General features: G+C 51.0%; 4 protein-coding genes, 1 long non-coding RNA gene and 2 other non-coding genes across 9 annotated transcripts; 2 read left to right on the top strand and 5 right to left on the bottom strand.

Moving 5' to 3' along the window:
* The first annotated feature begins 13,645 nt into the window (after nucleotides 1-13,645).
* On the top strand, nucleotides 13,646-20,199 carry DIPK1B (divergent protein kinase domain 1B). Its single transcript, XM_033077685.1, has 5 exons — nucleotides 13,646-13,882; nucleotides 16,258-16,392; nucleotides 17,547-17,654; nucleotides 17,756-17,932; nucleotides 18,433-20,199. The coding sequence occupies exons 1-5, from the start codon at nucleotides 13,820-13,822 to the stop codon at nucleotides 19,243-19,245; spliced, it is 1,296 nt and encodes a 431-aa protein (XP_032933576.1). The 5' UTR covers nucleotides 13,646-13,819; the 3' UTR covers nucleotides 19,246-20,199.
* Nucleotides 20,200-21,442: 1,243 nt separating this feature from the next.
* Nucleotides 21,443-24,833, bottom strand: LOC117005696. The gene is made up of 4 exons (XR_004419867.1): nucleotides 24,613-24,833; nucleotides 23,546-23,652; nucleotides 22,940-23,019; nucleotides 21,443-21,628 (listed from the first exon to the last, which is right to left on the bottom strand). It is a non-coding gene; the product is annotated as an uncharacterized LOC117005696 (long non-coding RNA).
* Nucleotides 22,777-22,910, bottom strand: LOC117005848. Its single transcript, XR_004419887.1, has one exon. It is a non-coding gene; the product is annotated as a small nucleolar RNA SNORA17 (small nucleolar RNA).
* Nucleotides 23,189-23,323, bottom strand: LOC117005849. The gene has a single exon (XR_004419888.1). It is a non-coding gene; the product is annotated as a small nucleolar RNA SNORA17 (small nucleolar RNA).
* An 895-nt stretch (nucleotides 24,834-25,728) lies between the features above and the next one.
* MRPS2 (mitochondrial ribosomal protein S2) lies at nucleotides 25,729-27,333 on the bottom strand. Its single transcript, XM_033077489.1, is given in 5 exon segments — nucleotides 25,729-26,601; nucleotides 26,859-26,950; nucleotides 26,952-26,986; nucleotides 27,103-27,168; nucleotides 27,252-27,333. Coding segments are annotated over 5 exon segments (765 nt in total). The 5' UTR covers nucleotides 27,280-27,333; the 3' UTR covers nucleotides 25,729-26,057.
* On the top strand, nucleotides 27,258-29,078 carry C21H9orf116 (chromosome 21 C9orf116 homolog). Of its 3 annotated transcripts, XM_033077490.2 has the most exons (4): nucleotides 27,258-27,540; nucleotides 27,609-27,687; nucleotides 28,314-28,539; nucleotides 28,897-29,078. In XM_033077490.2, exons 1-3 carry the CDS (start codon nucleotides 27,278-27,280, stop codon nucleotides 28,512-28,514), a joined length of 543 nt encoding a protein of 180 aa, XP_032933381.1. In that variant the 5' UTR covers nucleotides 27,258-27,277; the 3' UTR covers nucleotides 28,515-28,539; nucleotides 28,897-29,078. The 3 variants fall into 3 exon arrangements, with proteins under 3 accessions (XP_032933381.1, XP_032933382.1, XP_042635814.1); XM_033077491.2 differs by lacking the exon at nucleotides 28,897-29,078 and having other exon boundaries at nucleotides 27,258-27,534; nucleotides 28,314-28,726; XM_042779880.1 differs by lacking the exon at nucleotides 28,897-29,078 and having other exon boundaries at nucleotides 28,314-28,726.
* Nucleotides 29,079-29,255: 177 nt separating this feature from the next.
* PPP1R26 (protein phosphatase 1 regulatory subunit 26) lies at nucleotides 29,256-39,992 on the bottom strand. The gene is given in 11 exon segments (XM_033077488.2): nucleotides 29,256-29,727; nucleotides 33,340-33,416; nucleotides 33,418-33,848; nucleotides 33,851-35,168; nucleotides 35,170-35,228; nucleotides 35,231-35,753; nucleotides 35,755-35,999; nucleotides 36,002-36,878; nucleotides 36,880-37,161; nucleotides 37,163-37,343; nucleotides 39,906-39,992. Coding segments are annotated over 10 exon segments (4,002 nt in total). The 5' UTR covers nucleotides 37,283-37,343; nucleotides 39,906-39,992; the 3' UTR covers nucleotides 29,256-29,657.
* Between the last annotated feature and the right edge of the window lie 29,161 nt (nucleotides 39,993-69,153).

The raw sequence follows: 69,153 nt of genomic DNA, 5'->3' as shown, positions 1-69,153 counted from the left end.
GCTGCGGGCTTAGCTGGGATTAGCAGGGCTTTGACCAGGAGAAACTGAAGCGACTTAATCAAGGCAGTGAGTGAAAGAATTCGCAGGGAGGAGATGAGCATCGACTGATCCCGGCATCTTCTGGGTGCTGACAGCGCCTGTGGGAGCCTTTCCCCACCTTTGAGCTACACAGCTCTGGTGTCTGCCTGATGCTGGAGCCCATCCTGGCAGTGCCAGGGGGATTTTGGGGAGGGAAGAAATCCCTCGCACAAGGGCAGCAGCCCAGGTAGTGCATCGCTGGTGCCTGGGATGGAAATCAGAGATGGGCACCATGGGGAGAGATTTTGCTTCTCTTGTGTGTCTACTATAAGGCATCATCACACCTGCAGAATTTTTATTACTCTTTTGATTGGATTAATTAATCACTCAGTGATAACTGCTCATTAGGCATTCTAACAATCAATACTAATCACTTAATTACTTGGCATATTACAGCTTGGGATGGTCTGCTCATTCTTAATTAGATCCGATGGACAATCCACCCCTGAATTTTGCAGAGCCCTGCAGCAGAGGTCTCTGGACTTCAAGCCACCCTCAGCCCTGGCCCAGATGTGTAATTTCCCATCTCCATCAAGGATTCTTCCCCCACTCCTGGTCTCCAAAATCAGGGTTCAAGTCACAAGGAGCTGCAGGAGCAGGGTGTGCAGGGAGCGTGGAACACATCCACCTTCCCATCCCTGCTGTTTCCCAAGTTACCAACCCCACCATCAAAAATAAAAAGCAGAGGCTCTGCTTTTTTTTCCTGTCTTAATTAACATATCTTAAAAATAAGAATCCACCAGAAAACCATCCTGGTTTCAGTGGGGTGGTAAAACCTGCCTGGATGGGGGCTGTGGGTGGCCGAGGTGACGTTTATTGTCCCTGTCACTGCAGCAGTGCCGTGGGCAATGTCAGCCCAGCCCACACAGAGGTCAGGGCACAGCACTGCAGCAGCAGGGACCTCCTCGGGGTTAAATCCGGCCAGCAAACACGCTGCAGGATCTGGGAGGTTTCAGTCAGTTTTGTGTGATGCTCCTTGTTCATCACCCCTATTCAGATTAGTCCAGCAAAGGTTTTTGCTCATTAGGCCCCGATTACAGTAATTTCACGAATACAAGCCGCACTGAGTATAAGCCGCATTGCCGGGTGTTGGCAAATATTTCGTTCTCTGTCCATAAATAAGCCGCAGCTGAGCATAAGCCACTCTGTCACACGCAGCGAGGACCTGCGTGCAACAAAGTTAGTAATTAGTAACAGAACCGCGGCATGGCGGGGTTTACTGGCTCGGCCCGCTCGGGGCTGCCGACAGAGCCAGGTGGCCCAGCCCGGCACTGCCGCTCGGCGGGGCCGTTCGGGGCCGGCCGCCACCTCTGGGCTCGCTCGCCCTGGCTCAGTGCTGCCCCGTGGTGGCAGACAGGGACGGAGCCCCCCCGCTTCCGCAGCGGCGGGTGGGGACGGAGACCCCGCCTCCTCCTTGAGCCGCGGCGATGGCGGCACGGGTCCCCTGCCTTCCCCCTGGGCCACGGCAATGGCAGCACGGGGCCCCCGCCGCCTCCCTGGGCTGCGGCGATGGCGGCACGGGTCCCCCACCTTCCCCCTGGGCCACGGCAATGGCGGCACGCGGCCCCCGCGTCTCTCCCCCGGGCTGCGGCAGAGGAGGGAAGGAGGGAGCTCTCCCGCCTCTCTCCCCGGTCCCTGTGCTGCCTGCAGGGAGCCAGGCTCCACCCGCGGCCCAACAGAGTAACAAATTGTAACAATCACGAAATGCCGGCTTTTACTGGCAGGTACTCGGCTCGGCACCCTGGCTGGCACTCCTGAGGTTGTAAATGTCAGAAAATCAGTCACATGTTACCCGCTCCGGAGTATTAGCCGCATTTCCGGTGTGGGAGCAAAATTTTAGTCAAAATGGTGCAGTTTGTATTCGTAAAATTACTGTATTATAATTATTTATTATATATAATGCACTGTGGAATTGGGCGGGGCCGCAATGCATTTGGGGTAGGCGGGGGCCGCAATGCATTATGGGTAGGGGGCCGCCGCAATGCATTATGGGTAGGCGGGGCCGCAATGCATTATGGGTAGGCGGGGCCGCAATGCATTATGGGTAGGGGGCCGCCGCAATGCATTATGGGTAGGCGGGGCCGCCGCAATGCATTATGGGTAGGCGGGGCCGCCGCAATGCATTATGGGTAGGCGGGGCCGCCGCAATGCATTATGGGTAGGCGGGGTCGCCGCAATGCATTATGGGTAGGCGGGGTCGCCGCAATGCATTATGGGTAGGCGGGGCCGCCGCAATGCATTATGGGTAGGCGGGGCCGCCGCAATGCATTATGGGTAGGCGGGGCCGCAATGCATTATGGGTAGGCGGGGCCGCAATGCATTATGGGTAGGGGGCCGCCGCAATGCATTATGGGTAGGCGGGGCCGCAATGCATTATGGGTAGGCGGGGCCGCAATGCATTATGGGTAGGGGGCCGCCGCAATGCATTATGGGTAGGCGGGGCCGCAATGCATTATGGGTAGGGGGCCGCCGCAATGCATTATGGGTAGGCGGGGCCGCCGCAATGCATTATGGGTAGGCGGGGCCGCCGCAATGCATTATGGGTAGGCGGGGCCGCCGCAATGCATTATGGGTAGGCGGGGCCGCAATGCATTATGGGATTGGGATCACGGTTTTGGAGGGGGTTTAATTTTTGGGGGGGCTCTGGGGGCGTCCCCACATAATTTCTGTGCAGTTTTGTGCAGGACGGACCTTTCCGAGCGGCCACTGCACGCCAGTAATTATCGGTAATGAGCCCACGTTAATCAGGGGCGCTACCCCGCCCCCCGGTCCGCCCCCCACGGCGCCGAGGTCGAAGGCTCCGCCCTTTCTTCTTCTTCTTCCCCCTCCTCCCCTCTTCCGCTCCTCCTCCTTCTTTTGTCCCAGTGAGACCCTCCTAGAGCAGCCCCAAAACCGCCGCGTTTAACCCCAAAACTGCCCGCCCGGCCGAGGGGGGCTCTGTGTGGGTGGGGGTCCTGTTTTTGAAAGATCCCGTTTTTGGGGAGAAGTTTCCATTTTTGGGGAGGGGTCCCGGCCTTGTCCGAGCCCCTCGGGCACTTCACACACGCCCTGGTGCGGGCACTGCCCCACCCCGGGGGGCAATGGGGAGGGGGCTTGGGGGGTGGGATCAGCGGGGGGGGCAGCACTGCTGACATTGCCGGGACCCCCCCGCGGCGAGGAGGGACCGGGCGAAATGGGGAGGGGGCTTGGGGGGGCATTTGAGCGGTGGTATTATGGAGGGGGGGGGGTTTAGGGGGAAACTCTGGGTGGGGTTGGAATATTGGGGGGGTCCTGGAGCTACTTTGGGACCCCGAGGCTGGGGAGAGGTGTTGGAATTTGAGGGGCGTTATTTTGGGGGTCCTGTGTGCTGCGGGGGGCGTTCTGACATCCCCTGAGCCCCCCTCCACTTTTTGGATCCCACATTTCAGGGGTGGTTGGGGTGCACTGGGGGGTCTCTGTGGGTTCTGGGGAGTTGTGCCCGCTGTCCCCGCTCCGTGACCCCCTCCATGTCCCACCCTGACTCCCCCCATCACCCCCTGCCCCCCCTGAGCTCAGGGGGCTCCGGGAGGTGCTGGAGCAGCTCCAGCTCCGGGCGCTGTCGGTGACGGACGAGGTGGCGGCGCTGGACCAGCGGATGTTCTGTTCACCGCTGAGTCTGGGACCCCCAGGAACCCGCCCTGACCCTCCAGGGGGTCCCAACCGCCCCCTGCGCCCTTCCCAGGCCAGGTATTTTTTGTGGGAATCTTGCCCTGGACCAACCTGCGAGGGGCTGACACCTTCAGGGTGAGACCCCCGGGGGGTTTGGGGAGGCTCTGGGTGGGGTTTGAAGGGAATTTCAGAGGGAATTTGGGGGTTCAGACCTGCAGAGGGTTTGGGGGGATCTTGGGGAAAATTCAGGGGACTTTGCAGAATTTTGGTGGGAATTTGGGGGGGCTTTGAGGGCGGTTTGGGGGGGCTCTGGGTGGTTCAGACCCCTAATTTTGGGGTTCAAAGCTCTGGGGGGTTTGGGGAAAATTTGGGGGGATCTTGGGGGGCTTTGTGGGGAAATTTTGGGGAATTTAAGAGGGTTTTAGGGGGCTTTGAGGGAGCTCTGGGTGGTTCAGACCACCAAGAAATTTTGGGGTTTAGAGCCCTGGGGGGTTTGGGGGAATTTGGGGGAAATTTGGGGGAAATTTGGGGGACTTTGGGGAAAATTTTAGGAGGGCTTTGTAAGGGAGTCTTATTTGGCTTTGTTTGGGAGGGTTTCCTCGGTGATTGCAGCAGTTCCAGGGGGGTTTCTGGGGGTCCTGACCCCCCCCCCACACCCCCTCCCCAGGACTTCACGGTGTCCACGGTGCCCGTGGGGGGCGGGGGGCACCTCAAGGGCTCCCTGAGCATGGCTGACCCCCAGACCATCGCCCAGGGCTGCAGCCACGGCGCCCAGCGGGCCCTCAGGGTGGGGAGGGGGAGAGAAATCCCAATTTGGGGAGGGGGCTCCCGGAATTTGGGGAGGGGTCAGCCAGGAGCTGCACGTAGCGAACCACGGAGCCGCGGATGAAGCAGTTCTTGACTGACAGCTGGGCAGGGGGAGACCCCCCCAAGGGGGCCCCAAAAAGCTCAATGAGACCCCAAAAACTCAATGAGACCCCTGAAGGGGCCCCAAAATTCAGTGAGGTCCCAAAAAACCCAGTGAGACCCCAAAAATCCAGGTGAGAACCACCCCCAAAAATCTGCTGAGACCCCTAAAACTCTGCTGGGATACCCAAAAATACACTGAGATCCCCGAGCAGCCCCCAAAAACTCAATGAGACCCACAAAACCCACTGGGATCCCCAAAATCCTGGTGGGATGCCTGAACAGCCCCCAAAAAACCCAGTGAGACCCCTAAAAAACCAGGTGGGACCCCCAAAAACATACTGACACCCCCAAATTCCCCCCAAAATCCCACTGAGACCTCCAAGGGGCCCCCAAAATTCGGTGAGGCTCTCCAAAAACCTCCCTGAGACCCCCAAAATCCCACTGAGACCCCCAAGCGGGCCCCGAAATTCGGTGAGAGCCCAAAAACCTCTGAGACCCCAGAAAGGCCCCAAAAACTCACTGAGACCTCAAGCGGCCCCCAAAAAACCTGGTGAGACCCCAAAAATCCGGTGAGACCCCCCAAAAATCTGCTGAGACTCCTAAAACTCCGCTGGGATACCCAAAAACACACTGAGACCCCCGAGCAGCCCCCAAAAACTCAATGAGACCCCCAAAACCTGCTGGGATCCCCTGAAAAGCCTCCAAAAAACCCAGTGAGACCCCTAAAAAACCAGGTGGGACCCCCAGAAACACACTGAGACCCCCGAATTCCCCCCAAAATCCCACTGAGACCCCCCAAAAACCCCTTGAGACCCCCACCCCACACCATGTGCGGATATTCTCGGGGTCCATGATGCTGATGTCCATCAATTTGATGTTCAGGTACTGGGGAGAGAGCAAGGGGGGGGTCAGAGGGGTCTGAAAACCCCCTGGGACCCCCCCTGGGACCCCCCATTCACCTGATCCACCGAGTGCAGCGTCCCACGGATGCTGGGGAGAGACAATGGGGAATTTGAGGAGGGGTCTCAGAGGGGCTCACAGAGATCCCGACCAATCCCTGGCACTCCCAAAATCCCCCCTGACAATTCCAGACCCAGAGACTCATTCCCATCCGCACTGTGGGTTGAACCCCTGCACTTATCTGTCAGAGATCAAGGGATTAGAATCCAGGTCAGGTGAGAAGAGCTGTTCCACTGTCTGGGAAACTCCTGCCATCGCTGGGCTGTTGTCTCTCAGTCAACTACAATAAAGAAAACCAGGCATCGGTGCATTCTCTCAGTAGCACACAAGCCAATCCCTGATAATTTCACTACTCACCATCTCCCAAGAATGCCCGGAGCCTCAGGTCACATCAGCTGCACTCTGTCCTGGCAGGGTAGGCCTGGCTTAAGAAGAGACAAGGTGATGTGGCACGGCTGAAACTTGACTGGATCTACACTTGATTGGATCTACACTTGTTCTCCCAAACTCCCGGACTCACCGCAACTGCTCCATCATCGCCTTTCCCCCGACTCCCACCGGCGACAGTGACACAGAGCGAGCCCCACCCGGCCACGTCCTTTGTCCAGGGACCATTACCTTTGTAATGGACCATTCCCTTTGTCCAGGGACCATTCCCTTTGTCCCTGGGCCATCACCTTCGTCCCTGGGCCATTCCCTTTGTCAATGGGCCATCACCTTCGTCCATGGGCCATTCCCCATGTCCATGGCCCATCACGAGCTGGGTGCGGCCCCAGGAGCTTTCTTTACCATGATAATGGGAAGAAAAGCTACAGCGAGAAAGATGTAGGGGGGAACAAAGCTCCCAACCCCCAAAAGCAGGGCAGCACCAGAAAACAACGTGGGAAAGGCAAAATGAGCGTGTTTTCTGCCAGAAAATGAGTAATGATATTGATCAGAACTTCTGGAGAAATTTAGGAACATCGCTTTCATGTGATAAATACAGGCCATGCCCGTCCTTCCAGCCCAGGTGAAAACAGGAAGGAAAACTGCAGGAAAAGCAGAGTGTCTCTTTTTTGGATGTATTTCCTAAAGGCTCTGTACTGTTCCCTGCCCAGCTCAGGAGCTGGAACTGCTCTCGCAGGACACAGTGTCTGAAGGAACGCTGCAGCTGTGACATTAAAGCCACCAAAACCAGTGACTAAATAGAAACAGAACTTTACCTTGTTCGATGTCCAGCACACAGACCCCGAGACCTGGGCTAAGGCGTTGCCCTACCAAGCAGAAGACAAGGGGTTAACAAAGCTTTGGACACGTTCTGTCCTCAGAGTAATTAGACAAAACATCCATCAATGTGGATCTTTAATAAGGACAGCTTGTACCTAGGCTTGCAATGGACTTATAAAAGCATCCCCAGATTCATCAACTGAAAATCAGATTTTCTGACAATTAAAATCAGCTTTAAGCAAAAGAATTGAGTTGTATCCATAACTATAAACGAGCAAAGATGCAACGTCTTTTATCCTACAGGCACTTTAGAGATGAGAGTTTCTAACACAGTATGGCAAATACCTTATAGCTTCAAGAGAACTGAAACAAGTCCTTGGAATATGAGCAGGAGCTTCTGTTCAAGGTTTGTAATAAAATCAATTATTCAGGTAACATAGGAACCTCTTCACAGCCCAGACACAAAGGTGTATTTCCCATTATGGTAAAAATCAATGTACTGTGCTGGCAGTGCTGTGTTCTCACACACACTCGGAAACACCTCGGCACACACGGACACAGCCGGACAGTTCACACTCAGAAACGCTCAGACACACTCATGCACACTCGGACACTCAGAAACAGACACACATGGACAGAATAAATATAAAAAGTGATATACGGCTCACCCTATGTATAATAGGTGATATAAAACATGCCCTCCTATGTAATAAGTGAAATATCACATGTCCCCCATGGAAAAAGTCATAAATCACATGCCCCTCATATAATAAATGAAATAATTAACATCATTAAAAGAATCTAAAGTACTAGAAAAGAAAAAAAAACACTACCACGGGGAAAAAAAAAGACCAAAAAACAAACCAAAACCCTACTTTAAAAATCCACCCTGTAAGTATCCATGGTCCCTAAAATAAAACTAATAAAAGACACCAAAACAGCCAATCAATCAAACTACAAAAATAAAAACAGCACAAATAAACCTAACAACACAAAACTAAAATTACTCCTAACTCAATGAACTCGTTATGCCTCAAACCATCAAAACAAAAACACCACTGATAAATAAACACAAAATCAAAAGATAAATTTAACCATAAAGAGTATCTCCCAAATTATCCATAACTATAAAACATGTATTACAATCAAACCAAATAAATAAAACCCCTATGATATAATAATAAACCAACATAAACATACAATAACATCCCATATATAATGTTCCAATTATATTATTAAAAAAGCCTAATAAATTAGCTATGACATGACCTCAAACCCACCAAAACAACCGCTACATACTCACAATAATAAAAGCTGTCACAAAATAATTAAAAACCCATCCTCCGCCTTATGCTACAGCCCATAACACCATCGTAAACCTTTAAAAACAGCACCCCACCAAAAAATCCCCAACAATAAAACACAATTCAAAGAAAACCTTTTCAATACCAAAACTAAGACTTTACCATACACCATGTATAAACAAAATAAAACTATACATTATATTATGGAAAACCATCTTAAAAGCACTACATTAAAAAAAACCTTTCAAATATTAAAAACTGCATCTAACAAAAGCCGTCTAATAAATTCACAGCCAAAACTCCACCAGCAGAGCCGGTCCTACCCAAAATCCCCATCAGACACATGAAAAGTCTATTTTAAAAACCTACTTCAATTCATCCTACCTCAAATACAAAGCCATCCATAAAGTGACCATTCAAACCCAAAATTGCACATAATCAATTAACACCAAAAAATAAAACAACACACTAGATACCACCAAAAAATAAAATACTGAATTAAAACCAAATATAAATACCACTATTTATTAAAGTGCACAGTCACCATCTATACTTTACTGGAACTAAAACTAAATGTATATACACAATTAAAATGCATTACTTTCGGCATATAACTGTTTATATAAAATAATAAAGTGTACTAGAAGGATATTATAATATAATATCCTCTATCATCCTCCAATAAACTCTCTCTCAACTATATAGGCTAACACACACACGCACACAAAAAAAAACCTTAAAAAAAAAATCTAGTTTTAACTTCTCTTTCATTAGCTGTTATAGATAATAACCAAATCAAGCCGAATTAAATAATTTGCCTTTACTGCCCGCCCCTCCCGCTCTGGGAGTGGAGGACACAGGGGACCCGCAGCTGTCCCCCCCTCTTCTCCAAATCTCTATGCAATCATGGATTAATTTGTCTTTAGATTTATTTCTCTAATCGGGACTCCCCTCCCCGTGTTCTATCATTTAACCCAGCGGGCTGTCCCTTGGTATTTCGGGCAACTTACCTTTTTTTTTTATCTTTTTCGGTTTCTCCGGGGTTTGTTCGTTTTCTGTCTTACGCTGATCTGACCTCTGTGGCATCAGCTCAGCCTGTGTTCTCACTGCCATCCCGGGGAGTTTTTATACAGATTTTCCTGGCCTGAGGCGAGAATTCCCTTTGTTTCTGCTGAGGATTCTCATATTCAAATAAACCTTTTCTTGGTGCTGCCCTGACAAAAGTCCTTCCTGCCCCTCGATGAGGGCCGTGTCTGCTCTCTATTGATGTGTAATTTCCTTGGGAGTGCTGGTTTATCACTTACAGGTGGAGGTGATGGGCTCTGATATCGGTACTTGACAGTTCTTTATCGATGATCTGTCCCATCTGGTTGTTCCAGGATCGTTGAGCTCGGTTTGTTGAGATGCTAATCAAGGCCTTTGTCTATGACTTCGGGTGTGGGTGGCAGTGGCTGAAAAGTTCTTTTACTTTATTTATTTTATACAACTTTCTTATATATAAACACGAATTATAACAACATATCCCTCCCCTTCTATATAACCAAATTAATTTGTGTTCCCTTTTAAATTTTCTTCAGATTTATCACTGCTATTCCATCCCTTCATTGACTCTTCTCGATAATTGATGTAAGGGAGGTTATTTTTTCCTATTTGTTCTTAAAATTTTGTAAGTGCCTTTACTGCACTGGTATTTAAATTTCCTTCTCCCGATTTCAGTAATTTGGATGCTTTACTATTCACTCTTCCAGATGTGGGCATAGCAGATATTTGCATGCCCTGCACCACTAAGTGTATTAATTTGATTAAACGAGGTATCAAGCATGGTAGGAAGATGATTTCAGCTACTGAGCACAGGATAAAAAATACAATTTTTTTCCACCATGCTCCCGAGAATAACTGTTCTCACCAAGATGCCTGGAGAATGGAATTCCACTTTTGGACTGGGACATGTGCCACCCTTTTTATTTCTGTAGCAAGATCCCTTATAGTTTTTCTATAATCAATTTCAACACAACATTCTGTTCTAAGGCTATTTGTTCTATTTTGCTTTCGGGATCCACGCCTTCCTTGTTTCTGGAGAAACAAAAAGTGTTATTGAATTGGGCACAAACCCGTTTGTCATTTTCTTCAAGTAGGTCGATGATGGTTGGTTTACCGTCCGAGATTAATCCATTCTCAAACTTAAGATTTTTGCCCACCCAATATATTTTTCCTTCTATGACACACATATTTAATCGGGTATTTTCATAACATAACTCATTCACCTGAAAATAAGCCACAAATACCGACTTTTGTTTCCCCCCTACCCGCACCGAGCGATTGCATTGTCCACAAGTGGGAAGAGGTGTTTAATTGGCATTAACCTAAACTTCACAACAGATTTGGCACTCGAAACGAACAAAAGGAAAACATCTGCACCCAGGAGCTGTTCACCTTATCTGATCTAGGTTGATCATCGGCTCGTTGGGGCAATTTTATCTTGAGGTCTCCAGGGGAGGAAACCACTTTGCACTTGGGTGTTTCTGGTTTTCATTCTGGAGGCGTGTGTCCAGCCTTTTTCTGCTGTCCGGACTGCTGTGTCTGTGGTTAAAAGGACAAGAAAAGGACATTCCCAGTGAGGAGAGAGAGAAACCTCTTTCCAGGTTTTAATGAGGACCCGATCTCCCGGCTGTATTTTGTGTATGGCGAACCCCAAAGGAGCATTTTGTGTGACAATTTCTTGTTTTCGCGATTTTTGTAAATTTTTATTTATTGTTATCAAGTAGGGTTGTATTTGTCCATCTTCTATTTTTGGATGTCCCACTGGCATCCCATGGTCATAAAGCATCTCATATAACATTTTAAAAGGAGATAGCCCTGTCTCAGAGTGAGGCATTGTCCCAATATTTGATAATGCTAAGGGGAGGCATTTTGGCCAGGACATTTTTGTTTATATCATTAATTTTGATAGTTGAGCTTTTAAGGTCTGATTAATTCTCTCAACTTGTCCAGAACTCTGGGGATGCCATGGTGTATGATATTCCCACCGCAACATCAGGGCGACAAAGCTTGCCCTGCTATTTCCCAGTGCATTGTTTTGGGGTTTTTAACACCCCTTTGAAAGCAGTGCAGCCACCTCAGCTCTGCCTCTTGGAGTGGGAGCAGGAGATGAGGTGGCTGCAGAGCTGTGTGGTGACTTGGATGTTCTGGCTAACACACCAAAGAGTGTTGATTTTATCCTCCTCACTGATCAGATCAGCTGAGCACAGGTCCAGCCAGGCTGTATAAAAACTCCTTTTCCTGCAGGGAAGAGGACAGCTGAGAGCAGAGAGCATTGGTTTGAAACCCCACTCCTCACTTTGTGGCACAAAAGTGCTGCCAGAGAGCTCTGAAATTCCTTGGTACCCAGGTGAGTGCCCACAGCACAGAGCCAGATCTGCACTGCACTCACCCACAGCCTGTGCCAGGGGCAGCCTGCACCTGGGAATGGGCCTGAGCTGGGCTCCAGCCCGGGGACAGCAGCAGGGACTGAGGAGGGGACAGTTCCAGCATCTCTCCCTGTGCTCAGCTCACACTGCAGCTCAAGTCTGGATAATTTTCCCTCCGCTTCTGAATTTGAGCAGCTCAAATTCACATCATCCCCCATCATGTGCATCCACAGAGTTGTGGCCAGGTACATCTCACTGCTACAGAGCCTCTTTTGCTGCAAGTCATGACTTGATTTCAGTGCATTCTTCAGCCTCACTCCTCCTCACACAGCTCCCAAGAGCACAGCTCTGTTCCTCTCCTCTCCACGCAGCTGCTGCCATTGTGCAGCCCCAGGACTGAACTGCAGTGCCCCTGTGCAATGCCCATGCACAGGACAGGATAGCGAGGCACAGCCAGGAAATCCAATCCCAAATCCAGGTTCCTGCAGCTCCCTGTCCCCCCAGCCAGCTGTGGATGCTTTGGAAAATCAGCCTCACAGTGCAGAACATGTTGGGATGCCAGCTGGGATGTGGGACTTTGCCACCACCAAGTGATCAGTGGAAAAAAGAGAGAACAGCACTTGTTTAATCCCAGACTGGTGCCCTGTGATTTGTATTCTGCCTCTTGATCCAGCAGCTGTGCCCTGCTGCCCCTCCTGATCTCCATCAGAGCAGTTCATCTCTCCCTCAGCCCCACAAGGCTGAGCTGATCTGCTCTGCTTGCAGATAATGCCATGGACAGAGCCACGTTGCAATTAAATCCTCTCCTGGTTCTATGCTACTGAGAAGCAGGAACAGAATGCACAATGGCAGATAATTACAGGTGAGTAATTACAGACACAATCTTCCCTCTTTCTTGTCCTTGTTTGGTTTTTTTCCCCACTGTTCCACACTTGCTGAGAGCCTGACACAGTGCCCAGAGCTCTGAAGATGTTGAGCAGAGTAATAAAAAAGCCCTTTGGAGCACATCCCTGAAGCTCCCTGAGCCCTGATCATCCTTCATGCCATGTTTCTGCAGCCCTGCTGGCCAGGGCAGTGAGCAGGAGATCCACTTCAGGTGGTCTGAGCTGCTAAAAGCTGTGTCATTAAAAAACCCCAACTTAATAATGACAATTGAATTGAAGGAATATTGTGGAATATTTCCTGCTTGTTTTCAAAGGTCATTTTGGGCCAAATTCAAAAGGAAGGAGCAACCTGAACCATGCAAAGGGGGCAAATGGATAATCTGAAGATTTACTGATAGCAAGCAAGGAATTATCTTAACAATGTCCTCGTGACTGAGTGTCCCAGATCATCTCCCATCATATTATTTGCTCTCTGTCCCCCTTGTATCCCCCTGGATGGGGCTGTCCCTGGCCTGTCAGACACAAAGCAGCCCCGGTCTGGCCTGAGGTTTCCTGCCCAGCCACAGGGCAGTGGGAAAAGGACACAGCAAGGGGGGAAGGAGCAGCAGTGAAGGCAGGGCTGAGCCCTGAGGGGATGCAGGTAACAAGGAGGGATTCTGGCTGGCTGCCACCCAAAAATGGCTTTTAGCAAACCTGGCATTGCTGTGAGTGCTGGGGGCCAGGTGGGATCAGCATCTCCCTGCTCTGCCAGGACCATCCACCAGAGCTGTGCGGTGAGCCTGGGGATGGGACCTCGGAGCGGGTGGAACCCGGGGATGTGGGGCGTGCGTGGGGATGCGATCCTGGAGTGGATGGGGCTGTGCCATGAGATCCTGGAGTGAATGGGGCTGTGCCATGAGACCCTCGAGTGGATGGGGCTGTGCCATGAGATCCTGGAGTGGATGGGGCTGTGCCATGAGATCCTGGAGTGGATGGGGCTGTGCCATGAGATCCTGGAGTGGACTGGGCTGTGCCATGAGATCCTGGAGTGGATGGGGCTGTGCCATGAGACCCTCGAGTGGACGGGGCTGTGCCGTAAGACCCTCGAGTGGACGGGGCTGTGCCATGAGCCCCCCGGGCGCGATGCCCAGATGCGGAGCGCTGGATTGGGCTGGAGCTGGCGGGGCCGTGCCGGGCAGCATCCCCCCGGCTCCCCGGGCTGCGGCGGAGCTGCGAGCGCCGCCCCCGCCTCCCGCACCGCCCCGCGCCGGGCGGAGCCGCCGAGCCCCGCGGGCCGGGCCGGGCGCTGCGGCGGAGCGAGCGGGCGGCGCGGCTGGGCCCCCCTTCCCCGGGACGCCCCGGCTGCCCCCCGGCTCCCCCCGGCCCCGGTGGCGGTGCGGGAGCCGCGGCCACCCCGGCCATGCCCCCCGGAGATTGAAGCCCGCGGCCGCGGGGCGCCCGCAGCATGCGGAGGATCCGGCGGCTGGTGCATCTGGTGCTGTTCTGCCCCTTCTCCAAGGGCCTGCAGGTACCGGCAGAGCGAGGATGCGCTGGGATGGAGGATGCGGGCTCGGGGATGCAGCGGGCTGGGGGGATGCGCTGGGATGGGGGATGCGGGCTCGGGGATGCGCTGGGATGGGGGATGCGGGCTCAGGGATGCGCTGGGATGGGGGATGCGGGCTCGGGGATGCGCTGGGATGGGGGATGCAGGCTCGGGGATGCAGCGGGCTCGGGGATGCGCTGGGTTGGGGGATGAGGGCTCAGGAATGCCCGTCTCCGCATCCTGGCACCGGCCGTGCACAAAGGAACGCTCCGCCTCGGTCCACCCGACACCGGTGCGAGGAGCTGGGGGCCGGGCACCGGCACCGGGGGGTTCTGGAGCGGTACCGGGGGTCTGGAGCGGTACCGGGGGCCGCAGAGGTTGCATAACCCGCGCCGCGCTCCGCCGTGCCGGAGCCCGGGAGCACCGGGGCAAGCCCAGCCCGCAGCGCTGGGTGAAGCCGCCGATGTAGCAGGGCAGGGATGGCTCCTTCCTTCTCTTTCTTTCTTTATTTTCCCTCCTCTTCCCTGAGCTTCCGAGGGGCTGGGCACCTCCCTCAGATCTCCAGGGATGCTGGGGCCGGGGATGTCGGGGATGCTGGAATGGGTGTTTTCTCTGCAGCCGTGGGATGAGAAACCCTGACTGGCAAAGATCCTGGAGCAGAGGGGTTATCCCGGAGGGGTGAGGGGATACCCGGTGGGCAGAGGGTGCTGGCAGGAGGTGGGTGCAGAGCTGGGACTGCTGTGAAACAACCCCCGTGTTCCCAGGGGAGCTGCAGGGATGGAGCAGGGCTTTGTTGATGCTGCATCCATTTTGCCTTTGAAGTCAGCCCCAGCCCAAAGTCACTTCCAGATTCCCCAGAGTCGCTCTAGAACTAAACACAGCAACTCTCACAGGGTAACACCCTTCAGTGCAGGGAAGGCAATGGGGAGAGAACCCTCTGTGCCTTGAGACTGAGGTGCTGGAGGAATCCTCAAAATCCAAAATCCAAGCAAAGCTCAGGGGAGCTTCTCATTGAAACGCATCCCCCACTCCCACGTTTCTTCCCACTGTTTAGGGGATGATGAAACCAGAGCTCCTCATGCCATGCTCAGGCTGCAGTCCTGACCCCCCTTCTGCCACAGGAATATGGTGGATTCCAAGTCAGAATAAGTAAAAAGTGACATTTTGTCTATTCCTGGGTTTTCCAAGACGTATCTCAAGTGGGAAGTCCCTGGAAGGGCCCCTTTGCTGAGGGCACTCACCCTGGACAGTTTTGGGGGGCTGCTGAGCTGGGGGGATCTCAGGGTCTCAGTGTGAATGACTTCAGGGCCATGAGCTGCTTCTCAGCTCACAGGAGCAGCCACCCACACTTTGTCTTTGCCAAGTCCTGGCTGTGCTTGCCTTCTCTTTAATTTAATTTCACGTTAATTAGTGGTGCCATTGCTTGACAGGCAAACCGGGCACCCTGGCCCGCTTCACACTTTAGGGTTTCCAATTAAGAGGAGAAATGTCACGATCTCGAGGCAGACCTGCCTGCTCTCACCCTCACTGCCTGTTCCTGTGGCTCCCAGAGCCCCAACAGCTCCTGGAGAGAGGCTGAGGAGGAGCAGTTTGGGGGTAGGGAGTGGTTTTGGGCTACAGCACCCAAGTGAGGATCCCTGGCGAGTTTTAAAGGTGCTGCACCCACTCAGGTCCAGCCCTATCCCAGCAGCAGGTTGTGAGAAGGGTTTGGAGGTGGCCAAAAGCCAAGGGCTCTGTAGAATTACCTTCAGAAATGAGATGGAAGTGTTTGTTTAATGCAGGGAATCATTCCCTGCCCTTTGGCACTGCTGGGATCTGCTCTGTTCCACGAGCCAGGTGAGCAGGCTCTCTTGCAGGAGGCCAGATGGCAGCAGTGCTGCTGTGGCAAGGTCAGGGGGGAAGAAACAAAGCTAACAAAACAAAATCCTGCTGAGAGCCTCCGAGCTGTTTGCACAGAGCATCACCCCTGAGCTCCCAGGTTTGTTACTCACCCACTCCCACACGGGAGCTGCTGTTGGGAGCTTTGGGGCTTTGTGAAGGGGGGTTCTGCTGAGAGGGGCTCCCCAAACAGGAGCAGAGCTCTTGCAGCCCCACTGGGGTACCCCAGGCTTGTTCAGTGGCCAAAGCTCCCAGAGATGCACAGCATCCAGCTCCTTGCAGCCCAGCCCTGTAATCCCCCCTGCTTTTAGGGAATTTTAAGTGACCTACTTGCAGCAGGAGTTGCATAAGAGACTGATGAATATATATATAAAAAAGGCTGAAGGTTTCCCCAGCGCTCGGGTCAGTCTGTGTGGCAGAAGCTGCCGGGCAAAGCCCTGCCCTTCAAGAAGGCTTTCAAAAGCATTTCCTTTGCCTTGCAGGGCCGCCTCCCGGGGATCAAGGTGAAGTACCTGCTGGTGGTGTGGCTGGGCATCTTCGTGGGCAGCTGGGTGGCCTACATGCACTACTCGTCCTACTCGGAGCTGTGCCGCGGCCACGTCTGCCGGATGATCATCGTGAGTGCAGCACAGCCCCCGTCTGTGGCTGCTGTTTGGGGCTGAGAGGGGCTGTGGGAGCCCCATTTCCAGCCTCCCAAACCCCAGAGCTGGGAGGAGGAGCCCTGATGCTGTCCCTGCCATCGCACGGAGCTCGGAGCAGGAGGGGTGACCTTACCCTGCCAGGGGACAGTGGAACAATTTACTGAGATGCCAGAGGGAAGCAGCCAGGGCTGATCCATGTCTGTGCACGTGAAGCTGGAATGTCAGGGCAGGGAGGAGGGTCTGTGGGCAGGGACAGCATCACACCAATCCCCTCTGGAGGGAAAAGGGGAGCACTCAGTCCTTGGTACCTCTCTGTGGATGCTGCTGAGCCCTGAGGAAAGTACCAGAGCTCCGTGGGGCAGCCTGGCTCTGTGTTTTACCCGTTTGGGGTTTGCAGTGGGGTGCATGTTCTCTGTTCATGTGCCCTGGCGTGGGAGCAGGTCTCAGCCCTGCCCAGGTGAGGAGGGGGAGCTGGGCTGTGTCAGAACAAGCCTCGTTTATCAATCCCTCAGCAGAGAAGGGAGGCAGGAATTGCCATAACAACAGCGACGATCGTTTAATTTGATTTTCTGCCTGACTCCGACCGCGGGGTCTTGGGCGCTAATTCCTGCTCGGAGCTGGGGCTCCCAGACACCATGTCTGGCTGTGTCCCCTGTGAGCAGGTCCAAGGGTTAATTCCCATCCACAGCAGAAAAAAAAAAAAGGGAAAAAGATGCAGTGAATGTCTGCAGCTCCAGCTCTGAGGCTGCTGTGCCGTCGCTGAGGAGCTGCAGAGCTGCAGCCTCTCCTGCTCAGGGATGTTTCCCAGCTCCAGCCTGGCCACAGATCAGAGCCACTGTCCCTGTCCCTGTCCCTGCCACCCCCTGCCTGGGGTACCCTGGTTCACAGCAAGGATTGCTGCTCTGCTGAGCAGCCTGAGTCTGTGCATCCACACCCAGCACCACGCTGCCCTCTCCTGCAGCCCAGGACCTTTTCCCAAACCCCTGGATTTGCAGCAGCATCGTCCAGGAACAAATCCCTGAGGTCCCTCTAGCCAGCCCAGCCCCATCACCCCCAAGGCACTGAGCCATCCCTGAGGGCTGGTAGAAATCCGTCCCTGCTGAGCTCCTCTCTGTCTTTGCCCTCCCCAGTGTGACCAGTACAAGAAAGGGATCATTTCTGGCTCCACGTGCAAGGACCTGTGTGAGGAGCGCAGCCTCCTGTTCCAGCACTGCCTCTCCTCCTCCCCCAGCCAGCAGGTAGGTCTGTGCCCCCCACCATCAAACCCTGCAGATCTGCCCATCCTGAAGCAGGACCCAGCTCCCTCCACTTGTTGTCCCCCTCCCTCCCTGTGCTCCAGGTTTACAGAGGGCTCTGGAGGGACAGGGAGGTGATCATCAAATGTGGCATCGGGGAAGCCCTGAGGGCCGACAGCCGCCCGGACTCTGTGCCCAGGAGGGACGTGGTGCTCTTTGACAAACCCACACGGGGCACCTCCATGGATGAGTTCAAGGAAATGCTCCTCAACTTCCTGAAGGTCAGTGCAGGCCCCGTGTGACCCCACTGCTGTGAGTCAGAAACACCAATTGTGTTTTTCCTCCCCTTTGGGTGAGATCTCCTGCCCGTGCCCCACACAGTGCTGGGTGCCAGTGCCATGCACTGTGGAGGAAAACCTCCAAACCTCCCTTTTCTCCAATCAATTCTTCTCAGAGATTTCAGCAGCAGCATCCCTGGAGGTGGCTGTGGGTGGCATCTGTGCTGGGCAGAGCTGATTTGGTGGCCCTGGTTGTTACCCGTGCTGGAGCTTCTGCAGCAGTGGTGGGGTGGCAGCTGTGACACGAGGGTATAGAGCAGCTCTGAGGCTGGTAAAATTCTGTTGGAGCTGGATCTGCCCACACATGGTGTGGCACTGGATTTTCTGGAGGATTTTCCTCCGCTCCCCAGCTCAGTTCTTTGCTCCTCCAGCTCAGTTTTGTGACGTGACACCCAAACATGGAGAGCTGTGAGGCTCTGATGCCCTTCTTGTCCTGTTTGCAGTCCAAGCTGGGGGATCAGCCATCTCTTCCCGCCCTGGTGAGCCGGACCATCACCATGGCAGACGTGAACCGTGACGGGAAGGTGTCCCTGGCAGAGGCCAAATCCATCTGGGCGCTGCTTCAGCTCAACGAGTTCCTGCTCATGTTCTCCCTGCATGAGAAGGAGCACACGGCCAAGCTGCTGGGACACTGTGGGGACCTTTATGTCACTGAGAAGATCCCCCACACCTCCCTGTACGGGGTGGATGTCCCCCCTTTCCTGCAGTCCCTGCTGCCTTCCATCGGCCACCAGCTCATCCACCAGTGGTTTGCTCCGGCCTGGCCCCGGCGCGCCAAGATCGCCATCGGCCTCCTGGAGTTCGTGGAGGAAATCTTCCACGGCACCTACGGGAGCTTCTACATCTGCGAGAGCAGCCTCAGGAACGTGGGCTACAACGACAAGTACGACTTCAAAATGGTCAACCTGCGCAAGGTGGCCACGGAGATGACAATCAGAGGCTTCCTCAAGGGCCGGCACTGTGAGCAGAACGGGGACTGCACCTACGGCAGGGACTGCACGGCCACGTGTGACAAGCTGCTGAAGCAGTGCAAGAGTGACATGGTGCAGCCCAACCTGGCCAAGGTGTGTGGGCTGCTGCAGGACTATCTGCTCTATGGAGCTCCCCTGGAGCTGAAGGAAGAGCTGCAGAAGCAGCTCCGAACTTGCATGACTCTCAGCGGCCTGGCCAGCCAGATGGAAGTGCACCACTCCCTCGTGCTCAACAACCTCAAGACCTTGCTCTGGAAGAAGATTTCCAACACCAAATATTCCTAACGGGGGAAGCACGGCCCTGGAGTTTCCAATCTGTGAGCTTGGAGCGAGGTCCGAGGGCTGAAGGCCTGTTTGTCCATCCTCTCGCCCCCAGGAAAAACACCCCCTGCACAGGGAGTTCAGCAGAGCTGCAGCCCCTTCTCCTCCATGGAAAACCAAGCATCATGACTTCCACCAGCCAGCAGGATCAGGGATGGGTCGGAGCTGGGACACGGAGCTGGGCTGAGCAGGCTTGAGGGAGGAGGAAGACACGGAAAGGGAAAAGGAAGCAGAGCCCAGCTGGATGCATCAAACTGTTCCTTGATGAGCAGGGAAGCAGAGCAAAGCAGTGGGAATGAATCATTCATGCTGTACTTGTCACATCTCCTTTTGAGGAACGGCTCTGATGTAAATAAACAGCTTTTACGTGAATCACACCCGTCCATCAATAGCCAAACAGCAGCCTGTTAAGTACCAGCTTGTTTGTGATCTAAAAAGGAGGAAAAGGTAGATTTCCCCATTCAAAAGTCTCCCTAAGTGTCTGAGTCATCTGCCATCAGATCCAGCTGTCACACAGGAAGCAGATCAGCTGCCTGCTGCACCGTGGAGAATCGTGGCAGTTCTTGGGTTCCGTTTTTAAGTGCCTGACCCTGCCGGTGATGCCGTGGCTTGTGAGAGGCTCCCGCAGCTGCTCCTGCCCCCAGTGTGGAATTGGCAGCACAAGCCATTCCCTCACGTGTCCGCTCTGGAAGCGGCCGAGGCCAAGGATGGCTTAAAGGCAAAGGGCTAAACAGGAGCCGTGACCCCCTCGCTGCTCCGGGTGTCACTGCCCGCCGCGCTCAGAGCAGGGATAAGCCAACCCCTCCGTTTCATTCTCCAAAAACTAAGCTGGGTTTGCCCTGCCGAGGTTGAAGGTTAATACCAGAATAATCCAGTGCTTCTCTCATTATTAAAATGAATTTCCAGGCAAAGCTTTTAGCAGGTCTCCAGACATTTTTTTTTTGGCTGTTTGCGCTCCCAGGGCTCCAACTATGGCTGTTTCCTTGAAATGCTCAATTATAGCAACCTTACAACTCTGGGCAGGGAGGAAGAGCTGGATAAACTCCCCCAAGGTTGCTCTGTTCCCAGCACAGTGTTCCTGCTGCTGGAGCACGTGCTGCCTCTGCTGCCAACAATTCCTTAGGGAAGTGAGCGTGCAGCTGATGTGCAATCACAAAATAAAAATACACCTGACACTGCAGCACCAGGGCTGCAAAATTTAGGAGCCCTTTGGGGAGAGAGATCGGGATTTTCCTTCTGTTGGGTTTTTAGGATCCTCATCACCTCTCATTGGGGGCATTTTGGTGTCAGGAGTGCTCTGTATCCAGCACCTCCCTGCTGAGGAGTTGCTCTGAAGTGTGATTTATCCATGGAAAGGTTGAGCACTCCTCAGGATTGTGTTTGAAGGGTTCCTCAGCCTGGGTATGGGCACTGCCAAGGTCCTGTGCAGCTTCAGGGGAGGGAAAGCAGGGCTGGGATTCACTGGAATTCAGAACCGAGGCTCCAGGCAGCCACCCCAGCTCCTCATCCCTTGTCCTGCATCCCCATGGCAACAGCTCCCCTGCCAAATCCATCTCCTCCTGCCAAAATCCCCTCCTCAGGGTGTCAGAAAAGCCATTTTTCATCCTTCCCTCCATTGTTTACTCCCACTGAATCCCTGCTGTTCCCTTCCCTCAAAGCACCTGGAAAAGTGGAGGAAAACTGTTCCCCCAGCATCAGAACCTCTCTAAATATTTATGAAGAGGTGGCTGCTGTAGCTGAGAGACCTGGCCCTGACAGCTAAATTGAAATAAAGACACTTGTGACAATTGTTCCCTTAATCCATGCCCTGGGCACTCCCAGGAATCGCTGCTGCCTGCCAGGAATTCTGCACATCACTAATGAAAAAGCACAAAGTGAGCAGTTTACAAACCACACCGGGATACAGGAGAGAAATGAGTCAGGGCAAAGCTGTTTCACACTCCAGTTCCTCCACATTCCCCACAGGAAATGGAAAAAAAAGCCAGGACACACCAAGACTGACAATCTGATCTCACTGGATGCCCTTTGTGCTCAAGGGGATGGAGGTAAAAACCTTTAATTGTTTAAAACAATCCTAAATTCTCATACCCACAAAATTTTAAATCCTAGAATGCTTTAAAAATAACATTACTTGGGGTGCTACAAACACACAGCATAATCCTTTCAGTCTTGTAGGTGGTATCTTTATTTAGTTGGTTTTTTTTAATTTTAATTTAAATTCTTCTTAACCATGTAGAGAAAACACAGATGATCAAGTTTTAGGAATCTCCAAACCATCAGACGTGGATGCTGCCAACCAGATCTCAGTTGCCACGTTTGTCAGACATCCTGCAGCTCAAGGAATGATCTGCAAATAAAAAAAAAAAAAAAGGCCCAAGATGTCAGAAAAGCTGAAGAACAGGCAAGAAAAGGGAGAAATTAATATTAATGAGCTAATTAATTAACCCTCTGCTGCCCTCACTGTCTTGGGATTTTTCACAGCCCAAAGGAAATAATGAAATATAAAATGAAATCACATTTTAAAGTTCTGTTATCAGGGCTCACAAGGAAAATTTTAGACAGGGATTTCCTTCATGGTAGAAATTTAGGAGAAGCTCTTTGCCATGACATCAGAAAGGTTTTGGAAAAATCTCTGGCTGGGGAAGTTTAGGAAGGGGATAATTTAAGAGCAGGATAGCTGGAGCCTGCTCTGGGTTATTCCATCACTCCCTAAAAATCCCAAGGTGAGTTTGCCAACTTCAGTGCAGAGCCAAGCTATTAATAGTGCAAGGAAAAAAAAATCTGGACTTATTCCAGCTTTTAAAGCCATGACACAAACCAGTCCTTGATGAGGAAGGGCTGTGCTATGTGCAGAGAGATTTTTAATTTCTCTCTAAACCACTTTCATGCAATACATTCATGTTTTCCAGAGCTGAGAGCCAGTTTTTCCTTCAGTGAAGCAATATCCGTGGCCCAGGAGTGCTGCTTGGGGAAGGGCAATTCCAGGAAATGCCATCAGGAAAATGTTCATGGTTCTGCTGTGCCTCACTCAGGGAGACTCTGAAGAGAGACTCATTAGCACTCAGTGCCCATGCAGGACTCCTGGTGTGATGAAAAACCCTAAACACGGATTGCAGGGTTAAAAGAAGTCAAGAAATTTAAATAAGAGCCACATCCTGGAGCATAACCACATCCCCACAACCCTTATTAACATTCTTTTCCAAACTCAGTGACTTTTGCCAATTAAAGGGCTCACTCTGCACCACCTCTGGCCCTGCAATGGCCATTTAATGAGGTTTCTCATTTAGCAGTGCCAGAGTTGCTCAGTGCAAAGCCTCAGGGTCACAATCTCTGCTGTCACTCAGCTTGTGTGTCCCTTGAGAAGGGACAGTGACACAGCACTGGATATTTGGAACAACCTGGGGTAGTGCAAGGTGTCCCTGGACAGGAGAAGGACAGCTCTGCATCCTGCCCATCCCTCCCCACTCCCCAGGAAAGAGAACAGGAAAAGCCATGAGTGTCAGGTTGTTGAGCAATCCTGAGAGCTCACAGGGCTCAGAGCACCAGGGAAGACATCGCCTGTTCCTGTCTGCCACCGAATGACACAGACGTGGCACTGCAGCCACGCCTGCAACACGAGATGGGGCAGGGGCTGGGCACTCCCAGCACTGCAGCTCACCTGCTCTGCAGCTCGGGGCTGCCCTGGCAAAGGGGGAAATGCAGACAGGGCTCAGCCACACTCCACACGCTGCTGCTTCACTGAAAACAGGAATTTAAAATAAATTAATTAACAGCGCAGGAATATTTTGATTTTCTAGGATTAAGGCTGGTGACTCCCAGATCAGAAACCCACGTGCAGCATTTCCCAGATCTCACATTTGCAGCAGGTCAGAGTTAGTTTTGCCCAGTCTCCCATGACGCTGATGAAGATGTCAGGCTATCAATCACTCTGAGTGCTCACGGGGTGCAGAACACACGAGCGTAGAACATAGCCTGGGTCTCTCTTGCCACTCTTTGACACAAAAGATGCCACAGCAGCCATCTCTGCAACGCCAGTGGCAGCCAGAAAGACTGAAAATAAATGTAATTATGGTCTTTGTCCATCCCTGGAAGCGTTTAAGGCCAGGTGGACGCTGCTCTGAGAACCCTGGGACAGTGCAAGGAGTCCCAATCCAAACCATTCCACGATTCTGTATTTATAAAAAAACTATTTTTATCACCTTTAAAAGCAGTGCTACAAAGGTATTTGCTGCTGTGGAGATACCAAATGCAGCACCCCACTTACACTCAGAAAGGTGGCTGAAGTTTGCTTGGGCAGCTTTTTTCTGAAGGATCACCCTTCATTTCTGGTCACAACATCTTGGTCACCTCATGTTTTTATCCACTGCCAGGCTGAAGGAAGAAAAATAAAGAAAAAGAGCTGTTAATAATTGCCTATGAACCTTTTTTTTTCTTTTTTTTTTTGTAAAATGAGCAATTTATCTGAAAACTAGAGAATTACAACAGCTAAAAGAAAGATAGCTATTTAAAATTCATGTTAGCTACTGAAATATTCGAAATAATTTTCCTGAAAGCCCTACATTTTCTACCCTCCTTCAGTGGGGTATATTAAAATATACACATCTATGTATGCTTTATATTAAAGATGTATGTTGAAATATATGCAGTAAACGAGCATTAATTTATATGTATATATTTATATGGTATTTTCCTCAATGATGTGCCATATATATATATATGTATGTATATTTATATGGTATTTTCCTCCATGATATGCCCGATTCCCAGAGCACGTGGCAGCGCCCGGAGCCGCTCTGGGCCGGGTCTGAGGGCAGCGCCATCCCCACATCCCCACCTGGCCTCGGGGCTGGGTCTGGGGGGGAACCGCCATCCCCACATCCCCACCCCGCTCTGGGCCGGTCTGAGGGCAGCGCCATCCCCACATCCCCACAGCCTCACCCTGCTCGGGGATGGCTCTGAGGGCAGCGCTATCCCCACAGCCTCACCCTGCTCGGGGCTGGGTCTGAGGGCAGCGCCATCCCCACAGCCTCACCTCGCTCGGGGTCAGATCTGAGGGCAGCGCCATCCCCACAGCCTCACCCTGCTCGGGGCTGGGTCTGAGGGCAGCGCCATCCCCACAGCCTCACCCTGCTCGGTGCTGGATCTGAGGGCAGCGCCATCCCCACATCCCCACAGCCTCACCTCGCTCTGGGCCGGTCTGAGGGGGAACCGCCATCCCCACAGCCTCACCCTGCTCTGGGCCGGGTCTGAGGGCAGCGCCATCCCCACATCCCCACAGCCTCACCCTGCTCTGGGCAGGGTATGAGGGCAGCTCCGTCCCCACAGCCTCACCTCGCTCGTGTTTCGCCGCCGCTCAGCGCCGGGGGGAAGCGGAACCGGCCCTGAGGGAGCCCCGCCGTAACATGGCGGGGGAAGGCGCAGCTGTGGATTCGCCTCGACCAGCATCGCTTCCCTGCGCCTGAGGGACGCGGGGCTTGCCAACGAGCCGGCCGGGAGAGGCCGAGGCCGGCCGCGGTCCCACCGGGGCACCACAAAAGCTGCGCCGCCACCGCCCCGCGCCCGCCGAAAGGACGATGGCGGGTCCGCCTCCCGCTTATATAGAGCGGGGAACGCGCGAACGGCGAGGCGCTGCTGCGGCCGAGAGCACCCCTGCCGGGCGGGAGGACCGGAGCGGGACAGGGGCTGGGACAGGGGATGCGATATGGGATGGGACACGGGATGGGACAGGGGGTGGGACAGGGGATGGGACACGGGGTGGGACACGGGATGGGACAGGGAACGGGACAGAGAATGGGACACGGGATGGGACATGGGATGGGACACGGGATGGGACAGGGGACGGGACACGGGATGGGACACGGAATGGGACACGGGATGGGATATGGCATGGGACACGGGATGGGACAGGGAACGGGACAGGGGATGGGACAGGGAATGGGACACGGGATGGGACACGGGATGGGACAGGGGATGGGATAGGCAAGAAACGGGACATGGGATGGGACATGGAACCGGACACGCGATGGGACACGGGGTGGGATATGGGATGGGACATGGGATAGGACATGGAAAAGAACAGGGGATGGGACACAAAACGGGACACAGAATGGGATACGGGATGGGACACGGGATGGGACACAGAATGGGACATATTTCGGGACATGGAGCCCTGCCCAGGACTGCTCTAACACCTCCCATGGAGACACAAGGCTCTGAAGGGATGGCTATCCCTTTATCCCTTCTCTCAGCTGCTCCTGGAGTCCCCCACCTCCCGTGGTAGTAAAGGTTGGGTTCCCAGCATGTCTTGGGACAAACTGGGGACCTTCTCACCCTGCATCAGCCACCCTGAAATGTCCCCAGCCTGGGAATATCCTTTCCCTCCCATTGCCTTGACTGCCCTGGCCAGACTCCCCATCCCATTCCACAAGAGAAAACCCCAAAAAAGGATCACAAAGATAAATCCCTTTATTTGCTCAGAAGAGACACAAGATACAAGCAGTTTCAGGTGAGATCAGGAGCTCAGGACGGCAGCACCTCCTGAAGCAGTGACAAACTCAAGGACAGGAGCAGGAGCTGGCCTGGCTCCCTGTTCTCTTGCATTGCTCTGGACAATTTTTTGGAGTTAGAGACCCCCACAACTGTGGGATCATCGTGCACAGGACTGAGGGATCCCTTCCCCAGCCAGCCAGCTGCACCAACAGCCGGTGCTCTGCTCACAGAGCCAGTCCCAGGGAACAACTGGAGCAGATCCCATTATCTGAGCCATCCCTAGGGCTCTAATTGCCCTCAGCTTTGCGCCTCAGCTCCTCCACGGCCTCGCTGTGCCGCCTCTTGTCCTTGGCACGGATGATGGTCATCCTGAAAAGCTTGCAGTAGAGCTCCACGGCCGCGGGGCTGTCGTCATTGCCGGGAATGGGGTAGGAGATCAAACACGGGTTGCAGTTCGTGTCCACCACCCCGACCGTGGGGATGTTCATCTTGGCCGCGTCCCGGATGGCCACGTGCGGCTCGAAGACGTTGTTGAGGGTGCTGAGGAAGATGAGGAGGTCGGGCAGGCGGACGCCGGGGCCGAGCTGGATGTGGGCGTTGGTGAGGAGCCCGCCCTGCCAGTAGCGGGTGTGCGCGTACTCCCCGCACGCCCGCGCCGTGCTCTCGACCAGGTGGCAGAACTGGCGCTTGCGGCTGACGAACAGGATGATGCCCCCGCGGTAGGCGACGTGGGCCGTGAAGTTGAGGGCCAGCTGCAGGTGCTGCATGGTCTGGTCCAGGTCGATGATGTCCTGATCCAGGCGGCAGCCGAAGATGTAGGGCTCCATGAACCTGCGGGGACAGCGGGAGGGTGGCCACAGGGGACACGGGGATGGGGGTGTGTGGGCACTGAGCGTTTCTGGAGGTGTGGAACTATCCCAGTTCCTGCTCCTGGCTGATACCAGGGGTTCTCTGCAGAAGAGCCCTCATACCCATTGTCTGTCCCACTCTCACACCCTCTCAGTGCCCACATTGTGGGCAGTGCCAGGTTCAAACCAATCCAGTAAATGTGGTCTGATGTCAACTGCACCATGAAAAGCACCACTCACCTGTGCCGACATCCCTTTTTGTGCCCCAGGTGCACCCGAGCGTCAAAGAGATCTTTCAGGGTGAAGAGCTCCTTCACGTTGAAGAAGTCGGGGGTGGCGGAGAGGCTCGGTGAGCAGCTTGTCATCCTCTGAGAGAGGGCAAACAAACAGTCAGCGAGCCGGGACTGCAGAGTGCCACCACGGGCATCACTCAGGGATGTCGGGGATGCCGTGCCCGGCTCTGGGGGTGCACAGCAGCACTCACCGCGGGGCCGGCTGCCTGCCGAGACCGGGACCGGCACCGGGACGGTGCTGTAGAACCGCGGGGCTGCTGCGGGAGAGAAACACACGGGTCACACGGGCGGGCCGAGCCGAGCTGAGCCGAGCCGGGCCGGGCCGGGTCCCACCGCTCACCTGCCCGCAGGAGCCGCAGCACCGCCATGGGCACGGAGGAGACGGAGCAGGAGAAGCGGGAGAAGCAGGAGGAGGGAAGGGAAGGGAAGGTCAGCAGCGCTTTCCGCTTCCTGCGGGGCGGAGCGCCCCCTCCGCGCTCCCGGGGCCGTTGCTCGCAGCGCTCCCCGCCCTCCGCGTTCCGTCACCGGGTAACGCTCCGTGCCCTCGGCCCGTCCGGCCCGGCCATGTCCGGTCAGAGCCCGGGGGTTCCCCGGCGCTTCCAGGAGCTGACCCTGTGCCGCGGGTTCGGGTGAGCGCAGCCCCGGGCGCGGCTCCCGGCGCTGCGCTCCCCGCGCTAGCTGTGCTCTCCCCCCGCAGGCAGCCCCCGCTGCACCCGCGCTTCAGGACCGCCAACCAGAGCTACGGCAGCCGGGCCCCCACGGTGCACGAGCTGCCGGTGCGTGTGAAAGTTAAAAGGTTTAATAAAAAGACAGTAGGAGATAGGCATAAAGTAAAGGGTTAAAGCGGCCGGGTGCTTGACAAGCTGCTTTTAAAAATACGTTTTACAATGTATTCACTTGTTGCATATTTATAGTTTTTTATGTATAGTTAAACTTTTTTTTTTTTGAAACTGTTTAACGTGGCTACTTTTTGGGTTTGCTCTTTTAGAGCAGGTGTGGTTTTTGGCTTGTGGTTTTAATTTTCTTTTTAAATTATATTTTAATTGGGTGGTGGTCCCGGCCTTTTGCAGTTGGTGAATGTTAATAATTGTTGTGTTAGCTGCAGGGTTTTTATTACACGTTTACGGGCTGTTATTTTAACTAAGTGGGTAGTTAAAGCATACTATTTCTAAAAAAACTTGTGTTTAACTTTGCTAATAGAAAAAAAAAACCCTATATCGATACAGAGAAGCTACTTTAACATTATACATATAGCATTTATTTAATAGTTGCAAAAAGCCAACAGTATGTTACCTTATAACACTGTGCACATGGAGACACTGCTGGTGTGCATGCCCATCCCAGGCTTTGCAGGTGCTGCTTTTTAAAACATTCTCCCCTCTCCACCCCCCTTTTCTCACAGAACTCCTTCCACTCCATGCCACACAAATTTTCCGAACACCTGGGCAAGAGCGGCATGTACAGGAACGACAGCCTGAACACGTCCCTGGAGAGGAGTCACTGCACGGGCTCTGACACCTTCATCACCGCCTACGAGCACCTGGATTTCCACCCCAGCTACAACCCCAGTGGCCCCTCGCACTGCAGGGACCAGCCCCCGTGAGCACAGCTCTGCCTGCCTCGGTTAGATTGCACAGGGAGTGCTGTGAGATGTAATATATTAAATATTTCATGGGGTTATGTGTGTTAGGTAGCTTGTGTGAAGTGTTTTAGTTGATTTATCAAAGTTCTATATTTATCCCCTTCTCTGTCACTAATGATCCTTTACACTCTTGCCTCATGTAGCACTTTTCATTAAAAATTAAGATCTAAACTATTTCTCTGCTATTTAATGAATGATCAGTCTGCAAGTTTTGGATTTCTTGTAGAAAGTTCAGATTTCTTCTCTCTCAAAACAACAAAGTTTGAAGAAAATTATTCAAATAATGACAACTAAACAAAAACCCGTAAGCACAGCTCTGCCTGCCCTCCCCAGGACCTGTTAGATTGCACAGGGAGTGCTGTGAGATGTAATATATTAAATATTTCATGTGGTTAAGTGTGTTAGGTAGCTTGTGTGAAGTGTTTTAGTTGATTTATCAAAGTTCTGTATTTATCGCCTTCTCTGTCACTAATGACCCTTACACTCTTGCCTCATGTCACACATTTCATTAAAATTAAGATCTAACTTCTCTGCTATTTAATGAATGATCAGTCTGCAGGTTTTCCAGAGGTATTCATTAACTCTTTGGATTTCTTGTAGAAAGTTCATGCTTCTTCTCTCTCAAAACAATAAAAGTTTAAGAAATTATTCAAATAATGACAACTAATCAAAAAGAAGATTTTTTTTTAAAGTTTTATTGGAACAACTGTAGGTACAGGCAAAGAAACTGCATCAGTTGGACACTGACTGCACTGGAAGAACACCTGAACAGTTTTGGCTGAAAAATGAGTTTTTAAGAGAAACTACTCTGCCTGTTTATGGATCAGAAACCATCCCACCTTACAGGTGTAACATAACATTAAAAATGAGCATAATATTATTCAAACTGTTTGCTAAAAATATAAATAATGAGTGTAACATTATGTCCAAACACCACTGCAATTGCTACTCTTCACATGGCAGAAATATTAAGAGCTGGGTAAATCCCCCCTTTGCTGCAAACACCCCAATAAATTGGAACAGAGAAATCAACTGAGCAGAAATGGGCCTGAAAAGTTAACATTTCAAAGATTTAACATCTGAAAATAAATAAGCAACCCTCTTTCATTTGCTGTGATTCTCATATGAGACTCTAGACAACAGCTGGAGCTTCTTAGAACTTCCCTTTCTTCTCCTGAAATGAGAAAATAACAAAGTGCTGAATCAAAAGAAATAGTTATGACAATGTTACATTTATTTTTATCCACAGATTTTTCTGCAGGTGGCATAATTCAGGGATAAGGCTGCCTCTTAAAAATATAAACAGTGGATTCTGTCACATGTGTTCCCACTCCATCTGAAAACACCCACCTCTTCTTTCTTGCCTCAATTTCTTCCCCTTTCATTTTATTCTTGAAACCAGTTCCTTTCAAGGGTTTGGCATGCAGTGTATCAAGGAGTTCAGAGGTTACACCAAATACACTTTTTTAAAAAGAAACACCTGTACAAATTCAATATCATCCTAAAAATGACTCAGGATCTACCTGAAACAATCTCTTCCTATTCTGTCTCTTGAAATGAAGATTTTCACATTTGCAGATAAAATTATATGAGGCTGAAGGGATTAATTAAAAAGCTTCTACATTAATAAAAGAAATGGGGGCAGGGATGGTGTGTTCCTGTGTGAACATTCAAAATAAGTGTTCTTGAAAAAGCAGCAAAAAACAGGGAGTAAAAAATTAAGGGAGTTCTTGTTGTCCCTTGAGGATCCTTAAGATTGCTCCCAGAGCACCCAAAAGCAATCACTGGGTAAAAAATGAAGCAATAAATCTCTTTTCAGATTTATCTGACAGCTATGGTACTGTAACTCACCAGAACCATAATAAAAAACAAGTGGTTTAATCACTTAATACCCAAATTAACAAGTGTTGTGCTCTGACCTGAAAGAAAAATTAGCATTATGCATTTAAAAAATAATATTAAGGGTAGCTTTACAAGCTTTAGAGGAGCAGAGCTTCTGGCTCCATGTATCTACTGCAATAAGGGATTAATTGGTGTCTCAGGAGGGAAAAGTTTTCTGGCACTGGGGTGACTGGGCCAGCAGGGCTGTGCCCACTCTGTGCCCTCCCTGGGGCTGTCATGGGCACTATAAACAGGAAATAAAATCTGATTTTGGAGCTGCTTTTATGCAGAGTCAGCCTGGAGAGATTTGTGCTGCATGTGTGGGAATTTATTGGCACTCAATATAATGTCATTTATTCCCCAGCCTGGTCAGTGATGTGTGAGGATTTCTTGTTGCTCCAAACCACCAGACTTGTCTTTTCTGAACAGGGCTGGGATGAGGACACTGCCACTGGAGCCCTGGCTCTTCAGTTCCACAGGTGCTCCTTGACACACATTTCATTACACAAGGAAAGATTCCACAAACACCAGCAAAGAAAACTTTGGGGTTCTGCTTCCACAAGCACCATTCTCACCCCCCTTTGTATTTTGCAAATTCTCCTCCTTCATTCTTTGTTACAAAGAGTTGATGGCATCCTCAGTCAGGAGGGAAAAAGGGAACACAAAAATGATTACTCACTCAAGATGATGACACAAACCATAGGAGCACTCCAGTTTCACGTCCATGGGCAGAACCCCATTTATTAAACATTAGAAACTCAGCAATGTACACCAGTTCCTATATACAAATCAAGTTCATCCATTAAAAAAAAAAAAAGTGCTGTTTGAAATCAGGTTTTATTTAAAGCACAAGGTAACTGGAATTGCATTTTCACTGGGAGTGAATCAGGTCACGAGTGGTACTGAGGACACAGACACAGCAACAGGGGCACGAGACACCTTTGAAGTCTTCATGTGGATTTACTGAAAACTTTTGAGGAGAAACATTCAGCTTTTTATACAAACAGTACAGAGTGCTTCCAACATCTCTAGGAAAATTAAGTGTACAGTTTAATCCTTTTAAAGCAAGGTACTTGGAAAACTTCTAGTTTAAAATACCAGCCTATTGACCTATTCCAACAAAAGGCTCAAATCCTGCAACGGAATCAAGGCAGAGCAAAAGATAAACCTGTGGAGAGGGAGTGCAGGCACTGAGCTAAGGAAAAAACAACTTTTCCAAGGTATCCTACCACAAAATGGAGATGAGCTAACACACTGACCTTCAAACAACCCCGGGGCTACAAAAGGGGGCTGGACAGTCAGAAATGCCGAATGAGCACTAGAACATGTTCCAAACGCAGCTGCACGACAGCATGAACACACCAAGGCTGTTTATTTCTCTACATGCCACAGTCACTACTCTATGCTACACCGTATTTTGCCCACATTCTGCATCACACCAGGGACACCACGGGATTCTGGATCCAGTCTTGGCTGCTTTTGCTCCGTTCTGCAAGTTTAAGGCCAGCCTGGAGGAAGACTCCTGAAGTGACTGAGAGACAAAGTGATGCTGAGTGGTGGTTTGGCTGAGAGAAGTTCTGCAGAAGAGCAGACAAAGAGAATATCAGATCGATTCACAGGGACAAGATGTGAGAACAAACTCCTCCAAGGACTTGACGACACAAAAAGGAAAATGAAAGAGCCAACAGCTCCAATTTACACCTTTTGGATTTGCAGTGAAACCAGTGTGGGGGCACTTTGTGTGTGTGTGATGTCAATGTGCTACTTCAATCCCGCTGAAAGTTCAGTACAAATAAAAAGATAGTAGTGAAAAATTGCTTTATTCTGGCTGCTGGAAACGGAGGCAGAGAAAAAGCCTGAAGAAAGAACAGTGCTGAAAATATCCGTGGCTGAAAAAATCCGTTTGTGTTGTGACTTCCTACAGCAAACCCAGCTTTGCTTTATTGCACCAAAATTGTCAGTGAAGAGTTCACAGAAATGTAACATTTTAAAAACCACTTCTGAAAAAGGAAAGTTAAGGGCACTCAGTTCCAGAAAGTTCATTCAGGGAACCAAAAGCCATCTCTGGCTAACTGCAGGGCATCAAAATGAGAGAGCTGAGAATAAGGAGGAATTGTTTGAGCCCCTGCAGGGCCCGACAGTACAGAAATCCAGGGAAATCCAGGGAAATCATGTTGTCTGAACAGACACATCCTTCACTTGTCTTGGACTGCAATTGTGCTTGGAATCATCTGCCAGCAGGAGGTTCTGGGTATTCAAAAGGACTTGGAGCAGCTGCTGAGATCACTTTGCACAGGAGGTGCACACAGAGCCATCCACTCGATTCACCAGAATGTGAATTTGCGTTTTTATCTTCCAGGCTGGATCTCCACACCCTGCCGAGTCCTGCTCAGGGACCTCACCCCACAGTCCTCAGGGTGGCAAAACTGAGCTCCCAGCCCACAGGATTGTGCTGAGGCAGCTCAGATGTGGCCAGTGTCACAGCTGCATTGCTGTCCAAGGCTGTGTTTTCCTAGGATCTCTTACCAGGCTCCCAAATCAATTCTGTGCGCAAACAGGTTTCCCTTTGAGAGACAATTAGAGGCCTCATAATTTAAAGTGTGATTAGCCAATATCTTATCTACAGTAACTACAGCATCCTGTAGGAATGCAAGCCCTAAAAATCATTATAAAAAATATTTCCTTAGAGCACTTTAAATAATTTACAAAATTCTACAAAAGCTACGAAGGTCTACCTGTGATATCCCTGTTAAATAGAATTATTTTCACATTAGTGTGTGTAAGATATACAGGTATCAGCATCTCCCACTGCCTCTTCTTTCCTGTCTCAAGCTTTATCAAGGTAATTACAATCACAGTTATTTTATAAAAAAGACTGCTAGTGTAAAAAAAAAAAAATACTTACATATTTGAAACCTTTTTTTCCAAGAGGGAACCTGGGCAGTCCCCTGCAGGTAGGTCAGTAAATTTTGCACAGGTTTTGGTTTAAAAACTCCTGCCCTTGGTGTACTTCACTAGCAGCTTCCCTGTTCTGCAGGACAGGTATTTTTCCTTCCATTTTGGAGCTGGGTACCTGAATTTCTTCCTGCCTGTCAATTTTTTCTTCCTTAATGCACATCTGCACACTGTTATCTGCACATGCTCCTCCACTATTCTGCACTGCTGCTGCTGTCACATGGAATTCCTGCCTTGGGCAAGCTAAACTTGGATCTGGCCTCTTGTCCAGCTGGTTATTCCCTCCCTTACTGCCCACCTGAGCACTCTGCTGAGCTGGCTCTCTGCTGACTTTATCTGCTTTTCCCACACTGCACTCAGGGTGTGGGGGCTCTGCAGTGCAGTCAGCCCAGCTGCCTTGGTGGATATCTCCTTCCTTCATCCACATCTGGGTGTTCTCAGCTCTGGAGGTTCCTCTGCAACCTTATCAGCTTTTCCTGCTGGCACACTCTGCCCCTGTGAGGGGAGGCTGGAGGGGGACTGATCCCCTGGAGCATCAGCCTTCCTGCAACCCTCAGCTGCCTCTTTGAGACACTCAGCTCCTGCACGGCTTTCTGCTACATGGGGATTCACCCCTTGCACAGTGATTTTCTGAGAAGAACTGGGTGCTTTTATTGCTGGTGTAATTTCCCTACTGAATTCACCTTTTGAAGAGGGGTTAAGTACATCTGTGTCCTGGGAAGCTGCCTCCATTCCCAAGGCACTGCTCTGGCTGAGCAAACCCTCTGCTTTCTGCTTTTTGTTCAACAGCATGGATTTCTTCCTGTCCCGGGCGTATTTCAGACCTGCAATAAATTTACTTGAGATTTTTAGTTGGAAGGTGTTCTTCCTTTTAGATCTGGGCTTTGCATTCATGACTTTTCTTACTTTGCACCCTTCATTTCTGCTGGGTTTTGGGGGCTCAGTGTTACAGACATTCCTTTTACCTGCTGCACTCCCAGGTGACTCCCCAGCAGCACCTCTGACCCCCCCCAGTCCTTGCTTAGCTTTTGACTGACCAGTAGTAGGAACATTCTCTGCAGAGGAAGCACATTTTCCACTGCCAGCTAACATTGCACTTTTCCCTTCTGTTCTCTGAGAGTTCTTCACCTCCTCAGTTTGCTGAGCTACCTCAGTCTTTTTACTCTGAGCCAGCACGAGGTCCATCTCCTTCTCCACCGGCTGCTGCTTTGCTTTTCCTTTATTACCACTTTGTTTGCTCGCTCTGAATAGATCCAGACTTGCATCACCTTTTTGCATCTCTGAATTGCTTGCAGAGTCTTTAGCCTTTTCTGCCAAAAACCTCCTGATTTCTTGCTCGATGCTGTCATCACTGTCCACCTGAGCTGCTGTCACTGTTGTCTGCCACGCTGGGAAAGCACATTTTCTATTCTTAGCCCCCCGCTGGTTTGAAACTGGTTTAGGTTTATTGCTTTTTTTAAGCTGTAAGTTAAACTCCAGGTTTTTCACGGTTTCTGGCTTGTCATTGGGAGGTTTGATGTTGTCTGGAGGGTTCCTGGCTGCATTCTCCCTTCACAGCTTTCCTAGGTTTGAGAAGCAGCTTTTGAGCAGTGAGGGATTTTTACATTTCCACTCGTTTTGTTGGATGTTACTGAACTCATCCAACAGCTGAGTTTCTGTCTCACTGAATCTGACTTTCTTCTTGCACTGAGATTTCTGATCCTTGGATTTCTTCTTTAACTTCCTTTTGGACCGTAACAGGTCCTTGATAGCACTGTCCAGGTCCTCATCACTGTCCAAGAGAGCTGCTCTCATCACCCGACCCCTCCCTCTCTGGGGTTTGCAGGGGGTTTTTGTAGGTTTTCTTGTGCTGCTCTGAACCTGCAGAAAAGAGTTCACAGAGTCCAAAGCCACACATCTGCTGCCATCAGAGCCAGACAATTTGGGAGCCATCAGCTGCTGCTGCCTCGAGTCTTTATTACTCTGAGTATCCCGCAGTTCTGAGGGGCTGCTCAGGGCACGCTCCTCTTGCAGCACAGGGAATTTGGAATTGTTACCTGGCTGGAAAAGTCCTGTCTCCTGTTGTTCAGGTAGTTTTGACCCCCCTTGTTTTGCTGCTCTGCCTTCCCTTTTAAGCCTCCTTTTCCGACTCAGGGATAATTTCAGTGTTTTGGGCAGAGCAGGCTGGGTGAGGCTGTTTGGATCAGAAGGCAAAGGCATCTGGATGGAGCGTGACAGGCTGGGAGGTTTTGTTCCAAGGTTTTCTGACTGTGCTTTCAGAGCCAAAAAAGCCCTGATTTCTTGCTCTATGCTGTCATCACTGTCCACATGGCTGCTGTCACTTTCACAACGGGAGGACGAGAGAAGCTGGGGAGAAAAGAAGGAGGTCTGCAGAGAGGGATTTGTTGTCACTTCCCATTTGGGATGGCATGATTGTTTTGGAAATATCCAGGATAGCTTCTGCACACATGAGTTCTGCAGATGTGTCTGCTCTGCAAGAGGCCTGCAACGTGAGCTCACAAGCAGCAATCTTGTTTTCAGGAAGTGCAAAATGTCTGGCTTTTTTCAGTGGTTTAAACAGCTTATTAAAGTCATTGCTGGTGCTTTCTAATCCCGTTGACTTGGAATTAATTCTTTTCTCTTGTTGCTTATAGGGTTTTTATGGATTTCTGGTGAGGCACTTTTTGTGGAGCTAATTGTCAGGCTGGCAGAAATGTCTGCCATACCCTTTGGATCAAATTGTTCCCTCTGCAAAGGGACACAGTTTGCTGCATGAGCTGCCTCTTTCCTGATTTTCTCCAGCTGGTAAAGCTGAATGGCTTCTTCAATGCCATCATCACTGCTCGAGTCAGATGTGTGCATGCTCTCCTTGACAAGTGCTTCCCTTGGCTCCCAGTAATGAGCTCCACTTCCCTCTTTCTGCTCCATGAGCCAGGGCTGGCTGGCAGTGGCCATTTCGAGATATGCTTGGTTCACCTGGCTGAAATCACTGGGCTCTGCTTGGATTTTTGACTGCAAACACTTGGACTGGGTGCTGGATTTCTGCAGCTTGGGATGGTGTCTCAGGAGCAGTGCATTACAACCTTGCTTTACAGCACCACAGTTGTTCTGTTTGTTGCTTTCTTTGTTGCATTTTAAAACAGACCTCACGCGGGAATCTTTTTTCTCCTCCTCGGTAACACATTTACTAATTTCTTGCTGCTTCTTCTCATTCAGGAACTGCACAATTTCAGCCTGTATGCTCTGTTCAAAGGAGTCATCGCTGCTGATGCTCTGAGGGGAAGCAGGTTGGAGCCTTTTCCCAATTCCCAGGTGGTCAGACAGGTACTCTTCAGAGAGCATCTCGGCTTTAAATTTCACAGGGAGGAGGTTACTCGCCACTTTGTTCTGGGAGAAATCTCTCTTAACCTTTTGTCTCTGCTCGCATTCTCAGAACGCCTCCGCATTCCTTGGCAACGACTGGGCACTTTTGCTTTTTGTTTTCAAGTACTCTTGGATGGCTTCCTCTAGTACCTCGGTCCACAGAATCGTCGCTGTCAGAATCGAGCAGCAGAGTCCCAAATTCTTCATTCTCCTCCACTTCGCTGTCAGCAGAATCCTCAGGGCACCCACACTGGGAGTACTGAGGATGCTTCCGCAGCAACGAGCTGCTGGATGTGACTCTGGCACTGGTGCCTTTCTCTCCCTTCTGTTTCCTCTGCATAACACAGGCACACTCATTGTTCATACCCAGGGCAGGCTCTTGGCTTTGCAGGTTGTTGATGATCATCTGAACTTTGGCGCTCACGGAGGTTTCTGGCGACGCTGCTGTCGGATTCGGGGAAGCAAACGGGGTATCTACAATTCCTTGCTGGCCCAAAGGACTCCCATTTTGTCTGAAGAGCTACCAGAGGAGGAGCATCCATAAGGAACATTCTAGCAGACCACAGCAAAGTCCACGATGGAACAGATTTTCAGGTCGGTCTCTCCTCCATCCTAAAGGAAAAAAATGAAAATAAAAAAAAAAATAAAAATTGAAATATTTATTAAGCATGTGCCTTCTAGAAATTCAGTGAAATAATCCTGGTAAGAGAAACTGTAAATTATTAACACCCTGAACAACTTGTGCCAGATAATCACAGAGTTACTGCTCAACATCACTTGAACAGATTAGTCACTACTGCCACTGGGGATAAAGCACTCATCATTTGTGGTTTGTAGTATTTTCTGGCAAAATCACAACCCCCAGTTCAGGTTATTCACTTCTGAAACTCCTGCTGTGCTTTCCAGCCCTTGTTGCACTGCTCCTCAGTGATGATGCGCTGCCCAGACCCACAAAGACCGCTGTGATGGTATTCAGTGCACTGGGGTGTGCAGTCCCCTTTGCACTGAGGTTGTCTGAACAATTTTACAGAAAAATTTGTGGCAGGAGAGAAAGAACAATTTTAAGGAATTCTTTCATAGTGGGAGTGGAGAACTCAGCAAAATACTCTGCTTTTTGACATCACTGTCCTTTGTAAGGATCACACAGCTTGGCTTTCCAGTTTGCCAAGGAAAGCAGCTCTGGCTGTGTCCAGGATGCAGGATGGGTGGATGTGGAGAAACCTGGACCATCATTTGGGATGGTGGGACACAAACCAACTCCTCCTCAGAGAGCAGAGTACTCACACAATACCCCAAAACAGCTTTTACTAAATCTGACTTGGCATTGAACACACACAGCTGAGGGAGCTGGGGCAGCTCAGAGAGAAGGAAAGGGAACTTATTTCTTCCTGAAACACACTCTCCAGCAATCACCCCGAGACATCAGTCATCCGGCCTCACTGCAGGATAAAAGCTCTTGGCAAACACAGATCTTGGGGAGTGCCAACAAAAGCAGGATGAAGATTAGGAACTATCCTTTGTGTTCCAGTAGAAACCGCAGACAGAACGAAGCTTTGGCTGTGGAAGAGTGGAAAAAGCCACCCACGAAACTCCAGTTATCACCAAAGAGTACAGCACCTCCACAAGGGGCAAAGGCTTCACCTGCAGCATCACTTGGTAGGATCAAGGTGACAGCAATTCCCAAAAACTCCAGCACTTGGGTGGCTCTTCAAGCCCAGGCTCCACACAAACACAGTGAGTCCCAACTCCAGTGGCACTGGACTCTGCCAACGTTCAGGGATACGATTTTCCCTCTGAAACCTCCCTAACCTTGCATTTGTCAATTATTCTCTAGTTCTGGTTTCAAATTAATCAGTGGCATTAAATATTTTAAAGCATTAATGACTCTAAACTCTTTAAAACTTCTCTTTATTTACTGAGAGTAAGGTTACAGACAACCAGGGAAGACAATTCTTCATCACTCTTCGCTTGGGCAAATATAAATTAAAAAACATTTTTCCTTGTAATAAGCAGCTAAAGATCAAAAAGACAGAAATTAGGATACCTCATTACCTTGAAGCAACGCAATTAACACACTTTAGCTCCCAGCTTCATTAAAAAATAAAACCCCAACATTTTTCCTATTAACCTATTTCCACAGTTTTCAGGGAAGGAGCAGGTGCCTTCACTATCCCACATGTGGACTGGGGTTCTGCAAGAATTACAAGGGATTGGGGTGAATTTTTGTGTCCAGACCCTGAGGGGGGACATGAGGGGACACTCACAGAGGGGACATTCACAGAGGGTGTGAGGGGACAGGAGGGGGACACATAGTGAGAGTGTGAGGGGAATGAGGGGACACACATTGAGGGTGTGAGGGGACAGGAGGGGACACACACTGAGGGTGTGAGGGGACAGACACTGAGGGTAGTGGGGGACAGGAGGGGACACACACTGAGGGTGTGAGGGGACAAAGGTGACACACACTGAGGGTGTGAGGGGACAGGAGGGGACACACACTGAGGGGTGTGAAGGGACAGGAGGGGACACACAGTGAGAGTGTGAGGGGACACACACTGAGGGTGTGAGGGGACATGAGGGGACAGGAGGGCACACACACTAAGGATGTGAGGGGACAGGAGGGCACACACATCCAATCCACAAGGGAGGGGTACCCTCTGTAACACTGTGGGGGGAAATGAGGGGGACATGAGGCGACAATAACTCAGGGGGTACCTACAGTGGCTGCGTGAGGGGACATGAAGGGACATCAAACCGGGGGGCACCCACAGAGGCTGTGTGAGGGGACATGACGGCACACCAAGCCGGGGGGCACCCACAGAGATTGCATGAGGGGACATGACGGGACACTAACACGGAGGGACACCCACAGAGGCTCTGTGAGGGGACATGAAGGGACATCAGAGTAGGGAGCACCCACACATGCTATGTGAGGCGACACGAGGGCACCGCCAGCTCGGGGAAGCACCCCAGAGAGGCTGTGCCGAGCCCCCCACCCCCGAGGGCCGCCGCGGGACCCCCGCGGGGCGCCGCGCCCACAGCCCGCGGCCGGCCGGGCCCTGCCCGCGCCGCCATGGCTCCCCCTTCCCGCCTTCCGCCGCCCAGGACCCGGCCCGGGCCTCCCTCGGCCGCCGGCGCGGCGGAGCCCGGCCGCGCCCCCCGCCCGCCGCTCACCTGCCGAGAGGAGGCCGACAGGGGGGGACGGGGGTCGGCGGCGCCCGGGCCGGGCTGTCGGCTCCGCCGGGCTCCGTTCCGCCGCTGCCCGCCGCGCTGGTGCAGGGGCGGGCGGCGCTTCCTTCCCTGCCCCCGGGGAGCGGGAGGCATGCGCCGCAGGGCTCCGGCGGGGAGGCGGGGAGGGAGCGCACCGGGCCGGGGCACAAAGGCCGGCGGCGGCCGCTGGCCCCGAGAGCCGACGCGGAGCTCGGGAGGGCGGGCGGGAGCCCGGTAACGACCGTAACGGAAGGGCCGGCGGGGGAAGGGGCAGCGCGGCCTCCTGCGGCAGCCCCGCGGCCAGGGCCGGGCTCCACACCGCGGTCCCGGCGCGGAGCGGGAAAAGAGCGGCGGAAAGAGCGAGGCTGAGCTCGGCTCTTGTGTCAGAGCTGTGCGCTGAGGCGGGGACGATCCATCCGCTCCCTTCGGGGTGCAGCGGGGGTGCAGGCGGCTGAAACTCAAAATAATCGGCAGGATGCAACACTTGGCTGTCCCAGGCGCAAAGTTTGGGGTGCAGAACGAGAACTGAGGTGCGGAGAGCCAAGGCCTCTGCTTTCAGCAGCTGAAGCGATCTGTGCTGGGGCTCCTGGAGCTGTTGAGTTGTTGGAGATTCCACACAGTGAAACAGCAAAGTTTTAGTGCTTTAATTCATCCCCATTTTTGTGGCAAGCGGGTTTTCCCGAGGATACCCTGCCAACCCTGTGCTATCATCCTTGCGCTTCAAGAGCAAGAACCAAGCTGTGGGATGCTTCCTTTGGGGACACCCGTTTCAACCTGCTCATTCCTAAAACACACAGAGTGAGTCACAGCTCTCAGTCTATAAATCTGCACAAGCATTTCCATTCCTCGTCTCTGGCAAACAAAACCCAAGGTGCTGCCTGGTTTCACTTTGGCTCTGCGTTTTGTTTCCCCTGGGGCTGGGACGCCTGTGATGCTGCAGGGGAATCAGCATCTTTTGACTGGGTGTCATCAAAATCAAAGAGGAAATGCTCAGGCTGGGTGATGTCAAGCAGCTAAGGATGTGCCAGGCTGGAAATGGGGTGACTGAGAGCATTGCACTCTTTCTGTGGCAACACATCACAAGATATGGGGCTGACATATGGCAAGGAACACATTTCCACCTGCTTTTATCCCATAGATTCTTGTTTTGGGGAGCACATGTATTTCTGTCCCCTTTCCTCATCTCCAGCTTCACGTTTTAATTTTTTTCCTCACCCCCAGGAATCCTCTACTACCAAACCAGGTCTGACCCTGGGAATGTTGGTTTCAAACCATCAGACACAGTTACAAACTCGTATTCATTTATCTCTTGCTCTTACAACAGATAAAACAGAGCCGATAAGACATTTGCCTGTGTGTTCTTGTCCCTGGGATATGTAACATGCTTTTATGTTCTGATCTGGCTCGCTTTGAACGAGACTGCTGAAAACAGCACAGCCAGCATCTGTGTGCAGGAGGAAACAATGGACTTGCTTTTCCTTCACTGCAGAATTGCAGCCTGGAGGTGAGGAAACTTTGCTTCGCTCACCATATTCCTCCCTACTGCCGCGGCAGAGGAAAGAAAGGGCTCTTGTATTCATGTATCCTCCCGGGCCAAGTCAATTTACATGTGAATGCACTTTTAAAATAAAATTAAAGTCAAAGCTGTGGCCAGAAGCCTGATAAATGTTTTGTGCACATGCAGTTGCTTGGGAGGGGGAGGCTGCTGCTGCTGGAGAGCTCTGCTGTCCCCAGCCGAGGTGGCATTTGTGGCTCTGTGTGCCACTTTTACTTGAAAGAAGAGCAGAGCCTCTCCCCGGGGTGATTTGTTTTCCTGATCCCTGCTCTTGGCGGAATGAGAGCAGTGGTCCCTGTCCCTGCTGGATGGATGACAAAGTCACCAGCACTAATTGGGCCCCTCGTTAGAATGGCTGCAATTGGCAGGGGAACGTTCACGTTTCCAAAATGAAACATCTGCCCCGACCTCCGGACCTGCTGCTCCTTTTGCAGGGATAGGTGCTCATTACAGGACACCTCAGAGCCTGAAATCAGAGCTCAGGTGATGGCTTTTATTATTTTTTTTTTCCCCAGCAAGAGAAAGGACAAGATTAAAACCAAATTAGCAGGAAGAAAAAGACTCACCTGGAAAATTTTGTTATTGGGTAACCTGTGGCTTCATGGCCAATTATATTCCTACATGGAGCTCTGTTAAAACACCAGCCATGTCTGCTGTGCTGCTGGTTTTTGGGAATATGGGTCTCAACTGATGCTGGCTGAGAGCACATCCATGTCTGGGGCAGGAGGGAAGTTAATAACATCAGATTCCACAAACTTTTCTCTGTTGGGGACAGTTTTGCATTCCCCAAGAACCTCTTTGGATTTGGGGGCAAAACTGATTTACAACAGCACAATCCTGCTGTGACCATTGAGTTTTTTGGGAAAAAGCAGCAGAGAAAGGAGATGGGTGGAGCCCAGCCTGATTTTCCCTCACCCTCAGTGTTTAGGGTCCATTTTTCACACGGCTGCACTGAACTTCAGGACACTCAGAGCTGGCCCTGCTCCAACATCTCCCTGCCCTGCTCAGCTCCTCAGTCTGATCTCAGATGATTTATTAAATGGAGAACAACTGGATCATGTAGTAACATGGCAAATTGAAGAGTTTAGTTGTTATTTAATAAATGCCAAGGAGACTCATGAGGCCTTGAAGTTATAATAGAAAGATCTAATTTAGGGGAAAAAAAAAAAAGGGAAGAGAGATGCCTGTGAAAGCTGCCAGGAAGCAGCAGTGGGTATTGAACATTTCTATTTTCCCTCTGAATGGAACAGAGATGGTCTGAGCTTCTTTTAGCAGGGCTGGATGCTGCCCAGGGAAGCAGCACCTGAGGCAGGAGGAGGTTTGAGGGCAGTTTTTGGTGGAGCTCCTGGAAGCTGTGCTTTGTCTTGCCTTGGAACACAAGGTTGACAGATTTTTGTAAGGAAAGAAACCAACCGACTCCATCAAGCAATTAAAATGTAATTACAGTGCAGAGGCAGGTTACAGAATGCTTTTAACATTTTTGAGTCAAACCTGGTGGATTTGCCATTCATCACTGACCATTATACAAAGTGCAGCCTAAGGTCTCTGTGGGGCACAGCTCATTGCTTTGGAAGATTTCTCTTTTCCTTGTTCATTCCAAGTATGTCTGGCATAAGAATACAAAGTGAAAAACACAATTTAGTGCCAAGAGCTTTAACTGTAACCCCGACCTTTTCTTGCTACCATGTGGCAGAGACCTCTAGAATATCAAAGGAAATTACAGCCCCTCTTTCATATTCCCTACCTGGAACCTTTTAATGGTTTTTTATGACTCATTCCTATCTAGGTTAAATGATAAATATTTCATGTTTACACTCCTGGACACCGGCCGTGTGGGCTTTTAAGAGTTTTCTTTCCACAAATCCCTCCTTTCTGTCCATCTCCGCGGGCTTTGCTCGGAGGCAATGCTGTCAGTATTCCCACAAGGACACTCCCAGCTGCCTCTGTGCTTGTCACAATTCTGCTTGTGCCCATTAGGTGTCAGACTCTTATCGGCTCAGTCTCCAATTCCTGGGATTTCGAGGAGAACACGAGAACATGAGAGCCAGAGCTGGTGTGGCTTTTCTGGGATGCTCTCTGGCCTCTGGGTCCTACCCAGAAAGGGCAGACTGGGTGCTGTGGAGTCACCAAACGGGGATTCTGTGCTGGTTTGTCCCAGATTTTAACCAGGTGGGATTCCTCCAGAACCACTGCTCATCCCTGGGCTGCAGAATGAGAATCCACAGGCAGCAGCTCCTGCCCCAAACCTGCCGGTTTTGCAGCACGTTTGTGTTTTAGGCCACCTCATTGCATTCCTGAAGTCAGATATATTGCAACAGCTCCTCACTCTGCTCTTGTCTCTGTGAGGTCGCTGAGGTGTCAGAGCAGTCACCAACCTCTTCCCACCCTGTCCATCTTCCTTTTGGGATGACACTTGGAGCTGGTGTTGATGCTCAGCACCAAGCCCTGCCAGCACCACGAGTGCTCAGATGTATCCTGCACCTCATGGGAGCATGCCTGAACTCGTGGGGATTCCTTCAAGGACAGAAAGTCAGGCTTTTTTAAAAACTTTTTAATGAACCATGTGCGGTTTCCCACAGCAACACTTTGATTCCAGGACATAAACACGGCATTTGGTGCCATGAGCTGAGGTGGCTGATAATGAAAAGGGGTCTGTGAGCCTTAAAATGGCTTATTTAAAGGGCAGGATCAAAGGTGTGCCTTGGGATAGATACCTGCCCTGCTATGTGAAGAAAAGCCAGAGTCAAACAGAGATGCTGTGCTCACTTTATATTTCAAAAGGAGACTGCTTTGAGTTTGTGCTGCAGTTGCTGAGAGCTTTAATGGGGCAGGGGGAGGGAAAGAAAACAACATGCTCTGGCTGCCCTCATTACTGCTGCTCTGACTCTGCTGAAGAATCCCAGCACACCATGGACTTGTCCACCTGCAGGTACCACGTCCTGCATTTACAGAGTGCTTTTCCTGACCTGCTGCTCACCCAGGAGCATCCCTGCAGCCCCCTCTGAGGCAGAGGCTGCCAGATTCCTTCTGTGGAGCAACTCCTGATCCCCAGCAGAGCCATCCTGTGCCCTGTCCCAGCCCCCATTAGCTTCTAAACCGGTGTTTTTAGGAGGCATCTTCAGCTTTTCAGATCACCTTCAAGAGTGCTCTATTTTTAGCACCCATGGACTCTCTTGGCTGCAAACAAGTGAAACCTCTCTGCGGTGAATTCACAACAGGGCAGCTGGCAGGGGTTCAAAGTCTCTGTCTGAAGTGCAGCATGATGGAAATTAGTTGTCCCTGAGGTCCCTGCCTGTCCAGTCCCACCTGGAAATGAATTGTCCCCAAGGTCCCTGCCTGTCCAGTTGCCACCAGGGCCAGGCTGCTCAGCCTCATCCAGCGATGTCTTCGCAATTGCCAAGTGCTCTTTGCACAAGAGGCTTTGATTAAGGATTTGCAAACAGCTCCTGTTTGGTTCAGTGCTTAAAACGCTTCCTTAAATAAGTTTTGGATCAAGCTAGAGATCACTGCTGTTTTGAATTTTCATCAGAGTGAAGAAACACGCTGAGCTGGGGTTTGTGCAATGCTTTGACCTGCTCCAGCAAAGCAGCAGAGTGAATTGCCCTCAGCAGAGAACCCTGCAGTGCCAAAGCCTCCCTGCTGCTCTGCAGGGTGAGGGGACATCCCAGGAGCACTTCCAGGCTGGTTGGAGAACAGACTGATAATTATTTGAAGTATTTCTTTTCCCCCAGTCTTCATTCTGCTCTCCCAGTGGGCCAAAAGCACTCCCAGTGCCCCAGCCTGGAGTGGAGGAGAGCAGGAGCATCCCAATTTCATGCAAGGTGCATCTGCTCCTCCTGCTGTTCATGGGTCTTTTATGTGACCAGTAATGGGAATTTTGGACTAAGTGCAGCATCAGATTCACCCTCCCATCCTGCAGAGATGTCAGTGATGGAGAAATGTTGACTGGGCACTGCAAATGCCTTGAGTACAACAGATCCATAACAGCTTTGGACACAGAGCAGGACATCAAATCCTGTCCTGGTAAACATTAAGAAAAATGTGGTGTGCTTTCTCCTGGATGGGGTTTGTGCTGCTGGCATTGATGGACCTTTTAAAGTGTTTCCTCATCCTGATCTGGAATTCTCTGGCAGTGGTTTGGGCTCCTTGGAGAATGACCCAAACCCTCTCTGATCCTTCCAGCACCCCTCAGGCCACTGAGATATTAAGACAGCATGGAATTACAAACCTTCACCCAAAATGTGGCTCAACAACACCCAAATTCTTGTCACTGCCAGCTGCCCAGGAACAATCAGAGAGGAAAAAAACCTATACCCATTACCTGAGGTGCTTTTCATTTTGCTCTCTCCTCCCTGCATCCCACACTGTGCAGGGTCTGACCCTTAGCAGACTTCCCTGCTTGGCTGTGGGCTCAGGAAAGCCACGGGCAGGGCAGGGAAGGTGTGGAGGCAGCACCTCGGGCTGTGTGTGCCTGCGTGGGATGGGAGAGCCGGAGCAGCTTGAGCCGTACGTGCTGGGAGGAAGGAGCCGGCTGCGAGGAGCTGGTGGGAGGAGGAGGAGGAGAGAACTGGGTGTCAGCAAACGAGGCGGATTTGAGAGCTGAGACGTGTTAGTGGTTGTGTTGGGGATATGATCAACGCTCCCTTGTGACTTGCACAGCCGGCAGGGCCTGAGTGGTGCAAATAGAAAAGAAGAAATCGGTGGGAATGGAGCTCTTACATCTCCTTGTGCTGCAGGGGAGGGAGAGGCTCTCACATGTGCTACAAACCCAGGCATGGGCTCATCCAGGAGGTGGGCAGAGCTGGTGGGTGGCACAGGGCAGCCCCAAAGGGCCATCTGTGACTGGTGGGTGCTGCCAGCACAGCCAACCCCATGGAGTGCAGCCTCCTTTTCCTTTGGATACCTGTGGGTACGGCCCTGAGCGTTTGCTCCCCAAAATCTCTGTCTGGAGACACACCAGGGTATCAGAAATCTCCCACTTGTTTGGGTGCTGGGCAGCAGGTTGGCCTCAGCACCGTGGGGAAGAGGGAACTGGAACACAGGGTGGGAAGAGGGGGGCTTTTCCTCACCCTCGAATCCCTGGTGATAATTCATGAGTGTCACTGGCACATCTGTTCAGAGGGAGAGCAGTAATACAGGTCCAGCTGAGCGACGAAATTGCTTTCAGGGCTGTTGATTCCCAGCTCGGGGATGTGTGGTCAGCCTGATTGCAGGCTGAGGATTTTTCATTTATTTTTTTCCCCTCTCTAGTGCCCTGTTCCTTGCAGCCAGCAGAGATCAGTAGCATGTCAAGCAGGCAGAGGCTGGATCTGTGAATCCTATCCCTTGCTCCCATTCTCTGGGATAGATGGGCCACTCATGAGACCTGAAATCACTCACACCGTGCCTCCATGAAGGATTTACAGCTCACTCCTGACCAGGCTGCCCTGGTCACCCTTTTCCTGTAGCCCCTGTGCCCGCTGTCTGTGCTCTCTGCTCTGTGGTTTCTCCTCTAGATGGTGCAGCCGCCTTTGGGCACCACCACGGAGACGCAGTGACAGAACTGGGGGTGCAGCCAGCCCTGGGCTGTCCCCACAGCCCTTTCTCAACATCCTGGCAGGATGGAACAAAGCTGAGGGACACAGCTCGCCACGTGTCACCTGCCCAAAGCCCTGTGCCAGCTACCTGTGGAGCAGCATCGCTGTGCCACCGTGGCACGGAGAGGATGAGAAACGCGCCTGCTGCTATTCCTGGCCTCTGTGTCCTTGGCACAGCCGGTGCTGGCAGTGCCCACGGGAGATGCTGGCACAGAACAGCGGAAGGCGGAGGAGAGGGGACAGATCCCGGGGGTGCCCCGGTGCCTCACGACAATCCGGCTGCTTCCGTCCGCACCGGGCCGGCCGAGGAGCCGAAATGCCACTGTCACCTTGTGTCGGAGCCCCCGGGCAGGGAAATGCCACTGTCATCTTGTGCTGGAGCCCTCGGGCACCTGCCATACCCTGACTCATGGGCCAGGACAGCTCGGGTACACGCAGAACCTCCGCTCCCACCTGCAAGCCGGGAGGGCACGCACTGCCCTGGGGATGCTCTTCTCCTCCTTCTGCTCCCTGCCGGAGCCAGCTCCCTGCAGAGGGACATTTCTGTCTCAGGGATTGCGTCAGGGCACAGAGAGCTCGGGTTTGGCAGCCCCCCCTGAGCCAGGCAGGATTTGGGATCCTGCAGACAGGGGAATCCTAGGCAGCTCTGCCTGCACAACTCCCCACTCGTTTAGCCTAAACCCAAATAAATACCAGCCTAATGATTCGAGTGAAACAATAGCAGCCATTTCCAGCATAAAGACAACGCTTTCCTCCTGTTAAGCTTTGCTGGCAAGCTTTAGAGCCTGTATTTTAAATAAATGTTATGGGTGCATTTAAAACCACACCATATGTTCTCCCGCAGATCGTTCTGGGAGCTGCCTTAGCGTGGCTCTGACTGGATCCCCTCCTCCCTGTGCCAGGGTGGGTTTTTGCCCGTGGAAGCAGGACCAGAGCCCTGTACCCTGACTCATCCTCACGCAGAAGCCACACGAGGGACTCTCCACACTGCCCAACACGAGTTTCTGGAACTCCCCGCCACGAGCGCAAGCTGCAAAACAAACTCTTATTTTTGTTGCAGAGCTGATTAATTTGCTGATGACCTGCCCTACAGTCCCTACCACGATTCCCACCACTCTTCCAGCTGCATCCCAGGCTGTTTTTCGCCCAGCAGCCCCAAACCCGAGGCCAGCAGGCTTTGGATGCTCAGTTCTCCCCGGCCGCTGTAGGTGGCACTCGGGCCTCACCGCCCGCCCGGCTGCTGGCACGGAGTCAGGGGATGAGCTCGAAGGTTACAGCAGATTTTCCCTTCTGGACAGATTACTGCTTCATTTGTAACAGGAGAACTTCTCATTAAGTACATTTTTGACATTTTGTTGAGGCGGGGGGGGTGGGAAATAAAATCCTCGTGTAGCCGAGCGTAGCCGGAGCGTGAGCGCAGCTCTGGCTTCGCAGGTTTGGGAGCCTGGGCTTGAGTTAATTTCTTTTTTGCTTTGGCTCCAAGCCCCTTTTTATAATTATTCACTTCTGAGCACAAATTACTGTGGCTGGGAGACGGGCACATCCCAAGAGAAACCCGGCTGAAACAAGCCAGGAGGGCTTGAGGTGGCAGCTCTGGCAATTCTCAGATTTCAGTGCTAATCCAACAAGGTTTGATTCCAGTGTGATTTCAAGGCAAATCCAAATCCAACAGTTCTTCTCACTGCTCTGGGCACTGTGGGAGTGCCTGGGCATGCCAGGCTTTGGCTGCCTTCAGGGCTGGGCATCTCAAGGCATGAAGTCAGTCCTGGTTCTGCCAGGGACCTGTGGGGACCTGGGGACATCCCTGGGGGGACCCAGCTTGCCTTGGGCAAAGCTCTGCTCTCACCAGGTTCCCTTTGCAATGTTCCCTAAAGAACAGAACAACTAATTTTAGTGTTAATTATGCAAATCAGCCTCGATGAAAACTCGGGATTATTATCACTCTCCATTTTTTTTTCCTCGGTGTGGAATAGCCCTTTTGGAAAATCCTTCTTCTTGCAGAGGCACAAATGTTTTTTCCTCTTGGGTTTCTTTCAAGTGGAGAAAATGCTGAGTGAGGCTGTTGCCATAAGCTCCCAGGACATTTTCATTGATCCAAATCAAAGAGCAAGCATCAAAAAGCACTGTGTGACGTTATGGGGGTATTTTAATTATGAAAAGTGTTGCAAGCAGCTTAAAGAAAGCAAGTGCCTCACGAGAGAAAAAGCATTTCACTGCATTTCCCTCAGAAAACACTTTTTTCTCATTATCCAAGTGCTGAAACCGTTCCTTCCTCAGGGGCAAGGACCACGCTGGCCTTTCCAGGCTCACACTGAGCACAACAGCTTCAACAAAATTGTGTTGGAGTGTCCTGAGATTTTTCTCTTCCTGCACTAATTGCCACTCCAGCCCTGACTCTTCCCACCCCCTGTGCAAACACAGATACAAACTGCCTCGCTGCTGCTACTTTGCCACCCCAGCGATGCTCAGTGCAAAGATCCTGCTCCTGTTCAAGGCTTTCCTTCAAGAATCACTTTTGAATCAGCTTTGAAAAGCATTTGGAAACCTGGTTTTCCTTGCATCAACATCTGTGGATTCAGATGCCCTGTTCCTCTCGCTGCTCCCTCTCTGTCTGTCTTTCAAACCTTGGAGAAATCTTTGGTTAAACTGGTTCAGACCCTCCCTGGGGACATGGCCTGGGAGGTGACACAGGCTCGGGGCTGGGATCCTCTCCAGCTGATCTGGCACTGCCTGGATGTGCCTCCCCTGTCCCACAGGTTGGCTCTGGGCAGAGATCAGACCTTTGTCCCCTGGTGAGTGACACTCTCCTGCCTCAGAAAATCAGATTCCAGTGCCTTTTATCCCTGAGGCTCCAAGCGTTGCCACTCCTTGTTTTAGGGAAGGAATCTTGCAGACAGAGACAATCCTATTGATGCCTTTCCCTGCGAGATGATCTTAGAGCTGAGGGCTAAAAACACCCATCACGAGCTGCTTTAACACCTGGTCACCCCCTCAGCATCCCTGCAGGCTTGGGGGGGACAAAAAGGACCTGTTTGCCCCCCAAGGACAGACTTGGGGGACTCAAGTGTGGCTGTTCCACCCCGAGAGAGGCTGAGTGGGCCCAGGGAAGGTGTCAGGGTTTCTCTGGCGAGGGAGGGACGTGCTCAGCTCCCAGCAGATGGTACTCCCATCTCCCTGCACTTGATGGGATGGTGGGAGAAGTTGTTATGAAAGACTGCTGTGACATTCACAGCACAGATCTGCCAACTGGTGTCTCGGGGAGATGGAGGGAGCGCGTTGCTGTGCTGCATAAATTGGTGCAGAGATATATCTGGTGCTGTGCTCCGTGGCAGGGTGGGAAGGAGCCACAGCCCTGTTCAGGGCTGACTCTGAGATCCCCACAGAGGCTCTTGGTGCTCCTGGGGGTGCCTTTTTGCCATGGGGATTTTTGTCATTTCTAAAAAGTGCTCCTTCTGTGACGGCGTCTCAGATAATGCAGTGCTCCCCTCCCAGTGTCCCCTCCCAGTGCTCCCCTCCCAGTGCTCCCCTCCCAGTGTCCCCTCCCCAATTTTCAGATGCCCCATCAGTTGTGCTGAAGGTCCTGTGGAGCCACAAGGACTCTCCAAGCTATGGGTCCATCCTGCAGGAGCAAGGGCTGCCTGTCCCTCGCTGGGTCAGAAGGGAGCTGTGCTCTTGCTTTCTCTGTGTCCTGGAGTTATCACTTCTGTTTTTGGACAGAAAGCAAAGCAAAACTCAGACAATCCCAACCCCAGCTCAGATTGAGCTGGGCTTTATTTCCCTGCTTTTTCCATCTTTGTGCTTTCAGGGTGAGTTTTCCTCCACAGCTCGGACAGCAGAGCAGAAACCCCACTGCAATCCTCCTCCTTCATTTTTGCTGCTTGTTAATTATTTCATTAGCTCCCTCTGCATCCTGATGGGGGCTTTAATTTTCCATGACAACTGCATCCATGACACCTCCCCACTCAGAAACCCACGCTGTGGGGTGCTGGGGGGCCCCAGGCAGCCAAATCCTCCATCCCACAAATAAAAGTGGGCACAAATAAAAGCAAGTCATGCCCTCAGGGGAACTTTTCCTCCTGGCCCAGTGGGATCAGGGGGATCCATCCCTGAGCTGCCTGTGGGCTCTGTGGGGCAGGGATGTTCCCAGCTTCATGGGTGCCTTTCCCTGTGGTGTCTCAGCAGATGGGAAGCATCAGCTTGGGAGGAGGAACTCATCCCGCTCACACAAACAAAACGTTTTGTTTTCAACAAAACGAACGCCCACCAGGACGAGTTTCATACCTACAAAATTATCTCTGCTGCAGAGCTGCAATTAAACAAACCCTGCCAGCACCACAGCAGAGGAACAGCAGGGAAACCTGAGCAGCTCCCACCCCTCGGTGCCTCCTGTCCCTGTCCTCGTCCCTGTGCTCAAACTCTTTGTTCCTCCCTGGAATTCATCCTGCAGGTTGTAATTCCCTGAATCCACAGCCATAAAGTGGGATGTGGAAAGGCTTAATCCTGCCCTTACTGGCTTGAGGAAGGAGACAGAGAAGAAACAACTCAGCACAGTGGGGCTGGGACTTGATTTCAAACCCATTTTCTTATCCCAGCAGGAAAATCCTGATTTCTGGCCATTCACTGAGATCTCCTGAGTGGTGGCACCCACTGTCCCAGGGTACCCAAAATCTCTCCCTGCTCCAAAACCCCAGAGGAGGAGATGGGGATGGGGCTCTCAGCAGAGGGACTGGAGGAGCTCAGGGGATCCTGGGACTCTGTAGGGTGAGATGTGAGCCCAGTCTGGTGAGGCAGAACTCCTCAAACCTCCCCTCACCTTTTCATTAATCCTTTTATTCCTCCTCACACAACTTCAGTGTTTAGGAGAGCCCCAGACACCCTAAATCAGCTCAGTGGGATGCTCAGAGGAAAACTATCCCAGGGGCATTGCAGGGAAAGGAGGATTTGTGTCCAAACTCATTGCAGGTTTTAGAGGGAATAATTAGCTCCCTGTTGTTCACCAGGAGCCTCTTCTCCTCCCTGTCCTCTTGTGCCAGGACAATGTGTCATCACCAGAAGATGCAGCATCATTTCCAGAACACGGAAAAAATCAAATAGCTGCTATTCATCAGTGGGGCTCTGTGCTAATTGTCCATGCTCTTTAAAGTGGGAGCGTGGCTGTGGCTGTTCCCAATTCCAGTTTGTGGGATAAAGGATCTGTGTGCAATCCTATAATAACCCCTTTCATCTGACACCCTCAAAGTGCTTTTGGACATAAATTAATCAGGCATCACATCACCCTGTTGGGTTCAGCTCACCCAAAGGTTTCCATTGTGTGTTCAAACAATTCATCCCATCTTTGTGGCGCCCAAGGGTCACACTGAGCCTGGGGGGTGAGCAATCATTTCTGTGTTGCCTGCTCCTGCCAGGGCTGGGCTGCCCTTAGGGTTCATCATGGAATGGTACAAGGCTTTGGGTTGGAAGGGACCTTAAATCCCATCCAGTGCCACCCTGTGAGGGCAGGGACACCTCCCACTGTCCCAGGCTGCTCCTTGTCCGACCTTGGACACTTCCAGGGATCCAGGAGGCAGCCACAGCTGCTCTGGGCAATCCATGCCAGGGCCTCCCCACCCTCCCAGGGAAGGATTTTCCCCAATATCCCATCTCAACTCTGTTTTTGAGGCTGGGCAGGCCCTTCCAGGATTTGGGCTGTGCAGGGATTTGTGCTGCGAGAGGAGAGGGGAGCAGGAGCTGCCCGTGTGGACATTGTGATGCTGGGATGTGGACTGGCTCATCAGCGGCTTCAGAGTCCTAATTATATCTCACTAATGAGCACCAGGCCGTTATCAGGGGCTCCTCCGTGCCCAAGAGGTGATCCAGGCTCTTTAATCGCTCCTGACTCCTATTTTCATATCTGTGCCAATCCTTGTAGTTCTCCTTCCTCTTTCCCAGGAAACACTTTCTCTGCCTCTCCGCTTCTTCCACAAGTTTTTTCCTTCTTTTTTCCCCCCAGACCTCACAGAAAGGGATGGAGCAGTAGAACCTGCCCAGCTGCAGCCAGGTGGGGAGGGCTGAGCTTTCCAGAGGAAGGAGTTTGGGATGGAGAGCCCATCTCCCACAGGGGCTGGAGCTGAGAGGGAACCAGGGGGACATCAGGGACATCGGGAGCAGATTCAGGGACAGTCACACCTCACCAGGAGCTTCCTACACTCCCCAATGCGGGAATTTCCTTGGGATGGTCCCTGAACGCTTTGCTGCTCAGCAAACCAAGAAGAGAAGCGCTGAGAGCCACCCCAAATCCCCATCCCCTCCTCGTGCGGGGACAGACAGCTCTTCCTCACCAAACCAGAGGTTTTAAATTCCATTTTTGGATTTTCCCGGAGACATGAAAGCCCGGAGGCGCTTCAGAAGGAGGAGGAGAGGAGGAGGCTAGCGTGCTGGGAGAGGCAGCCCCGGTTCTTAGCGCTGCCCTGGCCGCCTTTGAACACAGTCAGGGGAGTGTTTGATCTCCAGCCGAGCCCTCAGTGCTGCTGTGATCGGGGTGAGACCTCTCCTGCCCAGGGAGCCACCTCTCGGGAAGCCCTTCCACAGGAAAAGGCTTTAAAACTCCTTCACAGCAGGGTCCAGGAAAGGGGGGAAAGCATTGGGGGGTGTTTCTACTGCTGGGGTGAGAGGGCAGATTTGGAATACAGACTGGAGAGCAGAACTGCTAGTACTGCTCAGCTTGTCACTAACGATGTGGATCTGTTAGCCATAGCAGGCTGCAAGCCTTGGCGGGAGTGAGTAGTAGGCCCAAGCCATGGCGGGAGTGAGTAGGCCCAAGCCTTGGCAGGAGTGAGTAGATCCAAGCCTTGGCAGGAGTGAGTAGGCCGCAAAGCCTTGGCGGGAGTGAGTAGGCCCAAGCCTTGTCGGGAGTGAGTAGGCCGCAAGCCTTGGCAGGAATGAGTAGGCCCAAGCCTTGCGGGAGTGAGTAGGCCGCAAGCCTTGGCGGGAGTGAGTAGGCCCAAGCCTTGGCGGGAGTGAGTAGGCCCAAGCCTTGGCAGAAGAAAGCGGGATTTTGGGGAAAGAATGCAAAAGATAAGAAGGTGCTTGGTACAGAGTGCTTAGCCTGCAGTTTCTAGGGGATTTACGAGAAATATTTTAATCTACCTGGCTAGCTTAGATGAGGCCTAGATTGAGCAATGTTATCTAGTTACATGTAAGCAATATACCTTAGTTACACTAATGTTATTGGTGCCCTATTTTTAGTAACAATAGAAAAAGTATATAAAACTTTGCTTTGTGGATCAATAAACAGCTTCATGGCACCTTGCAAATCATGAAGACCCCGTCCCTTCTTTTACACCGCTGTCAGGCCGAGGGGATTGGGGGATCTGTGTACCCCCAAATTTGCTTGGGCAGGTCCCTGCAGGGCACTGAGAGGGGCTGGCCAGGTCCTGGCAGGGCAGTGATGATGCCATCCTAAAGAAAAGGAAAAGGGGCAGAGGGGTGGTTGGGGAAACTGAGGCACAGAGATGATCTGAGCCTTGCAAAGCGCTCGAGCACAAGCTTAAAGTTAAGCTGGGCTTCCACACCTGAGCCATGCCCTCCGTGTTTTCCACAGGTTTGTTTTTTTTTCCCCCTTGACTGAAGCAAGAAAAAAAAGGGTTTTCAAAAGTGGGACTCGGGCCTTGAAGTGACACATAATTGAAGGTGGGCAATTAAAGGCACAGCCGAGCGCTGAGTGAAAAAAAGGGAAAAATAAAGGAAAGTGCCGGCTGCAATTTTACAATTTAATTAGGTTGGCTTGCTCTCGGGAGAGGGGAGGTGGCAGGCAGACCCTGGAGGCACACGAGACTTTCTGATGTTTCTGGATGCAGCTTTCCCAAGGATAACTGCACAGCTCTGCTGCACATTAAAAGGCAGAGATTAGCAAAAAAGCCTGGTTTAATATAATTTTCTCACCCCGCCGAGAACGGGGGAGTTTCTTGAAGCAGAAATTTTCAATGATTAAAAAAGAAAAAAATAAAAGGGGGGAAAAATTAATAAGTGTTGATATGCAAAGTGTATGAAAACAGATCTCTGCTGACTTCCCTGCTCTGAGATATCATTGACTGGCAATATTTTCAGTTTCTCTGAGAGGAGAGATCCTGTTGGTGGTTTTGGAGATGGAAGAACGTGGATTTGAGGGCAGGATTGTGTGTCCCAGGGCAGTGAGTCGAGGTTGGGGGTCAGTGCCAACCCTTCAGCAGGACTTTGGGGTGGCAGCTTGGATTTTGTGGGGCCCAGCCCAGCCTGGGGAGAGCAGGAGCCTTGTCAGAGCTGTGCTTGGGCATGGGAGTGTTCTCCCTGGTATAAATTATATAAATCATCCCCCTGCAATGAGGGAGTGTGCACATAAATATGTAGATTTGGTCTCCAACCCTCATGACTTATTCACCAGCAGCATCATATTGTTTCTAACCTTTGGAGCAGTTCCTGGAAACTGCTCGTTCTTCAAATTAAAAAAAGATCTATGGGCACTGCTGGTGCGTTCTGGCAGCGCTGCTGGGGCTGGGGACAGCAGCTGGCACCTCCCACGAGCCCAAACTCATCCAGGAGCTCACACCCATCCCAGGAAGGGAAGGGGGAACTCTCTGCATGTGGAGTAGAAGTGAGAGCCCTGCCCTGGCCTGTGTTCTCCTGCCCTGAACTTGCAAAAGACCAAGGGGAAATCACTCCTGCAACAGCCTCAGCTTTCCTCCACCTGAAGCATCCTTGGGGTTTTTTTTTCACATCCCCCTGTGCCTGCCTGGTGCCTTGGGCTGCTGCAGGGTGCCAGTGATGCTCCAGAATGGAAGAGTGGGCTTGGATTGGGAAGGAATTCCTGGCTGGGAGGGTGGGCAGGCCCAGGCACAGGGTGTCCAGAGAAGCTGTGGCTGTGCCTGCATCCCTGGAAGTGTTCAAGGCTGGGATGGACAGTGGGGTTGGAGCAGCCTGGGACAGTGGAAAGTGTCCCTGCCCATGGCAGAGGGTGGGATCAGATGAATTTTAAGGTCCCTTCCAACCCAAATCATGATTCCATGATTCCATGCAGCTCCCACCTGTCTTAACGTCACTCCCAGCCACTCACTGCTAAACTCAGCTCTGATTTTTCTACATTTTTGGAGACTGGGACACTGAGGGACAGCAGGAGCAATGTCCATCCCATAAACGAGGCAGGATGGAGGGATGGATGGATGATGGATGGATGGATGGATGGATGGATGATGGATGGATGGATGGATGGATGGATGGATGGATGGATGATGGATGGATGATGGATGATGGATGGATGGATGGATGATGGATGGATGGATGATGGATGATGGATGGATGGATGGATGATGGATGGATGATGGATGGATGATGGATGGATGGATGATGGATGATGGATGGATGGATGGATATGGATGGATTAATGGATGGATGGATGATGGATGGATGATGGATGGATGGATGGATGATGGGATGATGGATGGATGGATGGATGGATGATGGATGGATGGATGGATGATGGATGGATGATGGATGAATGGGAATGCTCTTGGCTGCTCCTGCTGCTCAGGACATTGCCCAGGAAAGAGCAGCCCCCCGAAGGTTTAACAGCAGCAGCTGTTCAGTATTGTCTGAAATGGTTCTGAGCCAGGAGCAGGGAGGCAGTAACAATGCACATGTGCCATTTTCCAAGGAATTGTGCCTGGCTGGGATTTATAGAGAGCTCAAATTGCTGTTAATAAAACACAGTTTTGCTGCCGTGAGGGAAATTGTTTTTTGCTGAGGCTGGAGGGATCCAAGTAGAATATTCCGAGTATCATCTCCAGTGCAGCAGGAAAATGAGCTTCCTGCTTCTGGCAAGGCCAAAAAAGGTTGGATCCTTCACCCTCTTAGAAGGGAGATCCTGAAAGGGCTTCTGCTCCTCGACTGCTGCTTGTTCCCTAAATTCCTTCATGCTCCCTATTGCCAGCCCTTAAAACTGTGTTGTTTCTTTTTAATTTATTTTAGATTTCTTTCCATTCCTAAAAGCTCCCTGAGAAGTTCTCTTGTCCACATCCCCTTCCAAGTCTACCTGGTTTCCTCCCAAATTTCTTTCCTCACAGCTCTGTGCTGCTTTCCTGAGCAGGGAAAGCCCATCCTCGTGTTTTAAAGCACAAATAAACACAAATAAACACAAATAAACTCCCCATCCTGTAATTCCTCCACTGCAACTCTGTTCTTCCCTCGCCTTGTGTATTCAAGGGAGCGGGTGCTTGGGAAAAATGCTGCAATTTAATTTGGGAATCATTCTGCTCGGAGAAGCCGCAGAGGAGGGTGGAGATGTGTGGCATCAATAAATCACGGCGTGTTGGGAATTCACAGCTCTGCACGTGGCCTGGCTGTGGCAGGGTGGGTGTGGGCATCCCTGCAGCAGGCATGGGAAATTTGGGGGATTCCTGTTTGTTTGGTTGGTTTGTTTAAGAGGCAAACATTTGCTGTGTGTTCCTGGGATGGGAATTTCTGGGAGCAGAGCGCTGGGATCCTCTCCTCACCTTGCCCCACAGCTCCTAATCCAATGCTGCAGGACAGCCCACACCCAAGGAGCTGCAATCCACATCCCTGGAGGTTCCAGCCTCTGTTCCCAACCCCAACCCTTCTGTGGGACCTCCTCAGGTCCAGCTGTGATCCCGGGAAGCCCAAGGCTCTGAGCTTTCCTGGCATCTCCTGTTTCCCTGAAAGGATGGGCAGGGTGGGCTCAGACAGGGATGGAGACCCCAGGACCTGCTGCCACCTCCCCTCCCAAGGGTGTTGGAGCAGCAATCAGCCTGGGGCACTGCTGGAAAATTTTCAGGCATGAAGGAAAAGCCTCATTTTCCCTCCCCTCCTGGAGATGAAACCGGAGATGGAGCTGGGGAGAGCAGAGCCAGAATAACAATGACTGCGAGATAATTAGTGGAGCTTCTCCAATGCTGACAATTAATTGAACCCCTCCAACCCTGATAATTAACTCGAGCCCCTCCAACCTCGATAATTAACCGAGTTTCTCCAACCCCAAGGAGCAGCCCAGCCCCTCCAACCCTGATCAATAACTGAGCTCGTCCAAGCCTGGTGTTCCTGTTCCTCCATCCTTGCTGCCCCATCCTCACCCAAGGGTGATGCTGGACAGGGTCCCAAGGTGCCACTGCTCTGTTCCCATGGCTCTGCCCACCCCCTGCACCCTCCAGGGCTGAGCTCCTTCCCTGTGCTCCCCAAAATCATCCCAGGCCAGGAGATTTGGCAAAATCCCGAGAGGATTGCAGGGAATTTTTCTCCCTGATTATTCCTGTCTAACAAGAACTGGCAGCTTTTTTATTTTCTGCTCTCCCAGGCTTTTCCAGAGGCTTTTCCCCCCCTCACCCTGTCAGGGTTTTCAGCAGGTTGCTGGAGTTTTATTGCTTTGATCCCATAATGTGCTGTTATGCAATGAGACAAGCTCTTCCCGGCACTTCCCCAGCTCCAGCCAGGCCTTTTGCTGTAACAGCCACAGCACTGCCTTGAAATATTAACGAGTTTTACCTTAATTACCTTTCAAGCTTCTCAGGGCTCTCTTCATTTCACTTCTCACTCTCTTTTTCATACCAGCCACGAGCAGATGCTGGGGAGGGGTGGGGATTTCCCCCTCCTCTGCTTTGGAGGCTGCCAGGGTGAAGGAGGGACCTGGGGGGTGTGGGCACTGTGCAATGTTATGGTTCAACATTTTCCCTTGGAAATTTGGTTTCTAGGAGGAACAGAGAGCCTGACACTTTTCCTGTGTTTTGGATAAACGGGATACCGTGGGATGTCCCATGTGCCACCCAGGATCAGCCTCTCCATCCTCCCTGGCACAAAGAAGACTTTTCCCCTGTCCCCAGTGTGGCACTGGAGCGGCAGCAGCTTCCTGCAGCACCTCCCCAGCTGTCCCCACGCTGCCTCTGCTGCTGGTGACACTTAAATTCCTGCAAACATTTATTAGATAAGTGCATTGGGGCAGCAGCAGAGCGCTGGCATCTCCGAGGCACTGCTGGAGCTAATTGCCTGATTCATCCCAATTCCTCATCAAGAGCAGCCCTGGCCCTGCTGGGACGGGGCTGTGGCTCAGGGGACACAGGGGGAAGGACAAGGAGCTGGGGATGGATTTTATTAAACACCTCAACCCTTCAAACCCAGCTCCTTCTAAAGCCAGGCAGGGGGGCTGCATCATTCCTCATTTATTAATGTCCTTTTTGGTTTAGTAACACACATCCAGCCACGGAATTCTGCACAGAGCACGGGAAAGTAGGGCAAGGGAGACACTAATAGCTCCCAACAAGGAGCCTGATTCATGGCTCTTTGCTGCAACAGCCCCATTTAGCTCCCCAACGCCTAATTTTGGGTTTGCTGTCATGTTCCATCAGCCCCACGGGAGGGGGCTGGGTGCTGGGGATGGCAGGGACCAGTGGGATGTGGCACCAGTGGGATGTGGCACCAGTGGGATGTGGCACCAGTGGGATGCAGGGACCAGTGGGATGTGGCACCAGTGGGATGCTCTGCCCTCTCCCCACAGCTGATGTGTTTTATCAGTTTTTTTACCACGTTTTATCCCTTTTCCCAGCCCTCAGTGAGGTCAGGGCTGGCAGAGTTTCCCTGCTCAGAGCTGGGGAATGCAGCAGCTCAGGTGTGTTGTGTGCCCTGGCTGGTGGCTTTGGTGGCAATGACAACACGAGCCTTGGCTGGTTCCCCAGGGGTTTCAGCCCTCAGTGGGCAAATCCTCAGGCTGGGGTTGTGTTTGTAACACCACAGAGAGCTGCAAACACGAACCAGCCACTTTTAACATCTCATTTCTTCTCCCACACAGCCTGATCATCTCTGCTCTGCTCTGAGCTGGCTCCTGTGCTGGGACACAAAGGAAGCAGGGAAGGAGGGGTGATCCCACAGGGAATTCGAGGCTGGCAACCCCCAGCCCCATCTCCCAAACCCCACACCCTCCAACTCCTCCCAACTTTCTCGTTTTCCTGGATATTTTCCTCAGCACAAGTGGCAGCTGGAGCTCCTTGTGTCCCATCAGTGCTGCATCCTCACAAAGGAAGGGATGAATCCTGCTCTGAGGAGTCACTCCCTGAACTTTTCCTGCCACCACTTTTCCTTGACACTCAATTTTTGAAGTGTTTGAGGGTTATGAAAGAGGCCAAACCCCTCCTTTGCAGCTGCAGGGAGCTCTAGTGGCCCCAGCTCTGTTTTTCCAAAGAAGGAGTAGCAGCAGTCCCTGCTGGATTTTTCCTGGATCTCTCCTGCTTTGCAGCACCTTTTCCAGCAGCAAATTTTGCTGTGGATGGATGGGCAGGCTCTGAGAGCAGGCTGGATGTGTGGTTCATTAATTACTCCTGTTAGAGGGCTATTACAGCCAAGGAATTGCATTATTAAAAAGAAATCTTTGCAGATGCTTCAGATGTGACGACCTATTCAATAGCTGACACTGGGTCATAATTAAAAGTAAGAAGTAGGGGCCAGAAGAGGACAAAAACTGGCAGATTCCCTGAATATGGTTAATGGAAACATTATTAACATTAGGAAATTGCATAGGAGAAATCACTGGCTCCTGGCCCAGTTTAAATATGCAGCAGGCTCCTAATGTGTGCCTATGGTGATTAATGGCATGAAGAGAAAAAAATATTAAATTAAAGCCATTGAGCTGCCTTTAATGGCTGAGTCTGGCTCCTTTGTTCCCTTCATTCCAGCAGGCAGGGTCAACCCACGATATTCCTGCCTCCAGGATGTGCAAGGCACCCAAAAAGTTTTCCAGGCAAATTGAGAACTCAGAAGAAAATTGATGCTGCCCTGGGTGGATTTGCAGATCCTCCATGTGGACACAAACCTCTCCCAGATCCCTTTTGCACCCCAAAACAACCTTCGGGAGATGCTTTCACTCTGTTTTTCTCAGCTCAAACTCTCAGCTTGGCTTTGCTTTGCTTTTTTTTTTTTTGCATTTTCCCATTTGTTCCTGGCGGATGTCGCTGTGAATCAATCTGGCGTCGGGCCCATTCGCCACCTAATATTTCTCAATAATTTATTATCAGCAGTTTAATCCTCCTGGGAGCTTCCTCCACATTAAAGCCTCTTGTTCAGTCAGGTCATGTCTCAGACTGGAAGCACTTCCAGCCCTTTGATTTGTTTGTGTTTCATGTTTTTTGTTGGGAGAGCAGTAAAAGACATGAATTTTTTTTCCCCCCCTCTTGGAATGAATTTATCATCTTGGTTGTTTCCTTTATTCTCTCCAATTGAACCATCACTTTCTGGTGGCTCTCATCTCCCTCTCCGTGGGCCCTGCTCCATATGGATGCTGTGGGATGCAGTGGGAAGGGAATGGAATCAGCTGCTCATCCTCATCATCCTCACCCCCTGCACGTGCTGCTCCCTTTATCCCTGAGATATTCCATGGGATAACAGTAGCAGGATGAGCTCCTGCTCTGATCAACATCCCCCATTCCAACCAAACCCCAGAAGTTCAAAAAGTTTAAAAAGTGCCAAGCAGCTCAAAAGCTGGAGCAAGCACGGATTTTGGGTGAGCTTGGAAAAGAGATTTATTTTCTGAGTATTGCAGCTCTCAAAATTAGAAAGTCCCAAATTTCAGCCTAAGAAGGGAGAAATCTCAGCCCCTCTGCTCCACCTGGACCAACAACAGTAGCAGGGGCAGCTCTGTGCTATTTTCAGCTCATCCCAGCACTCCCTGACCTCTCCATCCCATTTCTCCTCCCAAAGTTTGGGTGGATTCAGGGCAGCTCATCCCTGGAAATGCAGCACTGCTGCCAAGTGTTTCTGCAAGGCTGATTCAAACCATTCATGGGGAATGATATTAATTGAATGGAGGATAATATTAATTAACACTTTTACCCTCTCCCTGGGAGGAATCAGGCTGGACGTGCTGATTTCACGGAGCAGTTTTCAATCCCAAAACCAGCCCAGGGAAATGTCACTGGTGGTGGCACCAGAGCTGGGGCAGGCAGGCTGCAGCCTCTGGAGGCTCTGGGAGTGCAGAACTTTTGGCATCCCCCAAATCCCAGGCGTGGTTTTCCAGGCACAAAGCAAATCCTTGCAGGAAAAGATAAAATCTTGTCCCTTGCTCCTGCTCTGGAAAGGGCCTTACAGCTCCAGGAATTTTCTCTACCCAGGGACTGAAAAAAGGGTCATTAACAGCAAATCCTCGTGAATTCCAGCAGGAACTCTTAAATCTGTAGGAGGGAATTCCTTTATCCAGGGCTTTAAAAAAGGGTCATTAACAGGTAAATCCTGGTGAATTCCAAGCAGGAATTCCTCACTCTTCAGGAAGGAATTCCTTTATCCAGGAAAATCTCCAGGAGGGAATCCTTTATCAGGGACTTTAAAAAGAGTCATTAATTAATAAATCCTGGTGAATTCCAGGCAAACTCTTAAATCTCCAGGAGGAAATTCCCTATATGAAAAAATAGGGTCATTAATAGGTAAATCCTGCTGAATTCCAGGCAGGAACTCCTCATTCTCCAGGAAGGAATTCCTTTACCCAGGGACTGAACAAAAAGATCATTAACAGGTAAATCCTGGTGAATTCCAGACAGGAACTCTTAGATTTCCAGAAGGGAATTTCTCTATTCAGGGGCTTAAAAAATGGTCATTAACAGCTAAATCCTGGTGAATTCCAGCAGGAATTCCTCATTCTTCAGGAAGGAATTCCTTTATCCAGGAAAATCTCCAGGAGGGAATTCTTTATCCAGGGACTTTTAAAAAGGGTCATTAAATAAATCCTGGTGAATTCCAGGCAGAAACTCTTAAATCTCCAGGAGGAAATTCCTCTATGCAAGGACTGAAAAAAAGTCATTAATAGGTAAATACTGAATTCCAGGCAGGAACTCCTCATTCCAGGAAGGAATTCCATAACCCAGGACTGACAAAAGGGACATTAACAGGTAAATCCTGATGAATTCCACAATGAATGAACCACAGGCACAGCCAGGGCTGGTGGCACTGGCAGGGGACACCACGGGTTTGTGTCACACTGCTGGATAAGAGGGAGAGATTCCACAGCATCCAGAAAATTCCAGAAAAACTCCGGAGCAGCAGCAGAGCTCTGCACCCACCCTGTCTTTGCACCCCAGAGAGGAGCAGCAGCTTCAGGCAGAAATAGGGACAGAGAGCTGGAGATTTCCATATGAAATATTGAAATTTTTGCTCGCTGGAGTGGAAGGCAGAGCCGATGTGGCTCCTGAATAAATCATCGGAGCCGACACATGTGCGATGACGTCTGCCAGGGGAGAGCGTGGGACTGGGGAAGAGGAGAAATAAAGTGGAATAAAACAAAATATAGGCACTTCTCCCCCCTAAGAGCTCAATTAGCTTGTCTCAACCTCCTCTAGCAGCAGCTGAAACCTGCTCCCATTTTTGTGTCTCGTCAGCCCATCCACCGTGCCCTCGTCCTGCTCTGCCGAACCCAAAAACGCAGAGCTCTGTTAAAATTTCATGGGCTCTGCATGTCTGGGGGCCTGTCAGGAGAAATGCTGGGTCTGGGGAATGTGGAGCCTCCTCTGAACTGGAGGAATGCTGGAAGAGATGACAGGCAGAGAACCCCACGCCTTCGAGCTCCACTCGAGAGAGGCTCTAAAAACCTCACTGGGGCCTTTTAGAACTACAAAAAGCTGATTAAAAAAGATGGGGAGGGACTTTTTTGCACAGGCAGCTGATGCCAGGACAAGTGGGGAACAGATTTGTGCACTGGAGGATGATGTAAAACTTGAGGAGTCCAAGGGATGCCAATCCCAGTGAAAGGGAGCTGCCCAATGTTTCCCAGGGTGTCAATTCTTGTCTAATTAAGAGCTCCGGAGATCCACAGAGGGCTGGTTTCAGCTGGTTCTCAGCCCTCCCTGGAAATCATGTTTTCCAACATCCCCAGCATCCTCAGGAAGTGTCTCTGGAGTGAAATCCTCCAGACAGACGGAGGTTTTTAAAAAATGCATCGTGAGTGCACCACGGGATGAGCAGGAAAGTAGGGCAGGCACGGGGAGCGTTTCCTTCCTGCTGTCCCCAAACACCTTGGGACACCCTGGCTCCCCTGATGTGCCACCCATGTGCCACCTCAAACCCAGCTCTGGGGGATTCTTTCTCCAAACCATTCTATGATTATTTGAATCTTTAAATTTGCCCTGGAAGGCGAGTGACAGGGGTCTGTGTGTTAAAGGGATAAAAAATTGCAGGAGGGAGCTGTGCAGTGATGACCCCAGCACTCCAGGACTGATAAATATCCATCCAAATCCACATGTCAGAAAATGAATCCACAACACCAGAGGTTTGTGTCCAAAAAGGAGACAGAGGAGTTCTTTTTGCTTTATTTGAATAAAGGGAGAGGCCATGGGGCATCCCCTGGGATCTCTCAGATTTTTGGAGGACTCAGCCTCTTTTATCCCAATTTCCCTCTTATTTTCCTCTCTTTCTGAGGTACTTGAGAGGTTCAGACTTCCCAAACACTGATACCTGAGATTCCCCTCTATATATAACATTCACTTTTAATTTTAATTCTTATAGAATTCATGGTTTTCCCCCATTTTCTTCATCTTTCAATATCCAATTCATTTATCACCAAACCACAGGCAAATATCCTTTCCATTCATCAATCAGGAATTGAATTTTGTTTTCATGCTTTTTTTTTTGTTTTTGTTTTTTTTTTTTGTTTTTTTTTTTTTATTCCTGTCTCTAATCCCCTGCTGGGATGTCCCTGCCACAGCCCACATCTCCTGAGGCATCCCAGGATTTATTCCCTGTGCAGGGCTCCTCTGACCACAGGATTACCCAGCTCTGGATGGAGTGCTGTGACAGGAAGCAATTATATGCAAATAAGAGCTGCACAAGTGTGAGTAAACATTAGGGTTGTTTTGGTTTTTTTTTTTCCTGTTGAACCTCGTGATTTAAAAGCCATTAAGGGCTCAGCCAGCGGCTTTGTCAGCGCTCCCACATCCTTCCTCTGTTATAGATAATAAAGAATTAAGCAGAATTAAAATATTAAAATAGCAATTTTTATTTTTGTGACCGAAAATACGTCCTGGGAAGATACAACTGAAAAAACAACACTGACCCGGGATGGTGCTGGGTGAACACTCCATGATGATCTGGCCTCTGTCACACCACATCCCCCTGTGCTCACAAATTCCATCCTGGGGACCCATTTTTATACCGTTTTTCTGGCCTGGGGGGAGACTCCCTTTTGTTTCTGCTGTGGACTCTCATATTCAGATATCTTGGTGCTGCCCAGGACAAAGTTCTTCCTGCACATGAATCCTGATGAGGGTTGTGTCTGCTCCATATTGAGGTGTGATTTTCCTTGGGAGGGTTGATTTTCACTTATGGTAACAAGGTTTTGGAATGTAATTTTTCCTGGGGGAGATGATTGGATTTATGAGAACTGGCATTGATATGTGGTTCTCCAGGGCTTTTTGGCTGTCCTGAGGGGTGGTATTGTCATGTCCTTATCCTGACCTTTTCCTGTTGGGTCTTTATGTGGTTTCAGGTCTGCCCTAGTTCTGTTAACATATTAATCAAGATTTTTTGTTCATGGGTGCTGGAATCTGGTGAAGCAACCTTTCCTGGCTGTGGCTAAAAGTTCCCTTATTTCTTTATTTCATACAACCATTATAGCAGGGAGAGGGAGAACTCTGCTCAGGGGCTTGTTGGGATGGGATGAATTTCCCTGCACCTTCCAGGGCTGGGGAGGAGCAAACCCAAATCCCAAGAGCCAATCCTCACCCCTGGGTCTCTCAGACTCATTTCCCCTCGGTGTAACTCTAATTCCACCTCCCCTGCAGCCTCCCTCGGAGCTGGGATCCAAGATTGATCCTAAGCACTTGGCCAAACATTTATCTCTGGCACTTGGGGACGTGTGTGAGCAAAGCTGCAATTTGGAAATCACTGAGAAAACAAATCCTGAGCCCCCATCCAGCCATTCCTAACACGTCACCCTCCTGACAGTGCTGCCAGAGAGCCAGAAAAAAAAGCTCCAGCCTTGAAATTTTTCTAGTGGAAGACAAATGAGGGAGATTCATGTCTCTGTTGGTGCTACATTGTTCTGCTCAGCTGGCTGCAGAGCAAATAAGATGCGGTGTTGCATTGATTTGTAGCCCAGGAGCTGTCCTGGCAAATGGATGGGCTGGGAAAAACTTCATTTGGGGCTTAAATTGGAGAAAGCAGCAGGGAAAGGGTGCCCAGAGCCTCAGATCCCACTGAGCCTCCTCCCTGGGGGGCTCAAGTTCATCCTTTTTTTGGGATGTTTTTCCCTGTGGATCTGTGGGATTTTTGCTGTTCCTCTGCCCCCCCAGCACTGGGGTTTGGACACAATGACAAGAGGATGAAACCAAACCCATTTCCAGTAATTTCCAGTCATTTCCAGTCATTTCCAGTCATTTCCAGTGGGGTTGGGAGAGGGAATGGGAATGGCTCCTTTTCCAGGCTGTGCCCTGCCAGCCTTGAGGAGGTGCCAAGAGAGGGGTGGCAGCTCATGGTGTCACCCACAGCATCCTCAGGGGACAGAAATCCAGGGAAAACTCTGGATCCATCATTGTGGGCTGTGCCCAGGGAGGGTCTAGGCAGAAGGGTCTGAGGGGAAAATGCTGCTTGTTAGCATTGATAAATGTAAAATACAGAAATAAAAACAATAAAATAAATATGAAAATATTGAAATAATAATAATAATAATAATATAATAATAATAATAATAATAATAATAATAATAATAATAATAATAATAATAATAAAACTATCACAAGACTGGCAATTCCCTCAGGTCTCTGTAAAGCAAAGTGTCCAAATGAGGCTCCTCCAAAGCCACCTCCACTCCAGAGCAGCAGGGAGAGGGCAGAGGGAGGATGAGCAAGCACGAGGATGTTCATCACTCCTGCAGCTGCTCCCCTTCCCTCCCCACCAGCCCTGATCCATCCTGCCTAAAAAAAAAAAAAAAAATCCCCACTGCTCTCTACAGACAGAGGCAATTTCCAAGTCCCAGTGATTCCCAAGAAAAGTGATGCTGGCTGTGCCCTAATGGAAAGGCAGCCAGTTTTATAGCAGAATGCAAATGAAAAGGTATAAATAAACAATCGCTCACGAATAAGTGCTTGCCTTTAATGAATATTTCATATACAAAAGGAGTCATTGACATTTTGCTGGATTGCTTCAATTAGCTCTTGAGCCTCATGTTCATGCAAATAATAAGCTTGCTTTTCATAATGCTTTGTTAATCTGCTTCATAGTGTGAATTTATACAGTAATATATCACCCAGACCTCCTGCTGGAGCCTTTATTGGATATAAATGACTTAGTAATTGCTATTGATCATTAAAGGAGTGTGGTGTTATTTTGGAATTACAGTGTGGGGGATCTTTGCAAGACTGAAGGATCTGGCTGCTCGGGCTGGTTTGTATTCAGGGCAGTGACTAATGGCTCCTTGGGAGGGAAAACCAAAGTGTGCCAAGATTGAGGCTGGGGAACAAACACTGCTGGAGTCATTGCTGCCTCCCTTCGTGAAATGCTCAGGCCACAAACCAGAATGGATCTCAACACATCCCATTGCATGCATCCATCTCCATCCCAGCTCCAGCTCTGCTGAGATCAGCCAGGGGAATATTGTGGCAGGCTGGGGAATGCAGCAGCAGAGAGAAAGCACAGAGTCCTGTGCCAGTGATGCTGGCCCTGTGCAGCTCCCTGTGCCTGGTGACCCTGGCAGGGTGGGCAGGGACAAAGTCACCCTTCCCAGGCTCCCACAACAACCCAGGAGGCTGCAGTCTTTAATCTGGGCTGGTTTGATGGGGGTATTGATCCCAAATCCACGTCAGGCAGCGGGAAGGGCTCGGTGTTCCCAGCAGGGAATTCAGCGAGCCTACTCCTCTCCATCACTTGCTGGTTGTCTTCCAGCTCCCAGCATTAAAACCTCATCACTCCCAGGTGGAGAAGGCTGAGGTTGCACTTTAGATTTATGCTTTTCATTTAGAAAACACCTTTTTTTTTTGTTGTTCCTTCACCTGGAAGAGCCATCCTTGCCTTGCTCAGAGAACAGCAGAGCTGGGAAATCTCTGCTCCTCCAGCACCCCAGCAGGGCACCCCAAATGCTCTCCCTGCATGGGATGGGGGATTTCAGCTGGATTTGGCATCCACATCCATCTGGAAAACGGTTGGGGGCTTTAACTCCTCCGTGCCCCCAAGGGCTCTCACTTCATGAACATCTTGAAAGGGCTCTGAGCTCCCTCTCTGCCTCTGATTTCATTCAAAGCCTCTCTGTGCGTTTTCCCCTTTCCAATTTACCACGTTTCCCCCCTGGAATGTGCTTTGATTTTCCAGCAGTTTCCGAGTCCTCAGGCTTTGCCTGGAAGGTAATTGATCCCGGTTTGTGTTTTTCTGTGTGTGTACATGTGCTGCAGTGCGCTGGGAGGAGGCACAAGGAGCAGCTGGCTGTGCAGGGGCTGGCAGTGATGGAATGCTGCTGGAGCTCTTTCCAGGAGCTGGGAGCTCGCTCTGATCCTGCAGGACAAACTCTAAACCCCACCAGCTCCAGAGGGAGCGGAATCAGCCTGGGAAGGGTTTCCTGGATGCCCTCCCAGTGGTCACCAAAGCCTTTTGGAGCCCCAAAGGGCCAAGGCAGGTGGGGGTGTCAGGAAAATGAATCCACAAACACCGAGGTTTGTGTCCAAAAAGGAGACAGAGGAATCCTTTTGCTTTATTCCAATAAAGGGAGAGGCCATGGGGTCTCTCAGATTTTTGGAGGCCTCACCTCCTTTTTATCCCAATTTCCCTCTCTCTTTCCCATTGCTGAGGTACTTGAGAGGTTCAGACTTCCCAACACTGATACCTGAGATTCCCCCTAATGTACAACCCTTCTTTTTAATTCTTACAGAATTCATGTTTTCCCCATTACTTCTTTCATCTTTCAATATCCAATTTAATTTCTCAGCAAACCCACAATTTGTTTATAAACACAAATCTCTTTTTCCCTAATCAATCAGTGGAATCCATCCCTTGTTTTTCTCTCAGTGCTGGTTTTATCCACCAGCAGCCCCACAGCTCGTTTGGAAACACAAATCCCTCATTCCTCTCAGGGTGTCCCCCTGTGCTCCCTTTGCTGTGAGCAAATCCT

The sequence above is a fragment of the Catharus ustulatus genome, chromosome 21 (assembly GCF_009819885.2).
Source record: "Catharus ustulatus isolate bCatUst1 chromosome 21, bCatUst1.pri.v2, whole genome shotgun sequence".
NCBI lineage: Eukaryota > Metazoa > Chordata > Aves > Passeriformes > Turdidae > Catharus > Catharus ustulatus.
Note: the sequence above shows the minus strand (reverse complement) of the source record. Positions and strands in the feature narration are given on the sequence as shown.

Coding starts and splice junctions, on each gene's coding strand:
- DIPK1B (XM_033077685.1), top strand. CDS start 13,820: ATGCGGAGGATCCGGCGGCTGGTGCATCTGGTGCTGTTCTGCCCCTTC. Junction 13,883..16,257: donor CCTTCTCCAAGGGCCTGCAG/GTACCGGCAGAG, acceptor TTTGCCTTGCAG/GGCCGCCTCCCGGGGATCAA. Junction 17,655..17,755: donor CCTCCTCCCCCAGCCAGCAG/GTAGGTCTGTGC, acceptor CCTGTGCTCCAG/GTTTACAGAGGGCTCTGGAG.
- C21H9orf116 (XM_033077490.2), top strand. CDS start 27,278: ATGGGCACGGAGGAGACGGAGCAGGAGAAGCGGGAGAAGCAGGAGGAG. Junction 27,541..27,608: donor ACCCTGTGCCGCGGGTTCGG/GTGAGCGCAGCC, acceptor CTCCCCCCGCAG/GCAGCCCCCGCTGCACCCGC. Junction 27,688..28,313: donor CCACGGTGCACGAGCTGCCG/GTGCGTGTGAAA, acceptor CTTTTCTCACAG/AACTCCTTCCACTCCATGCC.